This window comes from Anarhichas minor, unplaced genomic scaffold, assembly GCF_050575085.1.
Source record: "Anarhichas minor isolate MPS153535 unplaced genomic scaffold, ASM5057508v1 ptg000074l, whole genome shotgun sequence".
NCBI classification, from domain to species: domain Eukaryota; kingdom Metazoa; phylum Chordata; class Actinopteri; order Perciformes; family Anarhichadidae; genus Anarhichas; species Anarhichas minor.
In genome coordinates, this window is record NW_027466520.1 from 8,793,251 (window position 1) to 8,865,339 (window position 72,089).

The 72,089-nt window shown below is 42.3% G+C and overlaps 2 protein-coding genes across 11 annotated transcripts; one reads left to right on the forward strand and one right to left on the reverse strand.

Moving 5' to 3' along the window:
• Nucleotides 1-610: 610 nt before the first annotated feature.
• Nucleotides 611-30,249, reverse strand: rttn (rotatin). Of its 10 annotated transcripts, none has more exons than XM_076080456.1 (49): nucleotides 30,075-30,248; nucleotides 29,553-29,740; nucleotides 29,074-29,263; nucleotides 28,770-28,859; nucleotides 28,539-28,629; nucleotides 28,207-28,321; nucleotides 25,821-25,971; nucleotides 25,316-25,484; nucleotides 24,526-24,716; nucleotides 24,203-24,318; nucleotides 23,100-23,267; nucleotides 22,761-22,973; nucleotides 22,482-22,594; nucleotides 22,261-22,387; nucleotides 21,801-21,926; nucleotides 21,379-21,495; nucleotides 20,689-20,828; nucleotides 19,866-20,037; nucleotides 19,670-19,769; nucleotides 18,961-19,046; nucleotides 18,220-18,337; nucleotides 17,593-17,689; nucleotides 17,429-17,494; nucleotides 17,152-17,343; nucleotides 16,228-16,470; nucleotides 15,742-15,898; nucleotides 13,969-14,135; nucleotides 13,223-13,442; nucleotides 12,084-12,212; nucleotides 11,807-11,917; nucleotides 11,146-11,304; nucleotides 10,731-10,808; nucleotides 9,978-10,176; nucleotides 9,785-9,882; nucleotides 9,577-9,664; nucleotides 9,243-9,444; nucleotides 8,833-8,923; nucleotides 8,405-8,555; nucleotides 7,992-8,129; nucleotides 6,982-7,184; nucleotides 6,708-6,813; nucleotides 6,347-6,444; nucleotides 6,067-6,144; nucleotides 5,532-5,658; nucleotides 3,062-3,255; nucleotides 2,322-2,601; nucleotides 1,236-1,339; nucleotides 900-969; nucleotides 611-781 (listed from the first exon to the last, which is right to left on the reverse strand). In XM_076080456.1, exons 1-49 carry the CDS (start codon nucleotides 30,103-30,105, stop codon nucleotides 699-701), a joined length of 6,741 nt encoding a protein of 2,246 aa, XP_075936571.1. In that variant the 5' UTR covers nucleotides 30,106-30,248; the 3' UTR covers nucleotides 611-698. The 10 variants fall into 10 exon arrangements, 5 of the variants coding, with proteins under 5 accessions (XP_075936571.1, XP_075936570.1, XP_075936569.1 ...); XM_076080455.1 differs by having other exon boundaries at nucleotides 25,316-25,493; XM_076080454.1 differs by having other exon boundaries at nucleotides 28,770-28,868.
• Nucleotides 30,250-35,786: 5,537 nt separating this feature from the next.
• Nucleotides 35,787-40,729, forward strand: socs6a (suppressor of cytokine signaling 6a). Its single transcript, XM_076080272.1, has 3 exons — nucleotides 35,787-36,176; nucleotides 36,662-36,731; nucleotides 37,237-40,729. The coding sequence occupies exon 3, from the start codon at nucleotides 37,363-37,365 to the stop codon at nucleotides 38,971-38,973; it is 1,611 nt and encodes a 536-aa protein (XP_075936387.1). The 5' UTR covers nucleotides 35,787-36,176; nucleotides 36,662-36,731; nucleotides 37,237-37,362; the 3' UTR covers nucleotides 38,974-40,729.
• The last annotated feature ends 31,360 nt before the right edge of the window (nucleotides 40,730-72,089 follow it).

Below are 72,089 nucleotides of genomic sequence, written 5' to 3' on the forward strand. Positions count from 1 at the left end.
GACTTTCTCTACAGCCACCATGAGGTTTACATTATTTATTGAAATATCTCCACCAGATTGCCATGACATTTGGCAAAGACTTTCCTGGTCCCCAGATAATGATTGGCATGAACTTTCATGCAGCGCCTTTCGTCAGGTCAACATTTCAGTTTATCCATTATGGCCTGCAAAAATGATGACATTCACATCCGCCTCAGCTGTACTTCGTGCTAGGTGCGAATTTGCAAATGCTAGCATGCTAACTCGCTAAGTTGAGATGGTGAGCACGACAAACGTTACACCCGCTGAACATCAATACGCTCGCATTTTCATTAAGCATGTTAGAATTCTGATATTAGCAATTAGCTTAATGCACCCTATGTGCTTAAATAAAGTCTCACAGAGCTACCGTCCTGTCGTATCGTTTCCTGTAAACACACCGTTTCCAGTGTATGTGGAAGCTTCTCTTGTGGTCAGATGTGAAGTGCAGCTTAACACCACCACAACCACAGCTGTGTCTAAAGCCACAACAGCTGTACTTCCTGTAAAAGGTACATTGTATATAAAAACACCACGTATGATGCTAGTTCTTACTTTGTCCCAGTGAAATCAGACCACACAAGACAGCAGCTAAAATCTGCCACATGGCACTTTAATATCAAAATGAATTCATATCTGATAATTACAAAACATATTACAACAAAACAATATAAGTTATATTAGTTATTGAGCAGCTGGGAAAGGTTTTCAAGGCACTTCAGCAGGTAGGTCCTCATAGGATCCTGCTTCTTCTTCTCTGCATCTGCGGTTCATAGGAAAGACAAAGCATGGTAAAACAATAGGAAATGCAAAACCTAATGTTCACATTCAGCACAAGGGCAGGTACCCCATGTGTCTTCATCAAAGTGAATAACGCATACCCTTCTTAGAGATGGTACGCGCCTCCTCAATTCTCAACCGAACAGAGGGACACTTCAAAGTAGTCTTAGCCTTTGAGGGAAAATTACAAAGACAGATTAGGAAGCAGATGAGCGGTCTTTTTTTTTTTTTTCAGTTTATAATCAGGAGATAAAAAGCGTTGGTCATTTCCTCTGTATGCGAGGGGACAATGGAGAATTCAAGCTGATTTATTCATAGGAGCAGACGGAATGAAGACACGCCGCGATGTAATTTGAAATGCATCGCCAATAAACTCCAATACCAGCAGCCAGTGAAATGCACTAAAATAAAACTGTGTGTTTGTGCATGTGTGTTACCCTCTGATTGTTGTGGAGCAACGCCCAAAGTGCAGATGCTCCCAGAGAGCGGGTTTCCATCTCTTTACTGTTGAGACAGCAGAGTAACACCTTTATGGCTTTGTCTGAAAGAAAGATTCGCAGATAATCAGAGGCATCCATCAACTGTCAGATAAACATCAATGTGCTGAAAATACAATTTGTTTGATTCAAAATGACAAGAACAGACAAGAACAGTACCGTTTAACGAGGCTCCTAGTTATCAAAACACATAATATATGGAGCATGGAGAAAACCGACCAAGATAACAAACATATTGATATTTTTAGGTGCAAATAACTGATAAACTACACTATTATTATCTGGGTAATTACCTCAGTTAGTCATGTGCATATTATTTAATGGCAATGTGGTCATATTACGCATTTCCTGCAAAATGATTGATTTTGATCATCCTACACAACGTACACAGGAAATGTGATCTTTCCACAGGAAACATAAATCCACCCACCTGGGCCTACAACGCTCACCTACAGCTTGCATTGCAGAGGGGACACACACACACACACACACACACACACACACACACACACACACACACACACACACACACACACACACACACACACACACACACACACACACACACACACACACACACACACACACACACACACACACACACACACACACACACACACACACACACACACTTTAGTCTCCTCTGTTCATCTAAAGGTCTTAGAATCACTAATCTTCTTACACCGTCTAGAATTCCTCCTACATATTTAAATGAATTTCTTTTACCAAAATGTTGAGCTACGTATTTTAATATCAAATGCTTTGATTCTCTTTTTGTCTGCCTTCAATCTGAGCGACGGCAAAAGCAGATTGAACAATTAACATTTTGTATGCGATCAGATTGCCAAACCAGAAATATGACCCCACACACACTCAGTGCACGTTAACTCCCCACTGTAGTCTGTTGTCTTCACAGAAGCAAGATTCTGTTCCACAGAACTTTGGCCCCATGAACATTGATATATAAAAAAACAAAACAAATCTCCTTTTTTCCCCCACTTTCATAGCCCTGCCTCCCGTCCATACCATTGGCAATGACATGTGGCTTGTTGGCAGAGCAGAAGCAGAGGTTGTGAAGGGTGAGAAGTGCGTGGCGCCGCTGTGGCGCCAGGTCTGCCAGCAGTTCCAGGGCTCCGGTCACTCTAAAGATACTCTGCTGGCCGTCCTCTGCGAATGAGAGACTGACCAGCAGCCTCAGCCACAGGCCCAGCAGGCCCCCCCCACCACCACCACCACCTATGGATGTGGCCTTAACACCACCCGCCTTGGGCATTGGCACTGACAGGAAGGCTTGCAGGAAATTATTCTGAGAATGACAAAAAAAAAAAAGCAGGCAGGGAATTATCATCATGTGGACAGATCATTAAGAGCTGCTCCCTGGTTTAGAAAAATCTTTCACCAGCCAGCGTAGTGTGAGAGCGAGATTTTGGAGAAGCTAAGTGCGAGAAGCTAAGTGCACATGTTTATTAATAGCAAGCACCGTGCATCTTCTAAACTTTTGTAACGCGGCATATCACACTTATCTTGTGAATTAGTTTTTCACAGCCAGTTGATGAACTGGCTCATGTGAGCAGATACATTCTAAAAGAAGTTATGCCTCATTTAGGGGAAATAACTGATATTCTTCATGTCTCACATAGCCGACAAAACTAATCATCACTAAAGTCTAAGCTTCTGCCACTTAGCAATCAGACACTCGTCTTGTTCCGCTACATTTCTGTACAGTATATCTGGTCCACACAGTGTTGTGTGCACCGCGCTTGTACCTTTTGCAGGAGGCATCTGCAGTCGCGGGACATGGCGAGGTTAGCCAGGAGACAGAAGGATAGTTTCTGGACAGGGCTGTTATCTGGGGCGACCCCCGAGGCCAGCTTCATGACAGAGTGCATCACAGAGCTGCTAGGGGGGCCTTTAGATCCTGGTGCAGCACTGGGGCCAGCGCCACAAACACAACTGCATGCTGGGAGGAACAAAAGAACTTTGATTAATCCCATTTTTTTGTTTTTGATCAAAGTTCAAGGTAACAAAGATAACTAATTTAACAAGCTTCATCTCTCACACACAAACAGACGCAACTATTCTATCCTGAGGGCAATGGCCACGCCCAGTGCAGTGGATTGTGAGTGCAGAAAATTTGTATTTGTAAGTTTGTATTGGGCTGTTACTCCCTGAAAAGTGTGCAAAAACAAAATTACATTAATCCGAAACGTGTATAATAACCAAGAAACAGTGGCTTCAGTCTACAGTTCAGAAGTGTCACGGGTCAAAGCGGTACACGTTCCTAAAGTTCCTCTGCTCACTCTGCATTGTACTGTAGTTAGCTTTTGCTATGGTCGCCATTTTTATCACCAAGAAAGAGTCAGACACAAAGTTTAACACTCAGCAAAATGCTCTCTTCTTCTTCTTGTTGGAGCTAGTTGCTTCTTACTGTTTATCTTAAAGCTAGCTAGCTGTCCAGCCAGCCGGCAGCAGCAGCAGCACCGGCACCCACCAAAAAAATAAAGACCGACCCATCGGGCTGCACGGCTGTCTGCTCACGATACCAAAACACCCTCTGCATGACTGCATGCGCAGCTTGTTTTGCCGTCTAGCCAAATGACAAAAAAAATGATGAAGAGTGGACTTCTTGCACAAAGACAGAATTAACTTCACCTTAGTGGGCGCAATGAAGACGCAAGCTGCTGAGAGAGACCAGATAACAGACACTGAATAGAGTTTGGAAGCAATGGAGTCTCACATGAAGCATCAGCTTCGCCTCGGAAACTTTCATCTTCATTTATCATGAACGCACTTCTGACTGGTGATGAAAACACATTCCTCCGACTCTGGCAGGGAGGGAAATGACTTAGCCTCGGGGGCCGTGGCTACAATTTATTTTCAACTTGGCCATTCAGAAATGCTAACGAATAGGTAACATACAGCTGACATGACTAATTGCTGGAGCTGTAGAATACACACAAAATACAGAAAAATAACAAGCTTCAGATAAGCTTGACAAGACATAGTCTGAACCTGATTGATGTTGCTCATTGGAGAACATGACAGCTTGTTGGTTATGTTAATCCTGCAACGGTAAGATACAGCAACAGGCGTCTGCTGATGTTCGCCCGAGGTTATTTCAATACCTGTCAAGAAAGCTCGTCTATCACAGAATTGACGAGGGAGGTCTGCTTTATAATGGATCTACCTCGCTGCCTCACTGATGCGAGTCTAAGGCGTTCCCACTGCTGCTAGAAATCTCCATTTGTTTTATGATCATTCCATTTTTTTTCGTCTGTGGGAGCAAATTCTAGACTGCTCCGAAAATATCTGTAAAAAAAAAAAAAAAAATATGGGATGAAAACAACCATGCGAGTTGAACTAGCAGTGCAAACAAAGCCGTGGATGAAGGAGGCAGACTGGAGATGAAACATTCCGTAGAAATGTAGCCGTCTCAGGAGAAGAAATGGTAGCCTGAGGGTGGATGGTGTAATACTAAGCCGGGCTGCATGCAGCCTCAACACAACCTGCTGTTCAGTTAACCTTTAGGGAAATACTGTGCCCGACTTCACTGATTTCCGGTGCCTCACAGCTGGAGCTTATGAGGGGGGTCTAAAAGCGAGAGTGTGTAGATCAGAGCACATGCGCCCACCGAGGAACTGCTGCCAATCAAACAGCGATACAGAAACGTGCATAAGCGCTGCGCATGAAACTTCCTTTCCTTCACTGATGAAACCGATTTCCATTGCGCGACTACATCACACGCAGAACAGATCAAAGGGACCACGAGCCGTTTATCAAAGTCAAATTTCCCTCCTGTTTCCTCCCCACGAAGCTCGACTTTTCTCTACTCAAAAAAAGCTTCTTCTTTCTTCTGCTGTTCTGATTTCCACATATACAAGCTCTTACATTTGTATGATGGAATACCAACATCTCAGGCAACACAGAGAGGCTCTGTTGCTTCCCCTCATCATCTCCCACTGGTCCGAAACCCCGTTGCCGTACATGCAGTGAGGCGGCCATGCAGCCTGAACCCTGGATCCGGACACTGTGCCCATTGTGACTGGCGGGCAAGCAGGCGCTGGTCTTATACAGTGAGAAACAATGTTGTTCAGTGGTCATTGGAGAGCACAATGGGGCTCTTAGTGCAAAGTGTGTGTGACTCAGTCAGATTGCTAACTGCAGACAGAGGCGATGGGCAGGCACGGGCCAGGCACAGTGCCTGCACGAACACATGAGACAGACAGACAGACAGACCTGTGGTGCAGTTGGCCGTATAGACGCACAGAAGCTCCAGCACTGCCTCCATGGTGGGGTCATCCAATAGTAGCCAAGGCCAAAGAGCATAGAGTGCCAGTGTTAGGCGAGCATCTGTGGCCACCACCTACACGCACACACACGCATATATTTACAGGCATGTACATGATTACAGACGCACACAGCACAAACACAGATGGCAGTAATCACCATAAAGTGGTTTGCTATTTTCCTAAATGTACAGGAGAAACACACGGGGAGGAGAATAATGGCGGGGTAAATAATGCAGCAGAGCCTCCCTGGCTGTTTAATCGAAGGTAACCACCAGTGAAAGGCCACTTAGAAAAAGAAAATCGGCTAATATGCTCCGTGAGTAATGCCATTACAGGGTTTAAGAAGCTAAACTTGCTGCGATGTTAGCAGGGCCGTGCACATTTAGGTGAATCTCATTTACAGGCACAGCATTGGTGCTCTGAGGTCCCATTAAAAACCAATTAGCAGTGGAGAATATAAAAGGCAGATACAAGAGGCTCACTTTGCATTCGTCGTTGCGGTAGAGAGCATTCTGCAGGATCTCCACAGTCAGCTTGACTTCCTTTAAGTAGCCTTCTTCCTGATGATATAGAAAGACAAAACAAAGAGCAATATGTTGTAGAATACATTGAAAACAGCACTAACTGCTGGGAACTGACATAGATGATCATAATATTTGTCCAAAAAACTCATGCAAGTTGAATTCAGATTGTTATTCTGTGCAATGGGGAAAAACACAGGCAGCACAGAGACTGGAAAATTCCGGCCAGTTCACTGCTCACCTTTTTGCGGTGGGAAGCCTTGCCGGGTCGGACGGACTCCAGGAGGAGCTGGGAGTGAGTTTGCTTCATTTGCTCGACACAGCTGTCAATTAGACCAGCTAGGGAAAATAAATAAAGTTATGGTCAGGGTTCAGAGTAGGACATCGTAGTGTTAAATTCACATTAAATAAAGACTAATAAGTAATAGAACTCTCAATGATGCTGTCAGTTGAACACTTGATAGAAAGATGAACTAATGGTTGTTTTACAAGACAGATGCAGTGTTTTGGAAACTTTTCCAGTGTATGAGGAACCAGCAGACAACAAGCTAGTAACACACTATTTTAATTTTCAGAGTGAGTAACAGGTTTTGAGGAATTACCTTTGGCTGCGTGGTTTTGAGCTGTGGGACTGCAGGCCAACAGTGCCATCAGAGCTCTGGCTGTCAGCTTCTTCAAAGGGTCCTGAAGTGTCCTCTTATCAAAACTCTGGCACCAACAGTCAAAGAGGGACACAGTGTTCATTCATTTTTCATTCAAGATTTTTAGAACACTTGAAACTTTGCCATGGGCACACACACACATTGTTGTGTGTTAAAAGTAATCAGGTTTAGACAAGACTCCCCCCCCGAGCCCCCCACCACCACCTCCACGTACCTGCAGTAACAGTTCACACAGCTGGCTGGCTGAGGGACCGTTCACAATGTCAGACAAAGCCGGAGCAAGTTTAGAGTTCGACGTCGTGACCTCTGCTCCCAGACTCCTCGTCTCCACTGAGAAAACTGCACTCAGAAAGTGCAGAGCCACTGTGTGGAGAAGAGGCTCAGCGGACTTCTCATTCACACACAGCGATAATGTTCCTGCAGACACACGGGGAAAATAAAAAGAGTGAGTTGGTCTTTTTATGACACTGCAATATATATATATATATATATATATATATCTACTGAATCACAGCGAGACAAAATGGCAAATCCATTCTCGAAATCCCCCGACAGATATTTGTCCATGACTGAGGCAGTATGTACTGGTGGGGAACACACTGATCATTCCAATGTGTATGCAGACACCCGGCTGCCATAAACAAGAACACACAGACATAAATACAAGCACAAAGGCTCAGCATTCATCTTTTACTGGACTCATCACATTTCCCTGCTGCGCCATTAATCACAGAGGAAGATGAGAAGGAGGAGTAGAGGTAGTATCAGGACAGGATGCAATTATCTTATCCCAGCATCTGCTCAGGGAAGTTAATACACACAGTAATGAATTTTTGTTTTGTTTTTTTTAAACCAGAATTAAAGCTGCACAATACCTAAAATGCTAATCCTGGTTATTTAGTGATTTACTGCAATCAGCATAATTACCCTAATGATGACTATCACTCTTTGTGGTTGGAGGAGAAAAATAATTTTACAGACAGATTTCATGTCATTTATCAAGATCTTGATTCTTAAACCGTAATGGGCTGTTCAAATGAAGTGAAACACCGAAATGATGCCAAAAAGGCAATAATCTGTTCTTATAAATAGTGATAAATGACCTATAATAGATTATTAGAAACTAATTCTGCAGCCTAAACCAGAATAATTAATTTTGTCTCTTTCACTCACTCTCTTTAACACAAGCAAACACAAATACACACACATACAGAATCTGTGTACCTGCAAATGTCCGCCAGCGTCTCCCCAGCGCAGCAGAGACAGATGGGTACGCTGCCGAGCTGTCCCTCCTCACCAGAGTAGCCAGGAGCATAAACACGTCTGCCCAGCACACACAAACCACGTGCCGGGTACCTGCATCTAAAAAAAAATTATTAAAAAAAAGGGAAAGAGTGAGTCACACATTTTATGACACAAGACAGCCACAAAGCCACACACACATCACGCTGCAGAACATCCTGCAGGGAGAGTTGAAGCAATGTATGAAGAGGAGTTGCATTTGAAGCAGCGTTGATAGTTCTTCGGCTCAATAATGGCGACGTACACAACCGTATATATATGGAAATGTTTTGAAAAGCTACTATTGTTGAGCTAAAACGGATGACTTCCATTTGAATTCAACACATGGCGCTGACCTAATCCTTTGGTATCCAACACGAGTACTGCCACCAGAGTGGTCAACAGCTGTTTCAGGAAGTCCATCTGGCCAATCAGCTCCTTGCTCACCATAACACATGACCGCAGCAGTTTGGAGAAGCTGGACAGGAACTGAAGTAGGGTGGCAAACTGGAAACACACGCATGCAAACAGATTGCACACATTTATTGAGCAGCTAAGGTTAGAGTAAATATGAACATGGACGTATAAGTAAGAATAAGTTATTCTATGTTAATAGCTTATTTTCCGAGCCGCAATATAAATCTGAGTATTCCACCCACACCGAAATCAAGAGGTGCTCTCAGACAACCTGGCGCTGCACTGAAGCGCTGGGCTGTTCCAACCCACGCGTTTTTTGTGGTAAGTTGAAAAACTCTTCAGAACTGTCTATCACAGTGTTCCTCACCTGGATCTTGATGTCTTCTCTCTCCCCTGATAGGATATTGGGTGTCTTCAGCTCAGTCAGACATTTCTCAATGGGCCCAATATCCACCAGACTGAAGAGGAAAGGAAAGATTTTAGAAAATGTGTGTGTTTGTAAGAAACCAGCTGGAGGGGATTAGAGCCACTTTATCTTTAATAATTATAATAAATGACAAAATATGTTACCAGAGCTCAGTGTTGATTTGTTTGACTTTTATTTACACCATTCTGTCGCCACAAAACGTTTGACATTTTTACCGACAACTAAAACAGTTACTACTCCATTAATCAACTCTTCCTTTAATCAAATAAACAGAAAACGTCTCAGCAGCTTTATTCACACGATCAACACGTTGGAGAGGGAGAGAGTGTGTGTTCATGTCGGCCTCTTACCTGGCCAGCGCTCGGAGGAGCCGGTTGTGTCGGATGGCAGCGAGGGTGAAGTCTGGCAGGACGGCCAGCAGGTTACCCAGCAGGCCACAGTGGGCCGTCACGAGGTCGGGAGTTACCATGACAACGGGTTCCGGGGCCGAGGTCTCGCCCTGTCGGGAGTCTTGGGAGGTCACCGAGTCGCTGGCATCCGTGTCGCTCTGGCCTGTGAGACACATCGATGGACAGCTAATAGAGACGCGTCTGTATGCAACCACGTAGTCAAAAACATGAAATTGAGATAAAATACAGAGCAATGTTCTACTGTACACGGACACACTCCCCTCTGCACTCGTACCTTGAGTCATCAGTCTGCTGGCAGGGGTATCTTCCGCGATGCTCAACGTGGAGGGACCCTCAGGGGTGTGTGGCCCCGAACCTCTTATCTGTAATCGACAACGTGAAGATAGTTGTCCAGAAGATCCGCTCAACTTCTCAATGCAGCCGTTTATTTTCAACATTTAAATGTGTGTGTGCATGTCTGAGGGTACAAGGGCCTTGCTGACCACGGTGCTGGATGTGGAGAGGGAGCTGGAGGGTCTGCTGGAGTCGGTAGTTGGCTCAAGGGCGTCACATCTCCAAAACCAGAGAGAATTCTCAGAATCTAGACGAGCACACACACATAGTGACACATCTATTCAGACTGGGAAAGCAACTGATAAATAATGGAACGCAAAAAATAAATAAAATGAAACCTACTCAGAGAATTGCTCTCCTGAGGATGAGGTCCGGCGGTAGCGCCAGCACGAGGTTGCAGGTGGAACGTGTACCTGCCGAGGTAACATTTGGAGGCAGAGAGAGCCACATGTTGGAAGAACTGACAGTGGTACAGCAGAGCCTGGAGCGCTGGAAGACCCACCAGAGACACACCAGACACCTCATCATGGACACATGGGTGCTGGAAGAGGAGGAGATCCAGAGATGAGTCCACATCCACCGACATTGTAATGATAAGAACAGGGCGAATATAATAAAATCCAGCTGGGCTTAACTTTGACTGAACCTTCACTAGATCTATATTTTCAACCTTAAGTATTTTGACCTGGAATCTACTTTTCAAACTTAAGTATTGCAGTGATACAAGATTGCCATTTGTCTAAGTCAACTTTTAAAAAGAAAATACTCCAATACTCTAAAAGATTTTGAAAACAACAAGTCTCGCTATTAAATAAATAATATTTAGTGATGACCTCCCAAATTAAGACGCTCTTGGTGTTTTCACAGAGATTTAATCTTAGTTATTTTGGATTTGAGCACTGCGCCCCAGTAGAGCTTCAATTTTTAGAAACACCTCTGGTCTGTACCCTGCAGGGCTCAACAAGAGGGGACTGGGAGGGAGGAACAGAGGGGGGAGGGGGGGGAATATAAACAGAAAGAAAACTGAAAGAAGGAGAGGGAGAAAACATTTCATGGTCTATAAAAGCTTTTTAACTGGTTGGCAGAGCTGCTGACCTGCCAGTGGGAGTCCTTGGCCTCCTCAGCGTTGGCAGGCATGGGCATCACCATCAAGTTCTGCAGGATAAATGCAGCCTGGACACACAAGAAGAAAAAAAAGAGACATGCACACACTGGGCCAAGTAAGACTGCATCAGCAACAGTGCCATCTGCCTGTATTTGGCTGGTAATACATAAAAGTCCAGCCACATTTTCTGACCACAGAGGAAATAAAAGTGAAACTGGCTTTCCTCTTAATCATTTTGACAGGTGTGTGGAAATCCTGGGACACAACAACAACAGTAAGTGATGAGTTTTACCAATTTACAATACATGGGGTTAGCGTTTGTCAATCATCTCTGAAAATACAAAATAAGACTCCTCAAAGGAAAAACAATGACAGCAGAGCATGGTTGTAGTTCTAATATCGTACCTCTCTGCGAACCATGCTGCTCTCCTGCTGGTCCAGGAGGATGTTCAGCAACGTGCCCCACAGACCTCCGCTGATGTTCTGACAGCTAGCACACAGAGCCTGGCACCCGCTGGGCACCGAGGACAGAGCTGCACCCAAACCCAAACTGGCAAACCTCACCTGACATGAGAGGGGAGACACAAACTTGAGTGGACGTGTGAGGAAAAACAGTGAAATAAGAACATATATGCATATATATAACATATATGACGTAGGTGAATATATACATCCGAAGACCAAAAACAATATTGTGAATGTGCATTTGGCCATTCATAACATCAAACTCGTATTTAAAACTGATGATGGCAACGACAGAATCTACCTTGTCGAGGGAGCGTCTTCGACCGACTTGTACGAGAACTTATTTTGGGAGACAGACAAGAGACTTTGGTACGACTAGCTGTCATTTGCTTCTTTTTGTCTGCGAGCTCTTGCGCAACTCTTATGGGTTTCATTTTGTCCCAAAAGTCAAGCATCTGGAAACTTCTTTTTATGACAGAAGGAGTTTATGAAGTTCAGCTGAAGAATGAATAGTGAACAGCTACACAGTGAAGACTGGAGTGTCATATGAATATAGTTTATATTATTATGACTTTAAAAGGAAGCTAGAGCTTGTCCGTACCTCTTGATCGCGGTCGACCCATAGCGGGATGAGCCAGGCCAAACCGAGCTGAGACGCACTGGCCTCCTCAGCAGCGGCCTCATTCCCCAAAGACCACTGGGATATGAAGTCCTGATGCAGACAAAGCAGAGCAATAAACGTTGTTGCGGTTACATTCCAACATGTTTTCAATACTGTGTGGACTGGTGTTGGTGCAGACTTTCAGTACATGCATCTTACACGGATTTATTTCAGACCAGCAGCCTCACAGCAGTGCAAACACATTGTTGACACTTGCCTTGTCCTTGCTCTCGACCATCATCTCATGGGACAGGTGCAGCAAGCAGATGACGGCATTCTTGGTCACACCTTTCCCCATGAAAGACATGGAGTTGCCACCCCACTCTACATAAAATGATGAGATCACCTGTGTGAAGGGAACAGATCATGTTGGGAATATTGAATTAAATAGCAATGCAGGGCAATCACCTGCTTTTTTTTTTGTTTGCCATTAATTTTCATTTTGCAAAGACATATCTGACAGAACCGCCCGTTATTTGGATTTGGTACACGAAGTGGTGTTTTGACATGTTGCTCACACGTTTCTGGCAAAAGCCGTACCGGTTTCTGAGCTACTGTATGCTTGTCATGCAACTCACTGCATCCAAAGGAAAAATAAATACAACTGAGACTAATTATTTTTGCTTTGATGTGCCATCAGGATGTGGGACTGCACCGAAGAGCAAATGAAGAGAGAGGAGCCCAAGGCCTAGTGAGCTTTAGGGCCCTACAGTGCCAGGAGTATCGGATTGAGAGGTGGGTCAGAGGCTTGAGAAGACGGGGGTGCAAGTGTTACGTATCCGATTGTTATCACTGAGATGAAAGCAGCCACCAGAGATCAGGACTAAAAAAAAAAAAAAAAAAAAAAAGAGGAAAATAACCTTCAATATTCATGCAATCTTAATTCATGAGAGCTGCCCATTAGAACAAACCAAATGAAGAAGCATAGGTATTGCGTTATTCCACCGGGGTCTTCATTCCAAATTAAAAATAAAAGTTTAGACACCTCTGTGCTGAGGACTGCTGCGCAAGCTGGTCTACACCGTGTTGCGCTATTGTTTTATGGACCGTTGAACAATCAAACAGATGGAATAGGCAAGGTTGATTGATCTCACCAGCATCTTTCACAGTGCGGCATATCGAATCAATGAGATCTTTACCTATTGCAATGCATGTCCCGTAACCACATTTTTGCTTAACTATAATTAATTCCTCAGAAAGCACCGGGCTTTTTCCTTTTATTCATTTCTGCCGGCAGTCTCCTCTCTGATAAGAGGCTCGCATATGCACACATACTATGAACACACAGGCGCGCACACACACACACACACACACACACAGGTGCACACACACACACACACACACACACACACACACCTCTAATAGCCCACTGAGATACTTGGAGCAGAGGAAGACGGGATCCAGGTCAGAGCAGTGGGAGCTCCAGCCGGGCTGGGCCGTCAGACTGGCCATGCCCTGCAGTGTTCTCTCCAGGCTGGGAAGGCCATAGAAACGCGGGGCGTCAGAGACCCGCAGGCTCTGAAGCAAACGGACTGCCAGCTGGCTCTTGAAAGGGCCCGCTAATGCCAGACAGAGCCTGGACAGACAGGGTAGCACAGAGTGAGAAAGAGAGCAAGGCACAAGCAAACCAGAGAGGCAGGCGGGTAGACAAGAAGCAGAAAGAAAGACAAGATAACATTAACAATTAGCATTACAATTCTTTTTCATAAGCCTCTGGCTTTTTTTATGCATTTGGCATTCATTTTCATGTTCTAAGTGCCTAAGCTCGTCGGTTTTCCATCAGTGGAAGAACACTTCGCTATCTGAAATATACTGTATCCCTGTTTTTAAGGCAGAACATAGTACTTGACTGTTTGATAAGTAGGTAAAACCAAATTATAATTATTCTATTATTATTATAATAAATGAAATTATCTTTCAAACCTACAAACAACTTGTGAAACTTTATGACTTCATAATGATATTCAAATTGCAAAAAAACAACACAAAGACCTAAAAATAAAGACCGTTTCTGATAATGACACGAATAATAACAGTGTCCTGCCACCTGTCTTGTGACTTGCGAGTGGAGTGTCACACGTTTTTGCGTGAAATCCCCCTACCTGTCAGTGGTTTGCGAAAGTCGGAGGAGTAAGCTGTTGAAGAAGCCGGTGAGTTCTTTCTGCAGTCTCAGGCTCACATGGTTCTTCAGTTCCTCCGGCGCCCCGGGGCTCTGGGTTGAAGCCTGGGTCTCCACGCCAAGCAGCAAATTAAGAATGGATGCCGTCTCCTGGATGATTGATAGAAGAAAGAAAACCAACAATTTTTTATTGAATGTTTACAGTATATCATGTATATATACTTAAGGATTTATCCCATCTTAATGTGATAATGCCTCTTCTTCTTCTTTTGTTCCCTAAAATGTTTGTTTTAGCAACTAATTTCGTACACATCTCAAAAGTGCCTCCTCCTTGACACCACCCACCCTTTCCCTGCAAAGCTCTGATCTAGAAGAAGCAAACACGCAGAATTTCTCGTTGAGCAGTGCACATGGAGAGTTAACAATAAGTGTAGAGAGCGACAGATGTTCCTGAAACGGCTCAGTAATTACAGAAAAGTCAGAGCAGAGCTGCTCACCCCTACCAGGCATTCAATCTGAGTCTGCTTTAGCTGCCAGGGGAGGGCTTATTGTTTACACACACGTTAATGAGAAAACCAAGGTGAGACTGATTAAATCCTAAAAGTAGCTCTCCCCGCTAAAGCAGTGTGGTGATTCTTCTCCTCGGGCAAACGTATGAATCCAACTTTGTTTTAAGAGCTCAGGAAATAATCTCTTCCGCAGGTCTGAGGTGGTGCGCTGCGATACTATTTTTCTGTCGTTATGAGAGTAATATGTTCGGCGTGTGATTTATTCGAGCTTTGATTACAGATATACAACCCTCTGTGTTGGAGAGGAGAGAGTCTAACCAGATTACTAGTGATTACAGAGATGCACACACACATGTTTCACAAGCTTATACACACACACACACACGCACACGCACGCACACACACACCAAAGACAAGCTACAGTACAGTAGTACACATAATAGTAGGGCGGATATGTCCGTGACTACAAGCAAGCGGCCGTATACTGTAGAGCGGCGCTACGTGATCCCGAATCCTTCCTGCCGACACATGATGGATGTAGCGGTGTAGTGCCCAGGACTTTGTGTAATATAAATACCTTTTGAAGCAATTTGTCCGCCGAGTTATCAATATGCGATGTACGTATTAAGACTACCCAGGTGGTATACAGCAAGTTGTATTTTCAGCTCTATTTTTACATTTTCATAAAAGAAATTGCAATTGTATCGCAATATATCGCGATATATCGTAGGCATCGTGACACATGAGGTGCTTGCCAATACACAGCACTGAATAGTGGAAAATAGTACATCTTTTTTTAGTAAAGTATTACCGTATTTTCCGCACTATAAGGCGCACTTAAAAGCCTTTAATTTTCTCAAAAAACGACAGTGCGCCTTGTAATCCGGAGCGCCTTATATATGGATCAATTGGTTAATTGGTTGATCCATACTGGTTGTACACGGCGCTCTGTCAAAATGTTTCAGTACGACTGGTAAACTACAAAGCCGCACCGCGGTAAACACCGGTACTGTGCTTACTCCTAGTCCAACACCACTTGTGTGTATAAAGACCCCAAAATGGCACCTTTCAAGAGACACGCTTACGACGCTATTCTATTCTATGCGCCTTATAATCCGGTGCGCCCTATATATAAAAACAGTTCTAAAATAGGCCATTCATTGAAGGTGCGCCTTATAATCCGGTGCGCTTTATAGTGCGGAAAATACGGTACTATCCTGCTTGCAGACAGTGTAAAATATGTGCACCTGGTTGAGAAGCAGCTCCAGTATCCAGCGTAGGTCCTGGTCTTCTGGGTCAGATACAGACTCTGTGTGCACGTGTTTGAAGTAGGCATTCAAAAATGCAACAATGCCCACCAGCAACCTCTCATCCTCAACACTGGCTGGAAGCACCTGGAGAAACCTGCAGGGAGGAAGTGACAGAGAGAACAAGAAGAAGAGAGCATGTTTAATTAAAAGAAAAATCTCAGTAATAACTTAGACATTCTTTGTCTAGCATACGGAATACTCTTCTTTGTTTTTTTCTATTAAAGAAATAAGTAAAACATCATTGTACAGTGGAAATATTAATTGTATTAAGACATGCTGCAACAGTAACTAAGAAACACCTACATTTTGGGATCCCATCCCATCGTTTTCTCAATTCATAAACCTTAACAAGACATATTTGCTGGTTATTAGCATGTCAACCTAAAGTACAAGAATTTCGAACTGAATTTGCATCCTGTGTACCTCGTCACTGCTGCCTGCCAGCTGAGGGAGTGAAGGGTGTCTCTGCAGCCGTGGGTGGGGGTGTGAGGGAGGGCCAGTTGGTCAATCAGTAAATAGAGGCTCAGCCTGGAGAGGGCGGAGGTCACCGAGCCGTGCCCCGCTGCCGTCACGATGGCCTTGATGCAGCCCTGCAGCGCAGAGGGAAGATGCACCGCCTGCAGCGACAGGACCTGTGCTTCTGACAGCTTTAAGTCAGGATGGAATCTGTGGGGACAAAATGTAAATGAAAAAAAAACACATATATTCAAAAAGCAGACTACGTGACTGTCAAGTGCGCTGTATCAGAAGCATACTAATGGCTTCATTAACAAACATATTTGATCACCAATCTGGGGGGATGAGACATTTATGAGTCATCCAAAGAGAGATGTTACTCGAGAATTACGTGTTACCGAACCAAGCCGAGGCGGGCGTCATACCAGCTACGATTAACAAGCAATTCTCAAGAAAACTGTCAAAACAAGATGAAAAACTTTGTACGGTAATAAGATAAATAAGACAAAACAATATCAGAGACAAGGACCTGTGCACAGAGTTGTACTTTACACAAAAAAGGAAGATACCTCTCAATTTTCACTGACTAACTCATCTCAAACAAGCCCTCTTCTCCCAATCATAGCACTGTTAGTGGATTGATCCATCTATGGTGTGCTTTAAACATTTTTGCTGTAATCAGGCTGGTTAGAACTGTGTGGGAGACATTCTCATCTTTTTGAATTAGGTGACATTAGGAGTAAATGAAGACAGATGAAACACAAGATGCCAAGCCTTTTCAAACTAATTCTTTAGTACAATTCTCCACGACAGAGAACATTGTATTTGAGTGATGTGTGGCAGTATTTATATATATATATGCACATGCATAAGAGTAACTGAGTTACTTACTCAGTAACATTGGTAGAGATGCCATGTAGCTCTTCGAGGAGGTTGTCTATCCCAGAATGCCATGCAGTGTTCCAGGCCACCTGCAGGGCTAGGCGGGCGGGAGCCAGGGTCAGGAGGTCAGAGGACGAGGGCAGGACACAGCAGTACGGGCTGACGGCGTGATGAGTCGCTGCCTGGAATGGGATGTTGTACCTGGGAGAAGGGTAAACTTGTTCGTATTGTTTGTGCAGTTTGAATGTTAAATGTTGATCTTCACAACTTCACAGATGAGGTTTACCTGCGTATTACTGACAGTGGCAGGGAGAATGGTGTGAGGGTCACATCTGTGTTGGATAGGTCCGACCTGATAGGACACAAGAAGCAGGTAGCACAACAAAATATTGAATGGATGCACGTGTATTTTAGGAAATTGGAAAGTTCAAAAAGAGGAAACAAACTCACCATATTTTAATGCTGGCAATCTCGTCGAATAGCAGTAAACTCATCAGGACAGCGATCTCATTTCCACTGCCTTTGTTCTCCTTTAATATCAATGATGCTGTAACGAAGACAATTTATATAACAACCATCACTCTCGATCTCATGATTAAATGCATATGATAACATTTTAATTTAATTAGGAGGGACTAACAAAGGAAACCCCCTATGATACTTCCACCCCACATCAGGCCTTTGCAGACATTATAACTGAGGTTTTAAAGCAACAAGTGAGTGCTTTAAAGTTGTATAAACATTACAATTGTAAAGCATTAAAACCTGGCACATGTTTTTTGCATAAAACTTCTCAATAACAAGTATTTCTGTCTGAATCTGTAACAAATACAGGTAGTCACAATCAAGATGTTATTTAAATTAAATGACTGATAATTTAGGCAGAAATTATGCAGCGATGAGCACCATGGCAACTAGTTGCATCATACTAATATGCCAATTACTGCAGTGTGACAACACGGTTAAAAGCTATGCATCAATGGATGAGTTGTCATCTTTTTTTCTGGAGAATGTGCCCTTGAGCTACACAACACAACGTGTCTAGCTGTTACTTAATGAGTTGCCTTGTGAATGTACCCCTGAGCAGTGTGAGGAGCAGGAGGTTGCGATGTGCCAGACTGTGCCTCAGCGATGGATCAGCGTACGCCAGCTTCCTCAGGATACATACGCAAGGCTCCAGCAGGCAATCTAAGCTCTGGGGAGAACAGCAACATATGCAGCCGGTGTTTAATTGCAGGGAAAACACAAACAAATACACATATTCTCTTCCTGTCTCCTCCGTCTCTCACATACAAATGCACAGGGTGTCTTTTTACTGTCTCTTCACAGAAGCTAAACCCGAGACCGCTCAGGTTGTAGGCAGTGGCAGTGGAGGGTTGGGACAAATATAACCTGCAGGCATCCCTCTCATACACACTTGTTAGTTGAGACAAACCATTCTTTGTGGCCCTGTTGCTTCACCTCCATGTAGCCAGACATGCTGGACGTTTACCCCTGTTAGCGGCTTCTGATTCAAGGCTTGGGAATGATCAGCAGACTGTAGTTACTAGAGGGCAAAAAATCACTACTGACCAAAGCCCGTCTGACACTATTAATACGGGCCATTTCACCCTTCTATCGCGCGCGCCTCAGTGGGTTTCCTCCACATCCGCTGGCAACTCATGTACTCACACGAGCAGATATAAACGAGGACATGTACACGAACGGGAGTACATGGAACTGCATTCATGAGGCACAGGGGTTGTTTCCCAGCAATTCATGAGGCACACATCTATCATTTTTCACTTTGCCCCCCAAAAATAAAAGCCATGTTTTTACCTCGTTGCCGTTTACACTCCCCGTAATGAAAGAAACTACTTTGTCTGTTATTCCAAGGTTCTTCAGCACCGGGTGCATTGCTGTGTCTGCAGGGAAGTAAGAGAACAATTCAAAATACAGACAATAAACATTTGCATAATCATTCACTATTTGCTTTTTCTGCCTGTGTGAAACGTATGGTGGTGGGAGGGCACACACACTCTGCTGCAGTCGGAAGGAAAGAGCTCTCGCTTATCACACACACTTTTAAAGTTGTTTGTTCATTTTATCGAGTCCATCAAATTGTCTCTAGACCCCCGTTTAGGCCTTTGAAACCTATTTTTATGTGGTAGACAATTCAGGCACTATGCCTCATTATGGAATATCAAATTCAATATCATTCTCAAATCAACTATTAAGGGCATGTGAATTGTTAGCAACTACATTCTGTTGTACTTTGCAGTGATATTATCCCCGTTGCAAATACTTGTGGTGCACAGAGTGTATAACCAGTCAGTGTGTTTCCTATTAAAATATGCCTCCACATGAGCACTCTCATAAGACTCCACCATGAGAGAGCAATGCACAGAGAAAGTATTAGCCTGACAGAGCCTAGCATGGGATGGGAACGCATTAAAAACAATGGATGATAAATACATTTTTAGATAGATAAACACAATAGATGCGTTTATAACAAATACAGTAAATTAAAGTCAGGCAGAGAGCTGACCTTGTAGCACTACAGACAGCTGCTCTGCAGCTGATCTTCTCAGGGAGATGTCAACAGTGTCTGAGGACAGGATGCAAAACAGCTTCTCCACCGACTCCACCTAAGCCAACATTAAACACATTAAGCATCACTTTGTATCGGCCTGTGCAGATGTGTCTCCAAGTGTGTTGTTCTTGATGTGTATGTGGATTTGTACCTTCAGGACAGACTTGTTGCTGGTGTCCAGCGTGATGTCTGAAGGGTTTCTGAGGCAGAAGAGATTGGGCAGCGAGGAGATCACCGTTTGATCCAGGTCTGGTCTGGCTGTGCTAGCATCATCATCGCCGGTTAAGTGGGGCACGATTTGTTGCACTGCTGCTATTCTCACACTGGTAATAATGAGCAGAGTTTATGCAATACTTGGAGTTAAATATTTCATTGAAAATCCTACTGTTTAACTTAGCTTGGAAACCACACAAAACAGCTCCATTCAGGTGGCAGAGCAAGCCTTTCGTCTGCATTAGAATACTAATACGTGGCTGAAAATGTCACCTGCCTTTCAGTTTTTTGGTTGATTGGTTGTCAATAAACGGCAGACAGGGTAGATAAATCTATTAGCTGTTGCCAAAATGTACCAGGGCTTCTCTCCTGGCCAGTGTGTGTGAGGTTAATTTCCATCCCTATCAATATTCATGTGCTGGGACTGGATAGCTGTTTTACACTTACCTCACAGAGCACTTAGATGACTTGATATGAACATCAGCTGACAGCACCAGACAGAGGTAATATGTCCATCGCATTATGTGTTTTGAAGCAGAATATCTAGACTCTCAGGAGTTTTGTCTGAATCACAAAAAGGCCCTGAGACCCAACGTCAAACTAATCAAATAACTTTGCAGCGCGAAGGCACAGAATAAAACATACCATCGCAGACATATATACGCAAACTACACATCTCTGATACGTGCACTCATCTGGGCAGGCACATAACACCCAAACAAACACAGAGAGACACAGCGTTGACAAAAAGAAAGACTCACGTGGGTTGTTTGGTAAAAAGAAGTCGGAGCGCTGCTTTCAGCTTGGCGGCGCTTGGGAACACGTTGTCTCTTGCCCCGTCCGGCATGTCACTTATCAGCAGGACGCAGTTTCCCAGCGATTCTTCAGTGCCGGCATAACCCTGCCACGCACACACACACACACACAAAAACACACAATTCTCAGACTGCCTTGGCAGACAATAGAGCGAACAATGGGGAATTCCAGCTAAGCTGCACAACAGTAAATAAAATATGCATTGCTTTGATTATGGGTGGTTTCATTTCGTCTCTTGTTGACATGGTGGGCCCCGTCTCTCAATGGCCTCCTTGAATTAAATCACACTTGACAGCCTAGTCAAAATCTCATGCATATTCATGAAGACTTTTCCAGGCTTTCTGTTGCCTGAAACGGAACAATTAATAAATGCTCGGGTTTTTTTTCCACCCCAAAAGGAAACAATATAACACAGAATATGTAAATGAGAGAATAACTACATTCTTCTCGCTGGCAGCTCAATATACAGTCTTTGTGGTCCAAGAGCGCTAAAATTGAACTTTTGATCATATTTGTTTTGATTGTGTATAACATACATAACATCCCCCCCCCCCCCCCCGTGCCATAAATGTAATATGCCGCTTTATGAGCTCTGAAGTACAAATACAACACAGCCTCTACAGGGAGCACAACACCTGTAATATGGGCATGACCGGGTAAAGTGCCTCATTGAATCTGTCCCAGGTTGATGCTGTCATCATCAATCGTCCTTTGAGCAGGAATAGCAGGATATCCTTGGCAGCGACGTTCACCTATAGATCACACAGGTAAACTGCTGAATTCACAAAGGCGCTGCTGGCAAAACATTTACTAGCAAGTAGTGACAGACTTTTAAACGCCTAAATCACATGACACCAGTGAACCCTGACAGCTTAGCATGACCTTAAAGCATTGTACAATAACTTAACACACAGAAACCCCTGTACTTTCACTTTTAATGAGTACTTGTGTTTGATAACATGTATTCCCTTCAACCCTGAACTAGCATATTAAAAGATGTAAGGTCTAAAAGTCAAGTTGGTTCTATAAAAATACAAGAAGTCAACATTTTGCCTACCTTCTCTGCAGAATCCTGGAGTCCAAAAGCACTTATTTCATAGAGCACCCTGTGGTGCAGAAGGAAGCTGACTCCACCGCAGGCTGCCGATTCCTGTCGTGACACATTCTGGATGCCAAGGCAGTCCTAGGGGTGTATGTAATCACACCAGAGCACATCATAAATTATCATCGTCGTCTCACTTGTGCTCCCATACGAGTTCCATTTCACTTTAAAACGTAGCCATGTGTCCTAGACGGCAGTTAGTAAAATGAAAAGCAAGTCTGATTTCAAATGTCAAGTGCGTTTTTGTTCATAGCACGCTGTCAAAGACGTGCGATTCATCCATCTTCATCCTACTTGTTTACATACGGGTGGCCCCACCAAACAGACCCACATGATGGCTCTAGTAGCCGTAATTGCTTGGCCGTGAACCTGCACGCTCTCATTTAAACACCGATATTAGATGGCTTGCTCTGACCTTGACCAGGTTTAAAGCGTGTTGGTATGTTTCCGTCTTGACAGGCAGCGACGGATGGGACAGCAGCTTGAGGAGAAGTTTCTGGCTCTCTGTTTGGAGGAACGGACTGGGCTGATCAAACCTCCACCTAGTGACGGACCGCCAAAAATAATTCAAACGAGCATAAAAATATATAAATGACGCAGAACAAATGACTTTACATCGCAAGATTTTTAACTTACAGGTGAGAGCAGATGTGAACACATTCCTTGACGATGGGTAAGTGCTGGTGAAACGGGAGGCCGTCTATGGCTTGGTCTGCCAGCTCCAGTAACTCCAACCAGTTCTTCTCTCCCTGCAGAAATAAACCAATGAATGAAGAAAAAAAAAAGCCTTTATAGGTTTTCTACGACTTTTTTTAAATTGTTGTGTATCTATAATAGACGACTACCCTTTCTTTGTAGACTGCAGAGCTACTTTTGCTATTTGCTTACTGTAATTATGAGACATGCAGCTCTTACCTCGGCTTGTGCTTCCTTGAGAAAGTTACAAGTGGATTCCATCCAAAGGGCAGCGCGGTTCACCCTCCTGTAGAGGTCATGGCTGTCTGAGTTCACCTGCTCCAAGTAGGCCACCGCTGTGTCTCGCATGCTGGGTAATAAACTTCCCAATGAAGTGTCCAAGCACAGGTAGAAAATAGCTGTTGCTGTGTTTTCCGGGAGATTGTCACTCGCCTGTGTGGGGTTGGGAAATATTAATGCTCTACTACTTTTTAAGTTAAAGTAATCACAGAAAACCAGAGAAGAAAGTGTTGTAATTTGATCACGCAAGTGCACAGAAACACACCTGCACACACATACCTTCTCAAGAGGGAGGATGGTCTGAAGGAGTTTAATGGTGAATACAGCAATGCCTGTGTAGGCTATTCTGTGATGAACCTGAGAGCTGTGGGGAATATCTGGTGAATAGCTCTGATGGTAGCCGAGGATGTCCCCCAATAGTTCCATGCAGGCTTGCAGCTTCTCCTTCTAAATACAAAACACAGACAGAAATGTAGACAAAGGCATGCATGCCACACAAACACAGCAACACACAGTACATACATTCACATCGTGTGCATGTTCACATACACAGGCACACACCGACGCAAAGCTACTGGCAGGGGGCCAAGAGAAAGATTGCTCGTTCCAGGCGTTAGGAATTTAACATAATCAGATTTCAGGGTTATTTTGGGACTAGATACAGATCCACCCTATCTCCGTATGAATAAATTGGAACAATCTATTCTCAGCTACTTTGTTCTAGGGAGGAGAAATTGAACAATAGAGGAATTAAACCAGCAGGGGGCAGTAAATGTCTTGTGAATTGCTGTGGCTGGCATGAACAGTTGGGCCCATTCCCGCAGGGAAAAAACCTCGAGGTCTGGCACACTAAAGCTGCTCTCCACATAAAGATGACAAAACAGTTCTCAGGCTGCAAGACTCTGGGCATGTATTAAACAGCAGAGGGCCAGAGGGACCTGGGCTTGACAAGTGCATAAGTCCCCCTGCATAGGAACATACTCTTTAAACAGTCAGGGAGGATGACAAATGACTCCGCACGGTTGAAAAATAAAAAAAACACTAGTTTAACACAATCAATCGTGTGTGGAGTTTATACACAAAGTAAATGGAGACATTTACCAAACCAACGATTCTGTACTTAAAACCCAGGAGTACAGACAAGGTGTGCGCACACATATGTGTGAGAAGCTTTGTAAACAGCAGAAAGCCTTTGTAACCTTATATAATTCATTCAGCTCAATCACATGCCTGCAGCTCTCCTTGACAGTTGAGTACCATATGCCTGTTTGTGTGTTGCAAACTGTCTGGTGGCCAACCCAGTGTGCCCCCCCCCCCCCCTTTCAGTGAAGTGTAGCCATTCATCTACAGAAGAGGCTGTCATGAGTTGTGTTTTGACTTGCCAGCTCCATCCCCACCAGGCTGCGATCGTCCCAGACCAGCTCACGAACACTGTCCCCGAGCAGGAGGACGGCGTCGCACAGCAGCTCCAGAACACGATGGAGCGCATGCGAACCCTCTGAGAAAGAACAGAGGAGGAGAGAAACTGAGGAGGAGCAAGGGAGATTTTTTTTTTTTTGACAAGATCCAGAACTGACAGAATGCTGTCAATATGGTGAAACAGGTGAGGGGATATGGGCAATATCTGATCGTTACTAAAACAAACAAAAAGACATTGTTGACAAAATCTTTTCCTGTTTACATAAAAGACCACAATGACTCCTACCTGTTTTAAGCAGTGGGATGGCATGTGTCATGGTGGCAACAGTGAACTGAGCCAAAGTGAGCTGCTGCAACTGCAACTCCAGGACATCTTCGGCATCCAGGTCCGGAAGATCCAAGTGGGCCACGTCTACGGGTGACTGGGGCGTCTGCCGGGGGGCCTGGACCGATGCTCCGCCTCTGTGCGAGCTGCCACTGGATGGATCACAGACAAGAGTGGAGGACAACTGTAAATTCATGATCTGTACTTGGTACACCGAAATAAAAGGAGTGACGTATGAGCTGTATCGGGATGGATCATAAAAACTGCCATCATAGGAATTAGAATCTGATTTTTAAACACTGCAGACCGGCCGCTAGAGGGCTCCTGGTCTTATTTATATCTAAAAGAATAATAACATCCTCCACAGTCTCTCTCACGTCGTTTCATCTAAGTGTGCGGGTTGCTGGTGTCACCAGCAATGTTGTCATTATCAAAGCCACAAAAAATATCCTGCACACGTTTCTAAAAAGTATAAGACTCCCCTTTTTAAGTGTAAGGTCTGGTGAACGGAGTTGACAACGATGCTGAATCATATCAAAAAGCAATTTCTTCAAGCAAGAGAGATAGACTAACATAATACCATTTGTGCCTCAGAAGTGCAACTGAGTGAATCTCTGCTCTCACTGCCGAGATGATTGCTAAAGACATGCAAAGAAACAACACCGAGCGAGAGCCGACGCACCGAAAGTGATGCGGTTCAACTTCTTCCATAGTCTCCTTCAGCGTGTTATTAAAATGCGAAGTTGCACACCTGGTGGAAGCTGCGTCTCCGTCTTGGCCATCTCCCCTGGCTCTCTGGCCTGTGCGTCCCACCACAGAGGGCCGAGGAGAGCACTCTGCCGCCGGAGACGAGGCCTGGGAACGCTGGGTCCCACGCACTTCCTGGGAGTAGGAAAAGGACGAGTTCTGGGACACAGGATCTACACAGACTACAAATTAGTGATACAAACGACTCATTGTGAGAAATGAATCAGTTGGATCAAAAAGTGGTTACATTTATTTTAAATAAATTGATGTTTTGAAGAGAAAACAACAATAATGCAAACAGAATGTTTGAAGTTTACACTTGAAACATGTATAACGATGTGGTGTGATTTGGGAATTTATCATGTAAAGGATATGATTGAAAAATTGCAACCAAATAAGAAATATATTTGTTTAAAAACAAACTTTATAATAAAGGGAGATATGTAAACTGACAGCACAAGCATCCAAAAATCGACAAATCAGCAGCTGCAAGTCATATGGCACGCTACCTTGCTTTGTGGAGTAAAAGCTTGGATCTTGATGAAAGCGTAGTCTCCTCCGCAGCCCCACACAAAGCTGCCGAAGGCAGGAAAGCGCCTGCAAGTGGAGGTAGCCTGCCTCACCGTTACCCGAACCCAGCCTCAACAGGGACAGGAGGTTCTGAAAACAGAAGGGGAAATCAGAGCAGTATTACAGCTGTAAATCTGGCTTACGGAAAGGTTTTCTGAGGACCTAATTACCAACCAGTAACATCCAATTAGGACATTATCGTAATTGGGCAAATATATTTCTTTTTCGGCTCTGTATAAAAACAGAAACAACAGAGCCTGAGCTGAAACAATGTACACAGACGGGACCTAAACTCAGACAGTGATAGAAAAGTTGTAATAAAATTCGCTAAATAAAAAGGGCAAGTAGAATTGAATTATTGAATTTGTTGTAAGTTCAGATTCCATGCCCTCTTCAGCTAATAGTGTCATGTCTCTAAATCCAGAGATGGCAAACTAAAGCCACAATTGGAGAAGTACTTCCCCATAATGATTTTTGATGATGAGACTGCAGGGTGACAGTATGCTAATACTGCCTGGAGACCGATCGAACGTAATGCATCGCTTTATTACGAAACAGTAATGTTCGCAGTTGTGGCTCATCGGGGCCACGTCTCCTCCCAACACTCTGTCTATGCCAATTAAAAGAAGAGCTCGGTGAAGAGATGAACTATGTTGCCGACATGATACTGGTGGATACCGTAAAAAGTACAGAGGTAGGGGGAGAGAATATCTCTTGAATGTAAAAAAAAAAAAAAAGATGGGTGTCGCTGTAGATTTGCATCAGTCGGTGTGAACTTGACAGAAGCACATTGATCTTTATATTTGCAACAAAGGACATTTTAGATTCCTCCATAAGCCAACAAGGCCAGGACGAGGTCACCTGCAGACAATTTGGACCAATTTGACAGAATCCCTGATATTCAACATTCAAGGCGGCCTTAAGAGGAAAGAAGCAAAACGTTCCACGAAGGTCTTTCGAACCCTGCAAGAAGGACATCGTGACCAAACTATATCCTCACGGCAATCTAGTGCCTGCTCAAGCAAAGTAAGGCCCCAGAGGCCCCCACAACCTCCTACAAGATCAGGGACACAGAATTATAAATTGGTGTTTTGGTCAAGGACACCATTTGACAGGTTATTATTTTGACAGTGGCTTGAGTAACCATCCCATAAATCCCATTGTGGGGCGGTCATGTTAGCCACTCAGAGCAATATATGTCATCTAACTGATGTGAATAAACAAGAATGCTGAACATTATGAACAGTTGGCCGAGAACCATCAGAAAAGCCCCGGTGGAGTTCTTCAGTCACATCTTTAATTTTGTCTCTTGGGACAGCCATGTTGAATCAAGCACTGAGAGATGTTAGGGGAAGCAACAAGCCACCATTTTTAAGTCAAATACAGGCGTTTGTCTTGAAGCATAAGCATTGGGACTGTCAAAAACCAAACACCCTGTAAAGTAAAAATGATGTGCTGAAAATAATACAAATTCTACTTGTATTTGATTTTAATGACTTGATCTCAGTATGCCGAACGTTGCACCGACACCAAAACATTCAGAAGAAACTCGTTGCACCTGAAGATGCTTAGATTCTAACATGACCTGTTGTTATAATGTGGGATCAAACCTGTGATGGCAAATAACGGGACCTGAAACCACTACGGCACACCTTCTGTATACAACAACTTCCTGTATGCAACAACCTCACAGAGAACAACCTACTGCTTAACGTCAGTAAAACCAAGGAGCTGATTGTTGATTTAAAAAAACGGCTGGATTTCTTAAAGAAACTTAGGAAGATAAAACTCCAAACTTTTATAGAGGAGCTATAGAAAGCATCCTGACTACAAACTGGCATGGGATGTGCACGGCCCAGGACAGGAGGGCTCTACAGCGGCTAATTAAAACCGCCCAAAACATCCTTGGCACACATCTACTGAGCATCAGTGATATTGGTGACAGGAAGTGCCTGCGAAGAGCTATGGGGATATTAAAAGACAAAACCCACCCCAGCCACAACCTGTTCACCCTACTGCCGTCTGGAAAGAGATTTTAAAAAAAAAGTATCAGCTGCTGAACCAACAGACTTCAAAACAGCTTCTTTCCTCTGGCTGTGAGATTCCTTCATTCATCCTCCACATATAATATCTTTCCTATGTAGCAAATAGGGACGACAATCTAAATGTCATTATGCAATCCTGTTGTACAATGAAAAATAAAAACCTTGTATAATTTTAGTGATGATCTTTCCGCTCATTTCTTTAAAAAGTAGCATAATCATATAATCATATGCACATAAGCAATACTATTGTCAGTGCAAGAACATGGTTGTGTAATGATACCTGTACAATACTTGGTCTTTGCAGGAAGATCTCAGCAGGAAAGTCTTGCATAATGACATCACACAGAAGTTCACATGTGGTCCGCACCAGGTTGGGGTTGCTGCTCCTTAGAGAACTGTTTCAAAAGAATTAAATCCGATACATTTAACATCACATGCGTCTTATTTGGAATTTAAACTGTTAAGTACCAAAAGTTGGCACAGAATGTTTCTTAGTCTTGTTCTTCAATGATTTGTTTCCTAAATTAAATCATAATTTTGTAAATGCATCGCATTAATTGCATTTTAACCATGCATATATATTATTTGTTTGATTCATGTATTCCCTCTCACCTCTCGTTGGATGCAAGTATGTGTCTGTCTGTGTTTGTCAAAGTCAGCCACGGAAACACAGAAAACTTGAGACATCTCACAGACTCATGCACTGTAGAGGGATAAAACGTGTAAAACAAGTCATTCATAGAATACACATACAGGGCTGTCTGTAGATAAAACTGCAAGCAAAATTCAAGATGAGACCCAGCACACTAAGGAGAGACAAATGAGTATTCGAAGTACTGATACCTGCTATCTTCTGAGCTGGTACATCTGTGTGGCTCGGCATGGTCTTGTGGAAATAACCCATTTTAGGAAAATGGTCTTCAGGTGGAACAACTGTAGGTGCTGCCGCAGAGACAACAGATCTGTTAAAATGTCCTTTTACATACTGCAATTATTTGATAAAAGCGTTAGAAGATCTGCGTAAAGCCAAACTGACAACCCACACCACGCACTTCGGCCTCTCTACTTCATAAGATGACGAACATTTAGAGGTTTCTAGAAGACAGAATCATAAACAAACAACCATTTTGGCTTAAACTTGCAACACCTGTTGGAGTCGTAGAACGCTGTCCATGCCAGTAGACCATTGTACGACTAGGGAGTAGCTCAGGTAGCTGGAACAGCTGGTCCAGAGTTCCATCGATGACAGCTCGCAGTCTGGGTTCGACATTAGGAGACAGTTGCGTGAGGAAGTCCACAGCCCCAACGTCTCTTAGCATCTGGGCTGCACTAGGATGCTGCAGACAAAATGACAAACGGGAATGGAATGGAAGAAAATGATAGTTCAATGTAATACAGCACCGTAAAATCACTTTGCATGGGTGTCGCTATTAAAATGTCACTGGGCTAATCTCTGAGAAATAAAACTGAAGCCTGACATGAAACTTTATTACATCATATATTGATCTAACTCCCATTAACTGGTAAAAGTCTGGTTAGCCTTGTTAAAGAAAGGCTGAAGCCAGAGCCAAAATGACATAACCTGGTGATGAAGCTTATCTATGATGTAGCTAGAAGTGTGTCTACCTTTGACAACGTTGAGAGCAACTCAAGGACCTCCTGCTGCTTCGGCACCTCGGGGAAATTGAACCATTCAAGGAGATGCACAAAAAGCATCTTCTCTTGGACGATGTCGGAGACGGAAATCAGGGAGTGCTCCAGCTTACAAATGATGTTCTTTAATGCTCGAACTCTTATCTCCACCAGAGAATGGCCTAAGGTTGAGCAGAAACATTATAGCAGAGTTAGCGACGCTGTGTTTCAGCTAATCAACAGCTAGCTAGCTGTTAGCTAACTTTGGTTTGAAGTTCAGAAAAAGTTTGACTGACTTGGGTTAATTAACGCTACTAAGATAACGCTAGTGTTGACATTGATTACACCTGTGCTTACTAAAGTTGGTGTAACGTGTTCCACCTAGATGGAGATAGTTTCTATAGTTAGCTGACGTTAGCATCGGCTAATAATAGGCAAGTGACAGCGTTTTGTTCAAACAGTTCAGGTGAAGTCAGCGTCATATGCTACATTTGCTTAGCTAAAGAGTTAGCCCACCTATTTTCTTTATAAGGGGAGATAACTCCATGTTCAATGTATGGCGTCTCCCTGTGTAAAAACAGCTTAAAGGGCTTCATCAACGACCGAGGCTTGTCACTTCAGTGAGTGGTTGTCTGGCGGTGACATGTCAACACGACGTCTGCCCGGGTTTGTTTTCAACAAACGCGCCAGCGTGAGTCCACTTCCTGTAGAGGACCAGGGTGCGTTCAAGAGGTGTAGGAGAAACTTTTTGGCTTGTCTTTTTGTGACACTGTAGAGTTATAGATGCACTTCCACGAAACATTTACATAGTGAATGTAGACACAATAGAGTAAGAACCTAAAGGAAAGTATGCTATACTCAATCATGTATACAAACAGTGCAGCATTTTCAGAGATATTTGCTAATCAGCACTTTGAAACCAGCATGCAGCAATGTAAGTGCAGAGAGAACACAAATTATTTGTGCTCAAATTGCAGCTGCATGTAAGCAAAAGAAAAACTGCCAAATTCAGAAAAAGCTCAACAGCAGTTACAAAACCAACCAAAAGGGCTGTGATAGTTGTAAATGACTGGAGGTATGTTGCATTGTACTAGTTTGTTATTTATTCTAACACCTTTCCCACCAGCAATGACACAAGCAGCCCTCAAACCTTTTTAGGGCATGTACTTAATATATCTTTGTCAAGGACCCTCTAACATGTGCAGTAGATCTGATCAAATAATGTTCGTAGGCATCCTGTCTGTAGGTGGGCCTTTCTTTAAACGGTGTTTGTGACATATCTGATGTGCCAATTTGTGGCGTATCTCTCTCATCGGATCTTTTGAAATGTTAAACATGCTGAAGCAATTTTCCTTGCGAGGATCCTCAGTGTTTTAAGGCATATTTCAAAATCAATAAAGGCTTTTCCATTTCTTGAAAATATAAAAAAAAAGTTTTTACAGCAGCCACATTATCCTGCCATTAAATTAATCTTCTCAAACATTGATGTTCTCAAAAATCAAAGTTGATGAGCATCACCTCTTAACACAAGTGCAGACATAACTTATTTTTAAAACTCTGTGTGTAAGTCAATCCAATTGCACAAGATCTCACACTTGAGATGTGATGTGGATATGATCAGCCGATAAGGGTGATAATTAACAAACTTAGCAAATGGTAATTTGATATGATAGTGATATAATGACAGCTTTTGAGAATTCCAGAGGGATTCAAGCCCATAATTCATTTGGCTGTGTGCTGTATTCTACTGTCACCTAGATCCATTACTTTTTTTTTACTTCATACTTCACATGTTTTATCAATATCATGACATTTTCCTTAAGCAGCTTCAATTTGAGATACATCACGTCCTTGTTCTAGAGCTTCTATCACAATGAGACAAATATTCAAACACAAGATGCTTGGATGAATAGAAAATTATTGTTTACACATATCCCTGTAATTTTGTGTGACACATTTGTTACGTTTGGAAACCTTTGCACCTTGATCAAAATGTAAAACAAAGTTGTGTGGGTTGGAACAGAGTTTGTCTGCACAGTATGCGTCATATTGGTGAACCTGCCAAGGGGTCTGACATGAGAAGGTTAAGAAATGTACTCCAGTTTGCCCAAGCTCTGAGACAGTATATAGGACTGAGTTTGTATGAATGTTGTTGACATTCTGCAGTTGTACAATGAAAATACAGAGTGAGAGTTCTGACATCCAAAAAGCTGAGGAGGTCTTCTTTGCCTGGTGGAGAAACACATCGCCCTAGGTCAGACTAGGAGGTCTCAATAGCTGCTTCAAACAGTACATCATATCATTTCTGTCTGACAACCACTGAATGTCTTGGATCATTTGTTAGTAGGCTGCAGACAGGAAGCAAAACTTCACTTTAAATAAATAAAAAACATGGGGTATGGTGTATGTCTTTCAGCCCTGCATTTTTGACCATCAGACATAAGGTATGCAATTCTCCCAGATGTCTTTACAGATGTTTCCCGTGTGTCCTAAAAACTGCAGTTATCCCTTTATCCATATATAGCCTTGTAAACATTTTTGTAACTGTAAGCTATATAACTACATATTAAGTTTGAAGAGATATTTGTGTTTTGAACTTTCAACCTTTCAGCCTTTGTTTTGAAATGGAATTTAAGGATTTTTAACATTTTAAATCCTATGCATAATCTGTCATTTATTTTAAACCAGGCTCAATACCTCATCTGCCAGAAATCACCTCGGGCTGTTAATGAAAGTAAGCCTGATCTCTGAGTGGAAATCATGCCAATTTAAATACTTTGAAGCCAGATTTACTCTTGAAGCATCTCAGTTTCTGGACTCTCACAATGGTTAAAGCCGATTATGAGTCATTATGCGCCTGACCACATTGGGCAACAGACAGAAGTCATCGAGCACTATGCTGTTGATGTACGTTTCATTTTGGAGATAATTGGTAGAGATAACACACTGTAGCTGGAAAAGTAGGATAACTGTGCAGTTTTTTTCCACTGACAAGGTCAAAGAAAAATACCCTTCTCTGACCCTTTCTAATAATTTTCATACAGTCCATGCATGTTTGCATATTTAAGGACTACGTGCCTGTAAATGTAAATGTGACGAAGCGGCAGTAAATAAGCCATGTACAGTAAATCTATCACCAAATGCATCACAAGGGCTGCTGGGCAAAAGGATTGGTTTCATGCATAAATCAAGGAAAAATTAGCTTATTAATATAATCATTATTGTAGTTGTCCAGCAAAAAAATACAAGCAGTTACTTCCAGAATGAATAATACAAAATCAAGGGTGATGTTTCACTATATCAGACCCCCTAAACATAGGCCAGCATGGAAAATTGACTCATTGTTCAAAAAAGTGATATGATGGACTGATTCAAGCATGGGACAAGCATTGATTTTTAAATATCGCAATGACAAAAAGAGGAAAATTAATAAATGAATCTACTGAAATCAAGTGAACGCAACCAAACCGAGGCAGAGGTGTAGACAACATCCTTACAATACAGTAAATGCTCAGACTGCATTGTTAAGGCAATCCCTTTCTATGTTATTCTACCGTCATCCCTGAAACAAAACCCAAGTGGTCCCACTGGCACTGTCACTGTTTGACATGCCTGCTGTACCCGTCTTCCGCTCCGCTGCAAGTGTTGAGGATATGAGCATGGGCACAGAGGGGCCCCCGACAATCCCCCATCGGTAAAGGAGTCAAGTCAAAGGACTGAGTTAAACTGAAGCCGGCACAGACATATTTTGCAAATAATGTATGGCTGATACAGCGCTCATTTGAATTTAACATGAGGTGCGAGGAGCTTCCCCGTGTAGAGGTATATCTCATTAAACAGTTTGGCCTCACTCCGTGTGCACAAAGTTCCACCTCCACTCGAGAATTTAAAAATAAATTAAAATCCTTTTGGAAATATTGGTCTTGAGAGAGAGAGAGAGAGAGAGAGAGGGGCTCCAGAGGCCCTCATGTTGTGCTCTGAGGTGTTGGCCATCATGCAGATACGCAACCCCGATTTAACTCTTAGATTCCATTCATGTAAAATCTAAACAGCATGCTTTGGTAACTTTGTTTATCCTGTCGTGACACAGTCTGGGTTATGCCCCCAGCTGAATACTTACTTGTTTTCCCTGTCTGGCAACTAATATCAACCAGACTAAAGTTTGTTTGTCAGGTCTAATTTAGCTCATAGAAACATTGCATCCTTGCTTCCCAGTGTCCTTGGTGCTATATCTAAGCGCTGCCACCCCTCCTTCCTCCCCCTACACCACCCCTCCCCTCCTGTGCCAACACATCAAGTGAAGGCAGCCTGATCAACCCTAATAGGGCCTGGTAATTAGAGTCTTTGCATAGAGCCTGTCTGCACACAGCTGCCCTAAGCAGGTTGGGGAAGGACTGCCATACACTTGACAGTGTGGAAAAACAATGTAATGTTCAGTATATGGATCAAATTAGCCTGGCTGTGGTAAACACAATTTACTTCAGAACAATACTGACACTAATTAGGCAACCAATGTATCATTTCAGAGTTCAAGTTTTAGTTGCTGTATCAAATACTTAAATACTTGGAGAGCCAACTTCATGTTTCTGGAATACAAATTAGAAAGCCCTTATTGCATGAAGGCTAAACACAGCAAGCTTCAGGGAAATAAACGTAGCGGTTGATATTTCTACAGTCTTCGGATATAGCGGGAAATGGAATCCTGATTATTGCACTGGAGGAAAGTCATGTACTGTATACGAACTGTAAGGTGTGACTAGCAAGCAAACAAGTAAACCGTACATTACATGCTCTGAAATAAACTAACACATACAATATGTTTCATCCATTAGCTTTAATTTTGAATTAGCCTACTTTTAAGTATCTTCATAAGAAGCTGCGGTACACAGTCGAAACAGAAGTTGGTTAAACAAAAACTGAATATTGGATAAATGAATGAATACATATTGAAAATATCTCAGTGTCATATTTTTCTACAAAAAACATTCAAGACAAGATCAAATGAAAGACTGGAATACATATTAGTGACCTCGGACAATTAAGAAAAAGGAAATGGGTATTTTATTAGACATCCCACTCATGGCACATTAACTCTTCCCGTGCTGCAGTATCCTTATGAAAAGTCCAAATAACTTGGATCATACATTTTAAAACCACAGTCTGGGGGAGTGTAGCAGCACCTTGCTAAAAATAACATTCAGTAATTTTTACAAAAGAAAAGTATTTCAGGGACTGTGAATAGGCAACTTCCTGCAGCAACTACTCTGTTTCTAGTTTTGCAATGCCTCGTGTTCAGTTTTTTTTAGTTATTTATTTCTTACCAATCTCTGACCTATTTGAATTTCTTGTATTGATATTTAATGAGACATTTTAACATCCTCTGCTTCAACACTCAAGAAAGACTATCGATACTGCACTAGTGTCAGCCATTGACTTAAGCCATATGTCTTTATATCTTAACTCAGCAGATGTTCACAGAACATGGTTTTAGCAACACATTGCTTCAGCTGCCCTGCACAACCACTTCCTTCTACTTTTAGCAACTGAGCAGCCCCATTAGTTATAGTGAAATGCTTTGCTCAATAGCATGCAGTGGTGGGTTATTTGGGGAAGGGTGTGTGTCACTTCACCACCCAAAAACGTTTAGCTTTATGGGATCTAATTACTGATCCTGTTTATAACCAAGTGGCAATCCTTAAGATTTAAACTCTGGTTGATTTAGAAGTTTAGAAGTCTGGAGTCTTGGGCTGCATCTGAATTTCCATTCTTACATGGTATTTTTCTGAATTGTTTGCATAGTTCTATTTTTTTTTTGTGTGGAGAAAACTGGAGAAAACGGTAATACAGAATTATTTTACACCTAGTTTGTAATACTGCAAATATATAAATATTGCAATAGGTTCAAACGCCTTCAGCGATACATAGTGATTTAACATACATGTATTTCAGTGAAAATCTTCTAGTTTGCCATTTTAAGTATAAAACAACATTCCAACCACAGGTCTCCAAATGACAACATTATGTGAGATAAAAAAGCTTGATCTGTTATTTGGTTGTAAATCAAATAATTTGCAGATTAGGTGAAACTATTTTTTTATGCTTGGTTTGTTTAAATTTAGTATTTTTTCCCCTTATTTATTTAGTTAAAACATATACAGGATTTGTCAGTGTTTGGGTTGCTCTGCCTCTGGGACGTAAACACTTGCTGTAGCTGCTGATTCGCTACATCTCATTCTGCTCCCACAATTCAACAGGCAACAAAGGAAGAGGCCGTCAGCTACAAAGTGTTAGCCAACCTAGCCAGAGAGGTGCCACCTTATTGTGTCATCCTAGTCGGAAATGTAAACCGGCACGTTTAGAGAAGAACCTAATTCAGCCATAATAACGCTTTATACTTTAGTTTTGGGTGTAATAGTTGATTAAAGGGAGGCGAACGGTAATGTTTTCGACAGCAAACGCTAACAAAGCTAGCCGATTGACTTAGTAGTACGCTAACATTAGCCAAGCTAACAGTAGCCAACAATCGTGAAGAAGCGAACCTTTCATGAACGTGTTGTGTAGGAGAGATTCCATCCCCTCTGGGTTATTTTGCCCAGTGAGACAAGCAGAAGTGACCGGGTAGGAGATAATATAATTTCCATCTCTATATGTACATATATATTTACATGTTTACGGATTTACTTGGAAAGTAGACATGCTAACAAACTAGTTCACTGGTCGTTAGCTATTTGATGTTAGCATACGAGCATGCCAACATCTGTCAAAATGGCAACTTTTATCGATTAACCATATTGTTTCTTGTGGTCTTAGTATTTAAAGTGTAACGTTACCTATTATATCGTCGTTGTGCAGACAGTGTCAGAATAATGTCATTAAAGTCACAAACTGACCAGCGTAGCTAAGCTAAAGGCATGCTGTAGTGACGGTAGGCCTTGCCAGGTCAGGACATACCTAGCTAACGTTGACTTTATGTATACATGCTGTCTGTGTTAAGTCATTATATATATATATATATATTGCATATTATGTGTCATCACCGTATACAATCAAGTGTACACCAGACGTGTGTAACTTGTTAAATTAACTGGCTTTGTTTTTCATAGCATCAAATGAAAGGTGGTGGAAGTGGAACTTGACCCATCCAACTGAGTCACCATTTTCCTGCACATAATGGTGAGTAATCAGATTGCAGCTGTCTTGATATCAAGCAGCTTTATTTAGCTCAAGTCTAAGTGGCACATGTCTCTAGATACAGTTTTCATCTTGTTTTCTTTGATAAATGTGTTTTGTTCATTTAATATAGTCATGAATTACATTACAGTATGGGCGTTGAATATGGGAACTGTGATATATTTTCTATTGTTTGGCTGTACAGCCTAGCAAATTAGGTAGGAAGTGCTGGCTTTTAGTTATAAGGCTGTTGAGGAACTTTGTATGTTCCACAGTAAACAATGCCGCAGGGCAGTGATCTTAACACACACAGCCAAAACAACCAAGGAAACTAACCCTATGGCAAACAGTGCCGTAGCACAAGCCGAGCAGAATATGACATGTCTGATCATAGACTTCAAACAGTCAATGAAACATTTTTCATTGACTGTTTGAAGTATTTCTTTGGAACAAATATGACTATAATTTAATATCTTTAATATTATGTCTTTATTTTGTCTTTCTACAGGGTTTGATGGCTCCACTGTATGCATGACTTGTTTGGTGCGGCCTGATGGGAGGACACTGTGGATAGTACTTTCATCAGGATACCAGGAGAGCCAACCCATGCCCCCACTTTGGAGGGCCTGTCAGAATGAAGAAGATAAGCCTTAAGACCATCCGCAAGTCCCTCAGCATAAAGGGCAAAGAGGAGGGGGACTTTGTCATGCTCCAGCAGCCCTCGGTGACTCCAGATTATTCGAAGGAAGAGTCACTTTTTGGGGGCTGCTACACCAAAGAGCTATCTGGTTGTGACCTTGGTAGTGAAGAGGACAAAGGAGGCCAGAATAAGAGCCGCTCAAAGAGCGAGAGCCTGATGGGATCACTAAAGAGGAGACTGTCTGCTAAGCAGAAGGCTAAAGTAAAAGGGAGCTCCTCTGCCATAGGCTCAGTGGATGATGACGACACCTTCTCCTCCTCTTCTGTGCCCATCAGCTTCAACGAGGTGAAAGCCCAGAGACCCCTTAGATCTGCGTCCCTACGTAGTCACCATTATAGCCCTTCGCCGTGGCCTCTGCGCTCCGTAAACTCCGATGAAGCGTGCATCAAGATGGAGGTAAAAGTTAAAGCCATGGTTCACTCTCCCAGCCCCAGTCCCAACTTAAATGGTGTCCGGAAAGAATTTCTTGATTTTCAAATGGAAGGGGTCTTTCAGGACCAAGCAGAATCCTTAAAGCATCTCCAACAGCCACAAAACGGGGAGCTGCATTTAAATCTCGATGAAAATGACGTGCCTGTGGCGCTGGGGTTGACTCCCCAGGACTACATCCAGTACACGATGCCTTTAGATGAGGGAATGTACCCAGAAGGGTCCCACTCTTTCTGCCTGGAAAGCTCCTCTCCTATGGAGGTGGTGACTGAAGCAGACAGCGCGTCCCTCCACACAGACCAGGGACAGGAGGAACATGAACTGGTTTGTGGGCTGCCTCCGGATCTCTTCATGGAAGCCTCGGTTAATAGTCTTCTCATTGGTTCCGCTGGTGTGATGCTCCAAAGTTCTCGAGTCGAGGTCCCACCTCCCCTCTCTCCGCTCCTGCTGCCCATGATGCTTAATGGACGTATTCCAAGGACTTTTTCAGGGTTCAGCTCTTCGGACAGACAGGTAGCCGAGAGGGTAAGACACCACCTCAACTTTGACCCGAATTCGGCTCCCGGGGTCAGTCGGGTGTACGACTCGGTGCAGAGCAACGGGCCTATGGTCGTCACCAGTCTGACAGAGGAGCTGAAGAAGCTGGCGAGGCAGGGCTGGTACTGGGGCCCCATCACACGCTGGGAGGCCGAGGAGAAGCTGGTCAACTTGGCCGACGGCTCATTCCTGGTCAGAGACAGCTCAGATGACAGGTACCTGCTCAGCCTGAGTTTCAGGTCACAGAACAAAACCCTCCACACCCGCATTGAACACTCCAATGGCCGCTTCAGCTTCTACGAGCAGCCTGACGTGGAGGGACACACGTCCATCGTTGACTTAATCGAACACTCTATCAGAGACTCTGAGAATGGAGCTTTTTGCTATTCCAGGTCTCGCTTACCAGGGTCTGCAACCTACCCCGTCAGACTAACCAACCCAGTATCTCGGTTTATGCAAGTGCGCTCCCTGCAGTATCTCTGTCGCTTTGTCATTAGACAATACACGAGGATAGATCTGATCCAGAAACTGCCCTTACCGAACAAGATGAAAGATTATCTGCAAGAGAAGCACTACTGAGGACACAGAGATAGGACAGTGGTAGCAATTTTGCACTTTTGTGTTCAGTTAAGAGATTTCAAGAAGGTTTACAGACGACCACAGTTTGGAGATGATTGGTTCTGGTGGCTCTTGATTTGTCTCCAGGTGACTCTGTCGATGTTAAGTCCTCCATTCCATTGTAATGGGTTTTCCCTGCTGGTTTTAGGAGGCTGTACTTCCATAAACATAGGCCAGCACATAATCTATTGCAGAAGTATAGAATAGGGATACAGCCAAGTTGTCTAAGCTGCATAGATTAAGTGCAGACATTAGTGTTGTGTAACATCCAGCTGTGCAAGTAGAGCAGGTTTTCAAAGAATTGCCATCTGCTTTAAAGTTGAGCCTGTAGGACGGAAAATTAAAAAAACGTGCTGAATTTCAAAATTAATTTCATTTTTATCCTCCAAATTGTACATTTAAAAGATGAAAAAGTATTGCTACAGTGAAGTTTTTCAAATCAAATGTCAAATTGCAGACTGACCTATTTTGATCATCTTTTGCTTTTTAATCACTCGTCAAATTGTTTTCATCATGACCGAACGACAAATTAGAACATCATTTTGCATTCATACTTTACCAAGTGATGACGGCCAACCTGTGATTGTTATGTTCACCATATTGTTTTCTAACTTACAAACTTATCTACTTGTCCAGTGGATGCAGTTTCTTCCTCAGGTATTCTCTGACTCAACAGCTGACTTTTTACAAATCCAGTTGTGCTTCAGTACGCTTAGCCTGGTGCAGCCTTTACATTCGAGTCACGTTTCCTGCTTTCATTTGTATAAACACGGACATTAATAGACATGGAAACACTAACCACAGCACCATATCAATACAAAAAAACCAGGCCCACAATATGAACATGTTGCAAAAGATGTTCAAAATGTGCCGGTCTGTGAGAGGGCTTTAACAGTTTGGTAAGAGAAGTAACTTTAAATAGTATGGCTGCATGTAGCCATTATATAATGTGCAAGCCTAAAGGTACTGACCATGCTGGATTTTAACGTGCCGTTTGTAGAAACGGCATCAAAATGATGTATAAACCTTTTTGAAATATTACCAATAATCGTTGAATCTTTCTGCATTAGGAATGTTACAAAAAAAACTGCACCGCAGCTCAGGCCTAACAACTTTGTCACTATCTGTAATGCTTGTATCTGCATGTGGGAACGGCGGTCAGCTAAGGGCACAGTAGGGTCACTCTAAATGAGAGAGGATGTCACAGTAAAAGTGCTGAAGCTCAACTCTGAGCAAAAAGCTGTTTAGCGCACAATTCCCATTTACCTTAGGCCGCTTATAAGTAAAGGAAATGGCCCTCAGTTAACCTGCGACCTGTAGTCGATTGTAATGAGCTGGACCCACATCCAACGAAGCCCCGACAATGTGTGAGCTTAGGTAAAAGGACTTTGGGGAAAGCCAGGGTTAAGTCCTCCTCGCCGTCTTGGGAGTGATGCCAGCGTCTCGGGCACACGACAAAAAGTTACATCACAGCTGCGCGGCATCATTAGTGTCATATAAGTTTCAAGGGCAAGTTTTTGCCATTGCTTCTTCACATTGTCCCCACAGAGCTGCACTCCCCCACAGACCGTCTCTACTTGGCTGTTTGTGCCAGAGTAAAGGGAAGAGCACACAGTAAGCTACGCAAGTGCTTTATACGGATACTTTGACAGGGAATTGTGTTTTTTCACATCATGAGCGAGCATCTTTTTTTGACATCTGTGTCCATTTTTAAAAACGTATTTGGGAAATGGTCTCTCAGACAGCTTTGGTAGGTCGTTAGCGCATAGTTCTAGTTTCAGTTCGCTGGAAGTGTCGGCGTCTGAGGAAGTTAACCGTGAATCTAGCACAGCAGAAATTAGATAGGAACTTTGAATGGTGTTGCATGTTTAAAGACTTAAAGCTTCAACCCTTTGAGTTGTATAGGAATGAAGGATCTAGGTTGTGTGTTCGGCTGTGTAGAGGGACGCTGTTCTGTCACATACATCGGCTGGACATTCTGTGTACAAGAAATGTTTTTTCCTTTTTTAGAAATCCTCACGTGAGTTTGTTTTGTGACATTTGCCGTCTGGGGGGGGGGGGGGGCTGTACAAAAGGAATGTACGCTTGTTTGAGGTATCCATTCTATCCTTCGCCTGCAGACCAGTTTTCAGAAAGCATGAGAATCACAAGAACAACGTTGTCACATTTCTTTTTTTTTTTTTTGCACTTGAATATTCTCCCGTTGACATGCTTGGATCCTCTCCTGCCTCGAGTTCTCCTTCAGATGGCAGTTTTAAAAAAAGAATTAAAGTCACACATTTGTCCTTATGTGTTCATATAACTGTTTAGCTTGAAACGAGATTGTTTTGTTTTTGTCATATCTGTGGGATATAAAGGGTAAGGCACCAGCATCATATCAAAGCCTTCTGCTAATGCTCATGGGCTGTCAAGGAATTGGATCATGGCAAGAACGCGGATGTAAATTTGAAACTTCTTTTTTTTTTTTTGGTGTGTGTGTATTTGTTTCAGTTGAAATGTGAAATTAATGTTAGTCTCTTTTAATACAATGTTCTTTTAATTGCATTTTTCCGTTTTAATTTGCAATTTGTCACCAGATGATTTTGCCAAGCAGGAAGCAGTTTCATAAGGCGTTGCTGTGACTTTTCAATACCTGTGTAGTTAATTATTAAGGGTCATTGCCTCCAATGTTTGATTCCAGAAGTTGACGCTTGTTCAGACCGCTGAAGCATTTTGATTTAGTAACAGCTGTTTAGCACTTAACAAGCTCTGGTTTTTTTTTTTTTGTGTGTGCATCTCCGTGAGTGAAGGCGATTGTTTACAACACTATGTTTCAAAAAATGCCCCCCTCCCTTCCCTTTCTTTTTTTTTTTTTGTTGGTTTACCTACTCTCACATGAACATCTTGGTACAATTTGAAAACTCGTATTTCATTTTAATGTGTTTTACACATTTGTGCTGCTTACGGATATGATTGCCTTTTCGTGTATTTAACAAACGGGGAAATAGAATGTCACCAATGTATGTACACATATTGACTTTGGTTTTCATCTTGGGAGAGCAAAGCAGATCTAACAACTGTAGTCGGTTAAAAGAGCATTAGTAGCGATTAGCAAACCCTTTGTAGGATTACCAGTGCACTCCAGTTTACATTGGTTGTCAACTGTCAACTTTCCAAAGTAGATGGTCTTTTTGTATTTTTCTTTTGGAAAAAAAAATCAACAGTGATTTATTGCACACTTTGGATACAGTTCAAGAGTTTTTTGTATCTGCCAATTATAAATTATAAATAAAATAAAAAAAACTATATTCTAAAAAAAAAAAAAAAAATGTTTGTACACTTTGTATGTTCTCATATGAAATGACTTATTGAAAGCATAACTGTCATAACTCACATTAGACTAGATTGAGCACCTTGCATGCAGATTTTAAATCATGCGAAAGCCTGGAGACACTGATGCACTTGACACAAGCCTGATCATGCTTGCAGTTGTGTGTTAATAGATGGAATCATTGAGGTCTCAGTGATTTTCTCTCCACAGTGGGTACAAATATGCAGCTAGTCCCAGAGCGCTGGTTGCCTAATTTACAGAGACAACCCAGGCAGTCTTTAAATACAACCGAGTGAAGGGGAGACTCTGGGGGAAGATCAGCAGCAGTGCTACCGTCCTCGCTTTAACTTTAAGTCATCTCTGGAGGAACACGGGTGAGTTCCTGCGTTGGGAGGAGGGGGGGCAGGATAATGGTGTCAGGTTTGGACTTGGATCTGCTGAAGTACGGTCTGCATGATGATGAGGAGGTAGGCTTTGTTAACTACTGTGTCTGACAGGCCTCTCCAGGCATCTTGAGGTGAAGATGCACAACTGTTTACTCTGCCCGGTTCAGGATGATTTATTCATGGCACAGACTGGTGGTCGCATGTCATATGGAGATGCCTCCGTCATAAAAGGACTCCTCTCTGCCTTCCACTGTTGCTACTTTTTCTTTTTAAATTTGCAGCTCTTCAAACTGTTTCTACTCAGAATTTAGTGCGAGAGATTTTATTTTTGCTTGGAGAGTGCAACTCTCAAGACGTCAAGACGTGGCACGGCATCTCAGCAGGTTTGAATTTGCAAACATTGTGATATTCAGCCGGCTCACTTTGCCGCCTCGTACCCAGGATGTTGCCTGCTTACCCAGAGTGTTTCTCTTGCCTTTGAAGGTAAGTTGTCAGGTGACAAAATGTCAAATCCGCTGCTGTTTCAGCACACATTAAAATGATAAAAGTAAACAAACAAATCTTGATAAAATCAACAGAAATTCCAGCGTATTTTTCCCTCTCAGTTTGAGTCTCATTAGCGATTCATGTGCTTCCTTGTGACATGCGCTGTTTGGCCTTGCAAACTGTAATCTAGGATTTGGGAATGTTTTTCTATAAAGAGTGCCTTCCTAATTGTCATGTACATATCTTTACAGTTCTGTTTTTTTTTTTTTTTGCAATTGCCAAGACACAACTAGAAGTTGTGGCACAACCACTAACTCATGTGCCCTGTCTGTTGACCAGGGTATGCTCAGCACCTTGTCTGCTTTACACTAAGATTGAAATGATGAAAGAGCTATTTGTTGGTTGTGTGTGTGTGAAGTTGTGATACAAAAATATCATTTATTGTTAGTGTATTTTATATAGTTTTGAATGATTTGCTTATGAAAGATATTTTGTGTTTTTTGTTTTCATTTGTTTGGACAAAGAGCAAATAGCAAACCAAAAAGTATTAACTACAGACTGACATTTTCTTTGTTTTGGAAACAAAGCAATTTGAATATGAAAAGTTCACCAAGGTAGTGGAGGGTTTTAGGAGATTGCCCTTTAATTTAGAAATAGAAATAGTTCAATATTTTGGGAAATGGAGAGCTAGTTTAGTATTAATACCACTAACATGTCTGTCCCTTAAATATGAAGTTGCCGCCAGTTAGCATAATTTATCATAAAGACTGGAAACGGCTATGGCTCTGCCCAAAGGCAACTTAGAATGATTTATTCTATAGAATTAACAAAGTGGAAAAACAACAAGTTGCGGTTTTTGCAGGGAGATTTCAGGAAGTTACTGAACCTGGCTATACGAAGACACATAACATCACACATACAATAGTCCTGTTTCAACCCTGTAAAGCACTTTGTGACTTTGATTTGAAAAGTGTATAAATGAAGTTTATTAATATCAAATGCTCCACGTATGTTCACCAACTCTCATGGGCAGGTTTGGTGCTGTGCACAAAGTGTGCAGTGGATTTTAAAAGCTTTTTAACCGCTGGCTTCTGCAGCAGACAAAGACTTAAGGAGAGCAGTGACGGTAAACTTAAACAGTGACGTTGTGGGTCAGATAGCTTAACAATGAGCTGAAACTCGTCATAAAGCTCCATGTAGCCGAAAGGAGCTGCAGATTTGGGTATTAACTCTCTGTAGATTCATCACTACGAGCTACCCCTGTTTGTGAAAATATCGATTATATCATTAAGTCCTGGAGACATCTGACCTTCTTGAATAGTGTTCGTCCTTATATTAAAAACAATCAATTTAGGAGTGATAGCAGATTCCAATCCTTTGTTTTTTTTAATTTCTGGCGGTGGGACTGCTGCTTATTTCCATTTGGATTACCGTATGTATTGTGCCCGTAAATCCTCAGTCAAAAACATGAATAGTCAAAGACGGCGCTTGCAAGTCTTTCAGTGCATAATGTCGACACAAAAGTGCTCATTTGTGAGCAAATTTCTTCTCAGTGTGGTTCTTAGTCTGAAACTGTTTACTCTGGAGAATCCATCCATCAAGTGTCTGCTGTCCCAGATTGATGATCCATTCCCGCCATCTGGTGCGCTGCATGGTGCACCCATTTTTCACGTGCAAACAGGGATGATGTTGACAGCATGAATTAGCCAGCAAACATATACATCGCTTTAAATTGTCACGCCAGGAAAACATCGGTGGGTCTAGCTGGTAATGATAAAGCCGAGGTCACCTGCTGGCAACAGATGTCTTTCAACCCAGAGTGAAAGGTTGAGCTCTATTAACGCTTGTGATCTCGTGCCAGCGGTGCCATACACCACTGAGACCCTCTTCTTCTCCATCTATCATGCATTAGATGCCTCTGAACCCCAATTAGACCTGTTAGAGAAGGGACTGCCTTCATCATTATCAGGTCTCCACTGAAACAACAGCTCATCGCGCTATTCATTGTGATCATTCGTCACAGTTTCCCATGTATTCGTGGAGTGCATGTTTGTTGAATTTCAGCTTGGTATAGCTACCACTTTGTGTGTCTCACACTGTTGGGCTGTATGCCTCCAGATCAAAACGCCTTTCATCACGGTCCTCATCCAAAAGCAGCGTCTCTCCCACACCGAGCAAAGATAGAATTTAGCAAAACAAGTGGTTCAAACTGTGAACACAGAGTTACCAGTCTCTCTGTCTCTCTCTTTCAGAAAAAAAAGCGAGTACTTCAGGATTGTTAAGAAGTGAGCATGCTTAATGACCAGAAAATGGCCGATTCCAGATGGCCTCAGCTCCAGGGTGTCAGCAAAGAAGAAGCTGGCCAGTTTGATATTTGATTGATAAGCTGTCATGAAGATAAATCCCTTTGTGAGGCTCTTTAGTGCTTCACTTTTTATACCATTGACATATGATTGTCTTTCAGCTAACGTGCTGTTCTTTGTGATATTTCTTGACAGCAGGAGGAAATATAAATTAGCTTCCTGAGCTATTGACTATGTTTCAGAAAGACAGCATTATGAATATGAATGACATAGGCACACTGACTTTGAATGATAACATGCAGGCACTCTGCGTGTTTAAGTGTGTGTGTGCCTGTGCATTGTGCATAGTTTCCAGTACAGATTGAAGGCCAAGGGGAGTCGTAAGACGGTCATAATTATGTCATTAAAAGAGTGACATCTGGAACTTGGGGGCCATACGGCAACACAGAGTACCCACCTTCTTTCCTCCTTTGCCCCCTGTGACAGGGACAATCCACTCGCATCCCCCATCAATCTGCCCATCCCTCACGCGGGAGCTAGGTGTGTGTGGATGTGGTGTGGTGGTGGTGGGAAGAGGGGGATGGGGGAGTGAACAGGTGGCGGCCATCAGGAAATGGATGGGGAATGTTTTGAATAGGAAACTTGCCTCCATTCCTCAAGGAGTACCTGGGTGTCTGCCCTTCACCAGCGGTCCAAGAGGCACAGCGAGGACGGGAGAGATGAAATGAGAACAGGTGGTGGTTTGTCGTTTAACGAGGAATGGAGTTCCCCTGTAGATCTGAGAAAGCACAGCCAACAGAGCAGTATGGACTACGCTGCCATGCTGCTCGCACCTCTCAATGGGCTTCGCGCTGCATCCAAAACAAAAGAGCTTTATACACATAAAGCTCACACAGTAGTACAATGCTGGTTTGAATTCACTTGGCATCTGGAAATGGGAAATAAGCTTCCCTATTACCTAAGAATAAAAAGATGCACAGCCAGAAGACAATGAGCAATGTGTCATTAATGACAAACCTGGCTCCAATCTGTTTTGGGTCAAGGGCCAAACTGCTGTCATTTTGTACTTGATTGAGTTGCAGTCATACTCCCAACTCTTTGAACTGCCACTGACCCACAAGTGCTCCCTCAACTGAGATGTTGCAAAGCAATTACCCACCTTTGAGTGCGCGTTACTCAGCAGGGGCCCCGCCCTCCTCTGCAGCCATATCCTGCTAATATTCTATTTCCTGCATCACCAGATGTGTTGGTTACAGAAGCTCAGGGCCTTCTGAACCTCTGGTGCAATCATGAGCTCAATCTCTCAGTCCACACCTCTGGCTCTGCCTGCCACACTGCAAGCGGTGGTGGCGCACTTTTGGTCTATAAAATTGAGCCTCAGTCCATCGTAGCTCTCTACATATGCCATCATCCATTCTCTATTTCATTCCATTTACCCCGCAATAAAGCCAGAGTTGTAATTTCTCATCCTGGATGTGATATTTTCTTAAGTAAAATGGAGCAGTGAGGCTCATAGATTTCACCTCCTCAGTCACAGCTTCAGGACAGCTGCATTTAGTCTGATCACTGAGATGCATGCTAATTGTGCTGCTTTATATCAGTGGCTTATATTAATCACAATATCAGATTAGAGTAGAAACTTCTAGGGAAGAGCTAAAACCATTAGTGTTTTTTTTTTTTTGGTGCTCTAAAAAGTCCCGGTGGGTTTTAATGCTAAACCACGACATGGCTCTACGCTGGGCTGTTGGTCAGTCAAAAGAGCTACCACTTTGGTCCAGACTGAAATATCTCAACTATTGGATGGCTTGTAATGAAATTTGCTCCAGATATTCAAAGTCCTTAGATGGTTCTCAGACTATTCCTAGTCTAGAGCCACCAGCAAGTCAACATTTTCACTTATTCAGTGAAATATCTCAACATCTGCAGGATTGATTGTCATACACATTCATAGTTCCCAGAAGCTGTACCCCAAAGACTCTGGTGATCCCCTGGCTTTTCTTTCAGTGTCACCATGAGGTTAACATTCTTGTTTTCTATCGAAATAACTTGACCAGCTACTGGATGGATTACTATGCAATTTGATACAGACATTCAATGCCCCCAGACGATGAATTGTATTTACTTTCAAAAGTGATCACCCTCAAAATTGAAATACTTTGGTTTATGAGCACATATCTGCAAAATTCCCATCAGCTTAGGCTGTGTTTAGCGCTAATTAGCAAATATTAGCATGCTAACACTCTAAACTGAGACGCATGTAAACATTATACCTGCTGAACATCAGCATTTTAGCGTTGCCATTTTGCAGGTTACAGCCTTACAGATTTGCTGGCATGGCTGTAGACTCTCAGTCTTGTTCTCTCAACTATTTAGATGTACCAATGTCCACAGTGAGGTCTATTGATCATCTACAGTAACTTGGAAGATGCATTGATCATAACAAACAAAAATTCCGCTGTCTTCCATTGTATAACAGTGGTGTCTGAAAACAGCAGTGGATATCTCTTGGAACCACAAGAGGTGAGAGGGATAAACATGTTTTTTTTATTTATTTGGTTGTGCCTGCCCTATAGTGTTTATCCTCTGTGTACACACTTTTCTCCCCTCTGATGGAGGAGATCAGAGGAGCGGGCTCTATCTCTAACATTGATGTAAATCTGAACAAGCACACACGGGTAGCTGGCTTGAAAGTGGGCCTGCAGGGAAGCATTTTAAAATCAGATCCAAACTGAAGGAATTGTGAGGAGTATTGGCTCGAGCCTACCACTTGTAGATGTACAGCACGAGAGCCTCTCCTCGCCTGCTGATTTCTTGTTTTTCCACCTCATGTTTGGTTGTTAATCAGCACTTTAATGTCAGATACCAGCATGACGCAGAAAAACAAAAGCTGTCAGAGGTATGATGTGATCAGTATCACTTTGTGGAGGAAGACCCATTTGTTATCTGAACCATGTGCTCGGGGTCATTTGAGTTACGGTAACGTGATCTCCTCACTGGTTCTATCAGCTAATCTTACTGACGTTGTCTCTAGCCAGCCATTTATTGAGTCTGTCTGTCTGTCTGTCAGCCCGTCCCTGCTTCTCTGGGCTCCCTGCAGCTACGTAGACCCCGCTGGAAATTCTTTCAATCCCATTAGGCTTTGCAAGTATGTCTTTGCCCGATGCCAGAACAAGTCAAAAAGACTCTTGTCCTGAATCTGTCCTCTTCTCGTCTTCCAAAAAACAAACAGCAGCCTGAGAGAAGGACAAGTCCCTTAAATATAACCTCACCATATAAAGGTGCTTAATGTAACATGGCATGGTAAATGAAATACCCATTCATAATTCAGGATTAGGATTTTAATGGCTGACTCCCAGTCCTGTAGTACAGTGCTCTTTGAATTGTTTCCAGTTTGTAAATAATGTAATGCAGTGTTGATGAGTAAAAATGGCCATAGGGCATGCAATAGTAATGAAGATTGGAGCGGGTTCTGTTTGAGGAAGACAGTTAAATATCCACAGCTGTCATTAGACAGATCTACGGGGATGTGCTCAGAAAAAAAGAACAAGTTCCTTTATTTATTCATCTCACAAACTGTCTGGTGCTCTAAAGACGTGCACATTTGTTTAACGCCATAGTGCAAATGAAGAGAAAATGCTTTGAGTGAGGTTTGATAGGAAACATCATTTGCTGACGGCAAGCTCACAGTTCATTTAAGTGTGTGTACATAAAGGGAAAACTGAGGTGTATTTTGTTTTGTTTTTGGCATTTATGACTCAGCACTTACAAACCTCTTTTATTAAGATATACATGAAGCTACATTCATAAATCATTTCCTTGGGCCAACAGCCAATAGTTTTCTTTATGCAACATTGTTATTGTTAGAAGCCCTTCATCTTTCTTTGCCCAGGGTCTCAAAGGTCAAAGCCGCCTCTTGAATCAGAATCAAAAACCACTAAACGTTGCACTGATTGAGCATGATGAGGAAAATGAGTGCTCCTGAAAAGGGTGCCTCAGTGTTTCCGGTTTGAGCGAGAGCCTTAAGAGACGAGAAGTGGCCTTTGTGCTGTGTGATGTAATTCCTGAGTAGGAAAGGAAAAGAAGAAAATATAAAGAAAAGCACATTCATAACCGTTTGGCTTTTTGTACTTTAACAACATCAAAAAAACATTTTGCAGTGTAGTGCGTCAGTTTGACTAAGTAGCTTTAGCCCATGCACGTCTGCTCCTCCTACTTGAAGAGCGCCTTTCAATAATGAGGAATAAAATCCTTCCAAATCCCCTCGAGAAAAACAGCAGCTTAAGTAAGGTTAATGTTCACTATCCCCGCTTCCTCCACTCTGTGTAAGATTAAATTGGAGGATGTGAATCATTTCTATCATACAAGCTGTGAGCCGTAAGGACAAGAGTAGAAGGGACAGCAGGACGTGACCTATATTTATTTTTCATGGCTCTTAAATTCAGACATATTTTTGTTGCCTACAATTTGTTCGACATATCATGAGCATGCATTTGCAGATATGACAAGTAAACAATTAAAAGGTTTTGCAAATGTGAAATGTTGTGTTAGTTATTGAAAACAAAATATTATTATTATAATGTAATTTTGGTGAAATTGCATCCCGATATTTTTGTAATTTATAAAGCACAAAAGGTACAATCAACTTTAGCATTACACTCTATCACCCATAGATGTCCTTGTTCAGCAAGTCATTCTGCTGTGATTCTGTTCTAAAAATAAGTTCCCTCTGTTTCAGATAATAAAATACAATTAATGCATACATTTTCTTTAATACGACATAACATCACATGTGTTTCTGACGTAATTACTTCAAGGTAGATATTTGTTTCTCCCTTTCTTTCTTTTCATGCCTCTCTTTTTTCCGTCTCCAAAAGATTCTTCATAAACATAGATGAATATGATTTGTGAGCCTTTGATCGGAATCATAGTTAGGTCCGATTTTTGAATTTTAACACCATCTCTCCTGTGTTATGTGTATTCTATTGCAGTTCCAGATTAGAATGTGTTGCAGAGGGGAAGCCTTTTTGGAAGCTGCAGTTCAGACTCATCTCCTGGCCTCTACAGAGGTTTCTGTGGTTCAGCACTGAGACCCAAGTCGATCCAAACGACAAAAAAAAAAGTGTAATCATAATCCCCCAGTTTCCGTGTTTTAGATGAATCAACCCAGACTGCCTGAAAGAGATTTTACTTGCAGGTATGATTAGCTATCACGATTATTCATTGTTTTGACTGCGGCTCAGCAGCGTGCTATCAAAGTCTTTTTATTAGAACTTTCTCAACTGTTTCAAACTTTGTAAGTATTATTGCCTGTGAATTCTGTCACACAATCTTAAATGTCTCAAATGTTAAAGCCTTTGACATTTTTTTTTTAAATCCCCCAAAGTCATTATGTCAAGACTAAGAACTGCTTCATAATGTGATTCATAAAATCCCCATTTGGAACTGATCACAATATCCCAACCTGTGGCAATCGATTGCAGGTGTTTTTGTTTGTTTCAGGGAGATTGAGAAATAATTTCCCACCCTCAGATATACACATTGTACATACAAAAGCCTCTGCCAGGCCTACAACGTCTATGTACCCATGTTTACAGGCGTAAATATGCAGTATGTAAGTCTTTTGGATCTATGAATCACAAAGGTAAAAAGACTGTCAGCTGCGATGCTGCAGTGCCTAGATCTTAACGAGTGAGGAGACAAGAGAAATGTGGAGCAGACGTGGGTGGTATTTAAAACTACATATAAATAAATAAAAGGTGAAAATAAATAAATAAATCCTACCTACATTGCTGAGCTGATATGTATCTCTTGCTAGATGAATCCAAATAGAGCAAATGAAGGACGAGCTGCTTAATCCTCTTGTTTTAGCCTTGAATTGGTTCTACTCAACGCTGATGTTTTTATTCCACACGTGTTTACATGTTTTTAACCTGGTGAAATGATCACTATGCTGCACTGAATGTGATTGCACCTGTGACTCATATAGGAGCATGTTTACATATTCAGCGTGTCTTATTCAAGCAAGGAGGAATGGTTTTAAGCGGCATCAGACATTAAAGTTTCCTTTCCTTCATCACTTTACAAACTGGATACAATGAACGGCAGCCATAAAATGAACACTTTCCAGCTTATTATTCAAATTGAGCTTTCAAAAAATGTAAAAGCACCCCAAAAAGTGTGGATTTGCAAGGCTGCTATGTCCTGCCACTCTTACAAGAACAGGAAAAGAGACTTTTCATTGTTCATTCTGCAGCATTTACAGGAGACGTTATCCCTCAGAAGTGGCTGATATAACCTGTTATTCACCTGTACAGTTCAAGTGAATGTGCAGTCCTGAAAGGCGGTAGTTAGCGGGCGCTGACGAAAGAATAACATCCTCCTTATGACAGAGCGGAGAAAGTGGGTTCATATGAACAAGTTTGTCGCAAGACGTCAACGATTAGGATCATTTAATAACCGAGTGAGAAAAATCAGGGTTTGTATCACAGTCGTTGCTGTGCTCCTGCTTATTTAGTGTTTCTTGTGTTCCCCTCTCCCCGTGTGTTTCCAACACTTTCCCGTGTCTCTCCTTGTCTGTGTGTGGGCGTGGTCCTCCTGACTCTCCTTGCTTCTGGGTCTGCTCAGCGTCCACACCTGTATGCATTCGCACCTGATTCTGATAATTTCTTCAGTTTGCAGTACATTATCTTTCCCGGCTTGTTGAGTCGAGTTGTCCTTGTATTCTTGGACCCTGCACTCATTCTTGTCGGTTTCCTGTGCTCCAGGATTCCTGTCTGCCTGCCTGCTTGCTCCCCTGTCTGCTCCCCTCGAGCAATCTCAGCTGCCCACATCACTCACCTCATCCAGCCCGGTGTAGCGGACATCTACCGAGATATTCTAAAACTGAAATGTCTGACACCTGAACTAATACATTTCTTTCAGGAACTGGTCTCACGACCCATAGAGCACTAAGTGGTGAGACTCTATATCATGATATCAATGTGTAATTGTTTGATTCATTCAATCTTTAATTGATCAGGTTTTATACAGTGATTTATATCAAACTATTTGTTATCATTTTGCAGCTGAGATAGCACCAATTTCAAATATGGGAGAATTAAAACGATTCTGTAACTAACTAGTATTAATTCGGTGAAATAAGGTGAAATTAAATAATCAAGATAGATAAGATGGGAAGTTCACCTGGTTTCTAAAATACCACTAATATGATCGATAACTTTGAATCCTGCACGCCAGATCTCTCCCTCGTGGCTCTGCCGGTGCCGCCTCTTCTCTGGTATCGTGTTCCTGACCTGTCCTGAAACTCATGGTGTAAGCTGAGTGCCATCATTCTTTTATACTAATTTATGGGTTTATAAGTCATAATTGAATTATTTATAATCATCACATATCTTGATATTAATTAATTATTATTTATATAATCTGCTACCAACCTCTGTGCCACTGCTGTGCATTTGGGTCCATCCTCGTGATAGGTCCATAACAACAGTGCTCCAATGTGACTGCTTTATGACTGTGACTGCACTGGTGAACTCCAGGTTTGATCATAGGTAAAGTGAATAAGGAAGGGCTGATAGAGAAGTAAAAAAAAAAACGAAGCCATGATGGACAGGGAGGAGCAGCGAAGACCTGCTCCACAGACATCACATCCATCTGAAGTCCTGTCCAGCCCTGGGTTCTCCTTTCATCCTCCATCACCCTCCACCCCTCCCTCCTGTTTCAAACAATCCACTCAGTGCCTCTCAATTTCCTATAAATCCATTTCCGAGTCACTAATAAATCATTTACCCTATTGGACCAGGTTTGCTCTTATAGAGGAGAAAAACAGAGAAGGTTGTAGCAAGTCTGGTTTCCATGATTTGACAATGGTTCTGTGCAGATTCCCGTTTGTCTTTTAAAGCAGCTGTAATCAATATATCTTTATTAAGATTATGACTACATGTCTATGAAAGGTGTCGCTCATGGTGATGAGCATACAGGGAATTATCACAATACTCACCAGTTTGTATTTGGTCTACTGATTGTTTTATCATCCATTGTGGCCAGGAACACAACTTCAAATTAATGATAATGTTGCTCAACACCGGCTTGATATTTAAATAGGCAACTATTTGCTAACAAGTTCACCTAATCAGCTATAAAGGTAATAATAATGTTGTGTTTTCAGCTTGTTTCGACTTCTGTTTGTCGTGGCCAGTCAGTTATTGCAGATTTAAAGATCTAAAACATAATTCTGTGAATTAAAGTTCACACTTCATGAAATTACTGCAACAGCATATATACTGTCAGAGAGAACCACAGAGCCAAAGTATGGCCAATTCAACCAGCACAGTTATTGATTGATATAAGATGAATAATTGAACTCAAATATTATTTTCTTACCTCAAAATGTGTACTTGTTTATCTTTTTGCCTCTGTATTTCTTTGAGACATTGAACTTTGTTTGCGGGCTTCAGAGGAAAGCAGCCGTGTAAAATATTGATCACACCACCATCGGTCATTCCTGACTGGTTAAACAGACAGTGCTACAACCGTCCTCTGTTTCCTCCATGTCTCCCTTAGGGAACTTCTCTTTTTGGTTGCACACTTCCTCACAGCGGGGTCAGCAACAGAGCCGTGCCCATGGAGCTGGAAGAGATTCAAAGTCTTGCTCAGGGACACTTCAGCCTTCAGCAGCACTGTGGCTATAGGCGGCAGGATGAACCTTATAGTCGTCCACCCCGAGGACATTTCTCTAGTCACCGCGTCCGTCTGAAGCGCAGGCACAAAAGGTGATCGGGATGGTTTTACTTATTGCAAAAGAGAGCTTACTCAAGCTGAAGAATGGTGCTCAATTAAATGTTTTCAAACTATATCAGAGACATTATCAGTGACCGTCTTGCCAATGACACCTAAATGAGTGTAGTTTTTGAAATGTTGATTTTTACCATTAGCTGACATACTACACAGCTATACTTGCTAATGTTAATTAAACAGCTCATGCTCAGGTTGTCAGTAAGAGTTATCACTATTATTAGTGACTCAAGCTGCGACTACTGTGGAAATGAAGACTACATTTTAATATGTACAAATTTGAGATAAACCCAGTGTCTATTGCAGACATGAGGACTGTAACTAAGAGCTCAGACCATGACTCAGTCACTTACAATGATGACCAACTTGTCCAGGTAGAACATATAGAAGCTAATTTGGGAGCAAACCACTTAAAAATGTGTCTGACTGTAAATTCAGATAGGGACCTAGGAGTAGAGGTGAAATTCTGTCCCCCATTAGTTACACATTGCACCAGTAACTGCTTGTCAGTTTAGCTGCTTACTTTTGTAACCAGGATGTGAAAACTTTGAACTGCAATATCTCAAAACCACCCAGATCGCAGATGGAACCAATTCCAAGGTTATGGTGTAAAAAAATACATATAGTGACAAACCTCTAAATGAAAGCAGGCATTTTGTTGACCCCTGAATTCCAGATTGGACCAGCCACAATATGAATTCAGAATCGAAATAGATTTAAGTCGATACCATTTTAAACTGGGGCTTAAGGAGAATCCATGCCAACTGACTGGGTCTACTGGTGCCAGTATGAGTTTCCCGGCAGGAGTGATATGCACAGAGCTGTGCTCTTATTTGTTCAGGTGTGATGATAGACATCCAGTGAGAGGAGAGCAGAGGAGGAAATAATAAGCCATATTCAACCAACTGACACTGGGCTCCTTGGGGACAGGAAATAGTAACCCAATTATAGGAGAAGATGTAGCATGTCATGCTGTTGTTATTATATGTAAGCTTATGGAATCATGATGCACCCATGGGGAAGCTCATTTATTTTTGGCACTAGAAAAGCATATTCAGGACAGAGCTCATCCAAGCATGTACACAAATATGTTTTGACATTTATTTGATGTTTTTTTTTTACTGCTGATTTACTCTTGATTTTGGAAGAAAAATAACTTAAATAAATAAAGTTCATTTCTTTAAGCCCGATCAGAGATTTCAGTAGTTTCCAAAAAGCAGTGACGTACAGTGGGAAAGCAGCACAAAGGACCTCAAACAAAAGCAACCGCTTTCTACCTTCCTCTTCCTTCCCGTTACTCATCTTTGTCACTAACAAACCTGCTAATCCTTTGACCTGTGCATTGCTACGTCAGTCGCTGTGCTGCAGGAATCCAAGGTATTCTCCACGGTACCAGCTGGTGCACCACTTGTGCCTGTTTGATCCTTTGGCAGACTCCCCATCCTGTTTAAAGTGTATTTTTAGGATATTAGAAGAAAAAAAAGTGATGTTGCCCACAGTAATGTTGGGTAGATGTGTCATCTTGCTTCTGCTAGTTGTCATGTCACTTCTCATTAGTTTCTCCCAAAATGTTTGCAGAGTTACACTTGCTTTGGGATCGAGGAAAGGAGTGGCCTGGTCAAGCTGTGTTGTTTATTTGTGTGTGCCATGTTCCTGGTTACACCTTTGTGGGTGGCCAATATTAAGAAGCTACAAGCTGAGGTAGTTTGTCCCCTAAATATGCAGGAATTTCCTCTAACTTGAGTTGACATTTGGTTTAATAATACACATTTTGAGCCATACTAGCATCATGGCTCTACGGATGGTAATCTTGTTCATGTCTGTAGATACTTAGTTTCATAAAGACTACACATGACAAATGATTTAGTTGCATAAAGCATGAACTCATTTCAGGACTGACAGCTTCCTTATCGAACTAGATGGCATGCACTTTCATTTTTCCATGTGTGATATGTGTTCCTTGATATATCCAGTATCATGTGAATGCAAAGTACATCTTTACAGATGGAACATGACAGTCATGATTGAATTGCATATTCCTGACTGGCTTACAACAGCTTGCCTATTTCAAAGGAAGGGGTCAGGTTGAAATGCTGCAAACCTGCCTGAGGGGAACTATTGTCTAGTGAGGTGAGTCAGTCCAGACCAAATGTAACTGTAATGCACAATGTGGAGATGAGTTGACTACAGCTGGGGCTATAAGAAAGGCTATATATGATTTGACTTTTGAAATCAATTATTGTTAAGTCATTTTTGAGCAAGCTACCAGAACTGACCTTTGTTTGTTATTCAGCAAGAGCAACTACGATTTATACAAATGGTCTGATCGTGATTAAAACATGCCTGCAAAACACTTGGCAAGGTAGCCTTTTATCGTCTGCTAATTTTGTAAAGTATTGAGGAGCATATGACATCCAAAGCACTCTGTTTGGAAGGATTTGGCAGTGAACATTGATGTCACTGTCTCTCTGTCGTTTTCTGCTCTTCCTTTCTCTCCCTCCTCCTCTGCAACTCTTTCTCTTTGTCTTTCTCTCCTCCTCTGTGTCTCGCATCTTTCTCTCTCAAACTTGCTTCTTTGGGATCCTTCCTGTGTTCCCGCTGTGGTGTTGTGGCACCTCATTCACGTTACCTGGTGTCACAGTCTTGACTTCCCTTCTCTTTGTTAATCAGCAGTAAACAACATGGCTGTCTGGGGACTCTGCATGGCGTAGGGACATATTTTTACCCCAGTAAAAGAGAAAGAAAAACAACACATGATTAGAGATGATGCCTCTCACACTCCACACTGTGCACAATGATAAAAGGTGCTCAGATATCCTAGTGACAGGTCAAAGGAATGCACACAACTAATTGATGCTGCCTCAGAATCTCACCGCAGTACCAGAAACATTTGGAAGTTTCCCACCGTTAGCGTGCATTCTTATCCCCCTGAGTGTAACATAGAATTCATTTCTGCTATAACACTTTTAGTCATGCAATCACCTCCATTTAGTAGCTTCCTCAAAGCAATGACAAGCAGGCCAGGCATTATGTGTTCATGTGAGTTGATATTGCCGTGTCTATTTTGCTTAAGGCAATACAGCATGTGCTGTCTAAATCAGCCCCTATTTTTCAGGCATGACAACCTCATTTGCAAAACTTGCTTAATGTTTGTTCTCTTGATTCTGATATAATTGAAGAGCAACATCATTTTCAAAACTCACAGAGAAACGTTGCAGACACAGATGAACAACTTGAGGGGAAAGGGGACTCTAATGGTCTCTCTAGTGGTTCATGAATACGGCAGGTGCGTTTAATACTAACTGAGTGCTATGCACCCCCCCCCCCTTCTTGTGCTCTTCCCCCTCTCATCTCCCTGCTCTCATGTGTTCCTGATCTATGATTTGTGGGTGGCCCTGCCCCCATATGTAAGGGAGGCTGGAGGAGAAGGATCTCTTTCTTCCAAACAACTCAGACTGTTGTGTTTTTTTTTCTTTCGCTCCTTGTATTTGTGTTCATTTATTTTGAGGATGGAGGTCTGGTATAGTTCAGTTTTCGTGGTTTTGTTTGCAGTTTATTCACTGTTTTGCTAGTTTAGGGGGTGGGGGCTCTGGGTCCAACTGGGTCCGACGGCCTGTGTGTGACTGGTCAAGACTTCCTCCATCCTTTTGCTCTTTTCGACCAGGCCTTCAGACTCTCATGCTTCAGGTCAGTTGATAGCATTATTTATACATTTTGAACTAACTCTCTGGTACTTGACGTCCTTTGTAAATTTTTCTGGTCAAAAGGTTGAGCCAAATGTTTTCCTGTTGTGGCCTTAGCACTGAGGTAACACTGCTAATTGAGAATAGAGATGCAGTTGCCTTGCAGATGTAACAAAGAACCTGTTTCAGAATAAAACAGAAATATGAACATTCACAATCCTGCCAAATATACGTGTAGTGTGGTGTATACAACTACGTTTACATATATAGCGGTAATGAAAAGCTGCTCGGGCCAAGATCAACATATCTCTAATTAACAGCATCTCGTAAATTGCATCATAAACCATAATCCCACTTCAAATATTTTTCTTGCAAGCAAACTGACTTATGAGTCCAATGTATGTGTGTGTGCATGTGTGTTTTGAGAGCCCTTACAGCTGATTAAATATGTGAATATTTAAAAAATGACAATTCTCAGCACAGCTGCAGATAGTCGGCAGGTCTGTTCCTGGGGGAACCGCCAAGCTGTTCCTCCTGCATTCAGCACCACGCGCCGTACTGCACGAGGAGGCTCCAGCGCCATTGGAGGGGACTCCATGTCATTTGTAGAATCTGATTTCCCCCCATAAATACAGAGCACTCTGCACGTTCCATGCACAAAAAAAAAAGAGGTGATCCCAGCGGGCTGTGGAGTGTTTGGCTATCAATTAGCTTTTTCCCTCCTTCCGCTGGCTCTCTGTTTGATTTTGCCAAGCGTGGTGAAGCAACCTTGGCTAGCTCTGCCGCAATCATCTGTGGAGGAAGGCAAACTGGAGACACACACAGTTAGTCTACATGCAAATATGTAGTTCTTATCAGATCTGATTGAGTGGGAAGCAAGAGATAGTGGTTATAGAGCAAAGGAGGAGGGTGCACTATATCAACAAGAGGTCAGGGATATCCTCTTTGTTCTCACAGTACAGTTGCAACATTTAGTTGTCAATGTGAAGATGAGTGTGCACCTTTGACGTTACATGACTTAGTCATTTCCCATTCGAGTTCTCCTCTGTTGCCCTTTTTGCCATTTATTTGCTTGAGTCTTTTCAGATATGAGGCATCGTGCCAGGCCTACCTTTGCTGTCTCTTATTATTACTAGTAGAAAAGATGGTGACCCAGCCCAGAGCACTTCATTTGTATCTCCAATGGAAGGAAACAGACAGATGTCATTTACATTACAGCAAATACGGTCTAGATTTTTTTCCTGAGAATGGCATGAAGAAAAGCAAAGCATGTCAAGGCATACATCTTCCACTTCTGCACACTGATGTTACTCTTCATGGGCTGCAAACAAGGTGATACAAAGACACATCGATGCACACAAACAAACAAGGATGTGCAAAGTAACAGCAACAGATTAGTTAACGACATTGTATAATGAATTCTAAACCAATACACTTTTTTGTCAAATTCAGCAAATATCACCTCACAGTCCGCCAGCTGTCTGTTCTGTGTTTGTGCTGAAGAAAAAAAATGTGGTGTTCATACACGGCCCTGGCTCTGTAAATGGGGGAAAAAAACAACGTGGCTCAAAGTGAGCCACACAACACTATTCCAGCCAATCAGCTTATGCACAGGACAGGGGGGAAGGCCATGGATGTATAAAGAGAACGGTACTGGGAGCGAGAGGGACGGCAAATCTGTTGGTTTTGTTTTGTTTGCGTGTCGAGTTCAAATATCAACAATCTCTCTCCAGAATGGCTGACTCCACCTTTTTAAGTAAATGAAGATTAAGCGGAAGTTCAGTCAGGAAGACTCTCTTTACACTCCTTTTTATTCATAATCTCTCTCTCATTGTGATTACTCCATCAGCTGATTGCGGGCGTTCACTTTAAATGAACCGACCAGATTCGGCACAGTTGCTGTCAAACTTTAAAAAAATGTTCTCCTCTCTACTGCTGTCAGTTGTCATTTCAGCACATTCGGATCATCGGATTGCAGCAACTCCCTTCATCACCACCACCACCACCAGTGTCTTGACTCCAGGGGGATTCTGCCTTATCTGACCTCAGCATCACTACCCCTCTTATCCTACCTCACGGTGCAGACTTTGCACTATTCAATGTTATGCATGTGCAATAAATTATTGTTAAATTCTAATGAAGTCTCTCCTGATTGAACTATTGCATTTTTACCAGAGAGCGCTTGTTTGCTTTTTTGTATATTTATTTATTTTTATTTTCTTCTTCATTGCATTGACTTGCCCCATTACTAGGCATTACTCATGTGTAACTATTTGTACATACCTCCTCGAGGGGTCATTGTGGAATAAAGAAAAGTCTGAGCACAAACGTGTAAACTTGCGCTCTTATCTTTCCTCAGAAAAAAACTGCTAATATGCCATTTTGTCGAGCGTTAGATAAGGAGATCAATAACACTCTCATGTCTGCCTGTGCAATATGAAGCTGATGCAAGGTGACAGTTACCCTATCTTAGCACAAATACTGAAACAGCTGGCACGACTGTGTCCGAAGGAAACTAAATCTGCCTACACCTGCACCTCTAAAGAACACATTACAGTAGGTCTTGTTCTTGTAATCCATACAAAGACAAGAATTTGTTGTCTTAAGGGCGGTTACATGCTGGACCCATTTAATGCAGTGACTTAGTAACTTCTCGAAAGCGTTGACAAAAACATTCACCCACACTTTAGCATGACGGTGGCCTGATGCCCCATATCTCCCGCTCACAAAAGATAATTTGCACTTCGAGAACTGATATTTCATTGAGTAAGCCCGCTATACCTTCTGAGGTGCACTGTAGCTGTGCTTCAGAGTGCTCAGCTCTCCCGCCGCTCACACACGCTGCCCTGCTGAGCCCATCTGCAAGCTGACCCCCACAACCACTCACACACACACTCATCAGCCCCTCCACTTGCATCAGGCGTGCCCCTGAATCGCCCCACTCACTCTCTCCTTGAGTGTATCTCAGAGCTCTGCCAACCCCCTGCTTCACACTTCAAACGCACACATCCAGGCTGCTGTAGCACCCCCAACCCACACACACATCCAGGCTGCTGTAGCACACACACACACACACACACATCCAGGCTGCTGTAGCACCCCCAACCCACACACACATCCAGGCTGCTGTAGCACACACACACACACACACACACACACACACACACACACACACACACACACACACACACACACACACACACACACACACACACACACACACACACACACACACACACACACAGAGGAGACAAGGGAGACGAGAGAGGTCAGTGGGTCTCTTTAAACACAAAGAACCTCTTGAGCAGCACTGACTGGTTTACACTGCACTCAATTACCTGTATGTGATTATTGGCTTCTCTGACAAGACATTAGGCTTGTTGAAGTGCTGTTGGTGAAGAGCAGAGTACTGTACCCTCAGACTCCTGCCATTCAGCTTCCTCTTTGCCACCATCCATATTATTCCCTCTCAGTTTGGGTTTGTCTCACCTTTTCCTCTTTTTCATATTTGTACCGTGTCATTACCTAGCAACAGCCAACCCTCCCCCTCCCAGCTTTACTTCTTTTCATCTGCTTCTGCCTATTTTTCTCCCTCCCTTGCCACCTCTAATATCTGGCACATAATCTGGCACACACTCAGGGAGCTAGTGTCGAAAATATGAAGAGAAAATACATCACATAAGACGTATGTGAGCAGTCTCTCTCTCCTCGCACTTAACGCATATATCTCTTTGTCTGTGCATAGTGAAATGATGAACTGTAGTTATTAATACAACACATTATTGCATACAATAAGTAAGCCGTTCTTAAACCACACATCCAAATGGTTGAATGCACTGAATAACCTTTCATAATGAGCAGGCTGAGCAGTGTTAAGTCCGCAGCTATATTGCTATTCTCAAGTGTTTACCCACCCAGGATGTCCATGGCTGACTGATTTGTACTCGTCAGCCCAAGAATAAGCAGTGAAAATGAGATAAAACACCATAGGTTGAAAATGTGCAGTGTGGAGAACACTACAGTGCTATATCTTTATGAAAGCCCTTAATGAGCTACTAGCTGCCAGTGCCTAATAATTACTGGCCCTATTTTGTGACTTAAATAAACTTCAAACCCGCACAGACATGATTGCACTGGATGACTGCTTTTTCACTATTACTGTAATTCAAAGGACACATCTCGATTGAACATTAGTCCAAAGATACTTTTTTTTCCCCCCAGGAAACTTTACACATTTTTACAGCGTTTTAATTTTAAATTATTAAGACAATGCATCGGAAACAACAGTACGTTTTTCATGTTGCAGACATAATAAATGATTGGCAACCCTAGCCAAGCATAAATATAATTTAAAATAGAACCAGATGCTCATTCACAAGAATCCTGTAAATTTCATTAATCTTAATATGCTATTCTATGATAAGTAAAGGGTAGGCAACGTGTTGCACATCTTGTTGCTCATGAATTATAATCTATTTGACAGCTACACACTAACACAGAAGATGCTGTGAATCTGCCAGAAAATGTTCACACCAAATTAAACTCTATTGCCGAAGCATTAGATGGCAGTTAGTGGCCCATGCTTTATTCAAATCCTGCAAAATGGTGGTTAAAAAAAAAAAAGATGCTTTGCAAGGGTATAGCAATATTTCAACACACAGCAAATGTGTCTTTCTCTGTTTTCCATCAATAGCTAAGGTACATTCACTTTAATTCTTTCCACTATTTTGTTTTTCCCATCCATCCATACCTCTGTCTGTGCATCCATCCTAAAATCCGTCAATACCTGTGCACACCACTATGCACACAAAGTTTCTTTAGTGAGGAGCAAAGTTCACCTAATCAGCTTCAAACCCAGCTGAGCTCCCCTCTGACAGGGGTGTGGCACCACCACAGACACAATATCATCCTCACTATGTTCTAAATCACACTTCACATGCCTGACAGACCAGGCACCCAAAGGCTTCCACCCCTACCCCGTTTTTTTTTCTTGTCTCCTCCACCCCCCTCTGTATGTCTGTCACTCTGTCGCTTCCCTTTCTCCCCTCCAAGCCCCCTGCTTCCTTCCCTTCCCTCCCTCCCTTCTTGTCACCTGCCTTCACTGCCTACGCAGCAGTCGGCTGTACATAGCAGCACCGAGATAACACAGAGGCTCGGACAGTCAGACACCTCATTTATCAGCTCACACTCTAGTTATTCGCCGTGAAGCCACAGCGATCCTGCAACAGGCTTCTGACAACGGGCTAGATTATCAGTTTACACAAAAAGAAAAATCATCATAACTCCAAAAAAGCTTTTAAATAAATAAACGGACACAATTGTATTTTCAGCCCCATTTGAAGTCCCCTATGCACGTATATCAGTATTCAAAGTGATTGCCATTCATACTACCACAGTAAATACATGTTAATGCAGCACGTCACTTTTGATAGTCTAATTTGAAAGCTAGAAGAAAAACATGAGTGGGAAACAAAGGATGTTAGAAAATCAAATAATGTAATTTCTGTTCTCCTCCCAATATTCTCTTGATATTCAAATAAAGCTATTCATTAGGGGAGCCAGTTATTAGGGAGATTATACCATCCACTCCTCAGTCGAGGTGTCTGGGCTGTGTTCTATCAGTATGCAAATCTTTCCAGTTCAGAGGACCCATGGTGTCATTACTGTAACCTTTTATGTAAAGAGTGTTACCTGTTTGAAGAACAGCCAGTTGTTTCTGATATATTCCTCTTTCTATGGAATAATGAAGTCGGTTGGCTGTGCAATTATATTATAATGTGTGTGTGATGATAACGTATGCTGAGCGGCTCAACCTCTGTAATTTGTTGCTAAATTGGAACAGATAATTCGCACAACATTGGTCGACTGAATTCTTCCTCAAAATGCTTTATTTTTCACGGGGAATGGATGCCAGCCAATAATCTTTAACTCTTGTGATAAGTAAAACATTGTTTGACTATTAATTATAGTCATACATCAGTTACACGTCTGCCACAATATTATCTTACATGACCTGTTTTAGTCCTTTCACTTCTAGAATGTTCCTGGTAAACATTAAAATGAGTTTCCCATATAGCGAACAGTAAAAGGCCAGTTCATGCAAATGACAAAGTATCATGATTCCACATACTTATAGTGGTATCTGGCTATGCTGATGACTTTGGTTTTATGTGCTGAGTTTTTTAGGTATCCACATCCCGAACGGTTGCATTTCAATACAAAACTGGGTTGAATGGACTTTATATTTGGTAGAGAGTAGTTCCATTCACAGCAACGGTAGCCGTGTTTCAGATGAAAATGTAAGAGTATTTCCAATCCTTCAGGCATAAAACTAGATCCGGGTTCATGAATCGCCTGCTGATCTAATTTAAATCATATCAGCTTATCGCATGTATACAAAACCAAATTTAATTTATCAGAAATGTTTACCTATCTTATACTTTTACATTCATTGTTGGATTTTTTTAAATTTCCAAATATCTGTATCCTTACTCGCCTCAAAATTCCACCACTGGTTGAACAAATCTGCATGGATTGATACTATTAGGGCTAAGATGCATTTTTGTCAGGTGCCCCATGGAGTTTCCGTGTGAGCATAAACAAAAGTTATGTTTGCATTCAGTGTTGTTTACCAAAACACATTCTATGTATCTTTGAGGTGAAACATGTGCATATACATGCAGACGTATCTTGGTGCGGTGCCGCACCGCGACCTGTAGTCCTGGCAATAGTTCTGAATAGTTTGGATCCAAAACATCTACTTTTCATGTGATGAGAAGGTTTTAAGATTATTGATCATTTTTTGATTAGTCAGAGCAATAATGCCAGAGAGAACAGCTATCGAGGTAATTGATGGCTGGGGTGTGATTACATGAAATTTCGGGAACTATAAAAAAGGATCATAACATTTTATGTATGGCGGAATCTTTTCAACCCATAACAGGGCATTTAATTGTGACGAATTAAAAATGACCAATTATGGACACATGGTTTTTCATAGGACAGCTGCCTCCTGCAGTGGGCCCAATATAATGAGTGTCTTTCATTTTCAGTTTGGTTTATGTGGATTTCTGACTTGATTGCATTCAAACATCTCTAATGTCTTCCAGACTTGATTTAAGTGAAGGTTGCCCAAAATAAGTCAGGACACGTTAAGTCCTCTATGTTCGGCGACAGATCTTTTTAAACAGTAGGAAGCACAGATTCAGGGTGATCCTGCAGCACAGCCTCAACACCCTCAGTCATCTGAGTCAACTTTCCCCTCATTCTCAGTCCGACCCTCTGCCACGCCGTCTTGTCCATCTATCCATCTGATTGACAGGTTATGAGCCAATCCCTGCATAAATGACTTCGACACACTAGCAATCTAGACCAACGGGGTTCAATCAATCTCACTTAAACTATTCTCCATCGCAACCACACTGTCTAATACCGAGACAGCAGAGAGGGCAGTTCCACAGTAATGTTATCAAATCTTTTCTGGAGCGATGGGGTGATCACTCTCCTGTAGAATAAAGGGGAGGTGGAGGGGAGAGAGGAAAAATGAAAGGTAATTGCGCTTTTTATTTTTGTGTTCGGACCGTGAAAGCAATCATGGTCAAGTCATGAACACAGGGTTGGGCGATACAGTATGGCACAGTGTCAGACATCAGTTAGGTATGAGAAAAAACTCATAACAGCAGCTGTGATTCTGTTAATAGGGGGGATAAAACTGAACAGACATAGCAATTTGTGTTTGGGCCGAGCATAGCACTGTGTAACCCCTAAGGCTGGTGTTACAGCAAACATCGCGTGGACAAACACTTGTGTGGAATCACTCAGATTGTATTGACATTGCTCCCTCAGCTGAGGGCTCGCTCCCTTTGTTCCAGGTCTGGTGTTGTGCGGAAAGTAAATTTACCCACAAACCCTCAGTGGTGAACAAGTGAACTTTCATTATTGCCGATTCTGTCAACCCATAAAAAACTTCACACAAGAGACAGGATGATTGATACTCTTCATCATCTCTGCCTCCCTCCCCAACCTCCCTAATTCAATTCCAAATAACTGTGAAGCTGTGTCACCCATACCAAGGAACTCACCAGTGGAGCAACACTATTGATCCACAAACACCACAGAACCTCATGCATTCTTTTCGGACCGATTGAATGAAAAAAAAGAAAAAAGAAAAAATAACATCAGACCTCCATCCTTGCAATCTTTTCACAAATTTAAAAAAACAGAGGGATTGGAAGTACAGTGTTACATCTGTGCTGGGAGTGGGCACACGTGTACTGTTGTATTTCACGGAGGAAACATCATCCCAGATAAATGTTCTTAATTTCAGACTCTAATTATAATGTATCAGACCCCCCCCCCCCCCCCCCCCCCACAGCACACCGCTTCCCAGACTTCATTTCACTGTCCTTTTCCTGAGGTTGCTACCAGTCAGCATCCTTCTCTACTCCTGAATAGTCATCATTTTTGTAGCCACAGCGGTATAATCGGCCCCGATCAGGAAGCCCCCGGACTCTGAACGAAGCACTTTTATGCAGAAAAAGCCCAACAGCTACAGTCTCATCTTTCTGTTTTCAGGAGAGAAGGAGGGCTGCACTCTTATACTGTAGCACAACGTCATTGATGGTTGCTCACAGACCCCTCTAGTCTGTGTACATTTCAGTAGGGCTTCAAATTTATCACATCAAAGCCACAGCAAATTGCTACATAATTCAGTTTAGAAAAATTCTGCCAAGGTTGCAAAAACAGGTGCGTGTCTGGGGGGGGGGGGGGGCTTACTGTCTTAATTTCACCAAAAGATGAAGCATTTATTGCACAAGATTATTCAAGGCGTTTTTGTTCATGAGAACAAAGGATTTTAAGGCAGATTCTGGTTCCGCGTTTCCCTTTACGCGTGATGACCACCTGATTTCATCTGCCGCTCAGCGCACATGACAGTTCCCACGATGCTTTGCTCAAACAGCTTAGCTCAGCAACCAGGACAAACCGAGCCGAGACTCCAAAGGCACACCCAGGAATACAACATCTGGCTTAGTCTCAGTTTCCTTATCTGTGCCACCGTATTCATCCACACAGATATTCACCCAGCAATTTAGACTTTGTCTTTCAATTCTATCTCCCCTGACATTAGGGTACAAACTTAGTTTATGATGGAGCCGTATGCGATTTAATAGTACCGGATGACATAATGCATTTAACAATGCACCTGGGTAAATATTATCAGTGAGGAATGGCTCGTAAAGTGTCATCAGTCTGCGGTAGGGACGCACAAGTGTGAGATTAGCTGACGTCAGAGATGAGTAACTGACCTGATTAGACCACTTTGATAAACACTGAGAGGATTGTCTCTCATACTCACCTCTCTCCGCCTTGCATTGCCTCGCTCGTTAGCTGCTTGAATGGCAGCGCATGAGAACATTTGCTCATATTTGAAATCATCCTTATCTTCACACAGATTGAATTAGTGCCATGAAGAAGAAAATCGCCCGGTACAAACAACAGATGCATTTCCACACAGTCCTCTGGAGTCATTTCATTTCTAACCTCTGTGTTCGTACATCCCACCATCTCTTAATGCCACCTAACATACTGTGGGATGAGGGCGAATGTAAATGAAAAATACGTTATTCATATTCCCACAAAGCCATCTAAGAGTGTGGTTGCTGTGCCAGAACCTCACCCGCGCAGAGAAAAGCAAAGAAAGAAAAAGCATGCCCACGCAATTCATTGTCTGTTTTATTGATTTACAATTTTTTTGGGTTGGGTGGGGATGTCTGCAACTATATTGTACCCATAATACATTTTTTTCCGCTTCCAAAATAAGTTATGTGTGGTAAGTCAAAAGCCTGACTTAGGCAGCCAACGTTTTTCCACCAAAAATGACGACAGCGAAGAGTCAAATTTAAAAATGTGGTGCAGTGAAACAAAAGCAAAAAAACATCACCTCTTTCCTCTTCCTACGTAATGTGATTTATGACTCAGCTGGAGAATTACATGTAATGATTCAGCATGTTGATTAAGGGTTTGAACAACAGCACTTGATCCAGAAATATTGCAGTGAAACCGAGAATAGACAGCAGCGCAGATCAATTACTCCACGGCTTCACATTGTGCATTCTGGCATTCTACCTGCGGTTACGGCCTCTACCCTCGCTACATCACAGCAAAATCACCCCCTACCACTCTCTACAACATGCAACCAAAATATGCATTCCAGTCAGACACGCTTTGCTCCCTCTTATTGTCTTAAAAAATGAAAAATGAAAATCAATTCTCTGCATTTTCAAAGACCTCTCCGAGGGGAGCTTTTTCAACCTCTGTCATATTTCAATATCGCTGTGTGATTCATGGGAGAGGCCCAACAGGCAGGCATGTAAATAATTAAGTAGAAACTTGGTCACAAGGTGTTGTATCTACAAAATGAGCAATTACTTTCTTACTCCTGGGACGGGAGGCCATTTATGGCGTTGGGTCAAAGGGGAAGACGAGCTCCACAGGGCAGACTAGCATCAAATCCCTCCATTACTGATTTATCATATACAGCCTGGGTTGATATGAGATGGCGCTGATATTATATGGACAGTGTGATGCTATTACACATAGCCATGGGCAGCCATAAGACTATAAAGACAAGTCCATATAGAGCTAATGTTTCTAGTGATATATCCAAGAATCTTTTCTTTGGTTATGACGCTGAAACATCATTGGCCCTTGATGTCACGTAATCTTTGAAGATGCTTAGTATGACATTCAGAGCACATCTATTGCCTCCACACTCACTAACATGCACTAAAAGGCAGGAGCGGCCGGCCGAGCTACGTAAACAAAGCAAGGAGAAGCTGAGATTACAACACAATGAGGGAGCGTGACTCACTTCTCTGCACAGCTAGACATTATTACATAGCAATAGTTGTTTACTGCTATTATAATGCTGAATATCGTATAATGAACCTATCATTTTCTTCTATTTTTGAAACCATTCTAAAAGGAGACTGGCCAACAATCGTCCTCCTCTCTTGTTTTCTTTTACCCCTCCTCTTTGATTTGAACACGTCCCACAGGTGATTACAGATAGGAGCTGGAAAAGGTCACTTGTTTATCTCTAGTTAGCAGAGTTGATGGAGAGGGATGACATTAGCATTTGGACTGGTCAAATGAATGAAGGTGAGGCTGATTTTAGAACACCCGAAACCCCCATCCAATCACTAACACGTGTTTTAAATCGTGATCTTTGCCTTGAACATAGAAGGAGTATGGTGTGAGGGTGTTTTGTGTGCCAGAGTAAAAGGGAAGTGTCAGCCATTCTCGCTCAGTTCCCACAGTCTCCCAGAAAGCAAAGATAACCTCTTTGTGAGTGGGTTAAAACTGGAGGTGCGAACACAGCCATGACGTTACATAGATATTCGCACAAAATCAGCGCCTAGAATGAGAGAAAAGTAATCTAGACATATGGTGCTATTTAATCCATCTTGTTAAAGCAAACCTTGTAAAATCTGGCATCTGTTTCTTTAATAGGCTTTAAGGAGGAAAGACCTTGCCCCAGCCATATCCACCCACCTCCCTCCACCAACCTCAGGTGTTTTGTGCATGTCAATGTGTCTGCAGCAACAACGATCTGCTCCTTTTAATCAGAAGCAAATCTTGTTTTCAATAATTAGCTGACAGACAAAAAGGAGAGAAACCTCATTTTCCTACGAGACTCGTCGCCGCTGCACGATCAATATAATGAATGTGTAATGGCAACACTGCTTTGCTACACCAGAGAGAGAATTAAAAACATGTCAGACCTATCACATGTTCTGGCTCTCCTCCCTTTGAATCCATAACGGCTGTCGGGGCTCTTGCCAATAAACAAATTCTCTGCAGAGGTGTTAAGTGATGTGCTGTAAACTATTCAAAAGGGAAGTTATCTTTCTTGGAAACATTTTGTTAATACATACACAATACAATACAGAAATCGTACAAAAACTGATGAAAGACGAAAACACACAGCAAACAAATAAACGTTTTCAGTGCTGGTTATCTCACTTTTATGTCTGTTTTCCTATTCCATTCAACTCCACAGTATCTTCTGCTCGTTTGCCTGTGATGACAATGCTGTGTGCAGATAGCCATCAGAAACCCCTGGAATCCAGCATGTGAGACAGATTGTAAATGCTTATGCATCTTCAGGGTATATCGGCCTCTGATTAATGCAGTCATCTCTCAGCGTGCTGACAGGAGTAAATTAGGCACGGAGTCGACATCCAGAAAAAGCAGTAGTGATAAAGAACTAATTAAAGGTGGTGAAAGGTGAATATGAATTTGGGGATCTGTCAGTAAGGGCACATGAAAGATGCTGGCAGGGGGCAGAAGTTGCTCACCCTTATTAGGCTCCAATGTAAAAGTTAATGTTTTTCAAGCTGGTGCCCGGACGCCTGGAGGAGGGCTGTGTGGCATGGCATCCTGTGCCCCTCACAGGGTGGGAGCCCAACCTTTGTAAGCGGTAGGAACACCGCTTCCTCTCCTCAGTTTGAATTCGGGGCAACGGCTCGGAGTGACACGGTTCACTGGAGGTCGGTCGGAGTAAGTGTTGTGCAACAAAGAGCTGGAAAGACTACGGATGCTATGGAAAAATCACATATTCACTTTCTTGTCGAGAGGTAGATGAAGACAGTTAGTTAGCGTACGTTGGCACAAAAGACTGGAAGCAGAGGAAACCGGTATCTCTGTCTGTGGCTCTGTCCAAAGGTAAAATAATCTCTATAGCTCGCTAATTAACTCTATATATTTTTTTAACATCCGAACAAAAAAACTAAACTGTTGTCTTTACAATTTGTTTTTTGTGTACCTCACGCAAACAAGATACAGCTAATTAGTGAGTTTTGGTGGATTATGTTAGTTTTGGACAGAGCCAGGCTTTCCTCTGTTGCCAGTCTTCATGCTAACTACTAGCCTCATATTATCCGGATCAATATGACATTGGCATCATTTTTCTTATAGAACTCTTGGCGAGAAAGCACATTTTCCCAAAAATCGGAACTATTCGATTACACGAACGGGCTGACCTAAATAGAAAATTGGGCAGAATTCTGAAAATCAGGCCTCTTCATAGTTCAGCAAATTAGTATTTTTTGACCTGAGAAGGTAATTGTGGAAATATATATTAAAACAACAGAGCGTTATTGCTCTGGCTTCTAAAACACGTGATCAGTGACTCAGGTCAAAGATCTTAGCTATGACCGACTTTCTAAAAAAACGTTTATTTAGGCATTTTATGCCTTTATTAGACAGCACTAGCAGAGAAAAGACTGGTGAAGGTGGGAGGTAGAGATACAGCAAAGGTCACCAGCCAAACTGGATCCGGGGGTGTTGTGGTTTATATGGTTGATGTCTTAACCCGTTAGAAACAGGGACACCCCAAGACTGACTGACTGACTGCTGTCTTCATCCCATTATGTTCCCATTGGGAAACTCTGTCGGTGGAGGTGCCATGAGGTCTGGGTTCAGTAAACATTGCATCTACTCTAGCCTTACAGTGTGCCAATTGTATTAAAACAGCTGCATTGTAGCTTATTAAAATTCTCCAGTGATAGCAGAATATTTGTGCATCATGCTGCAGCAGCATGAAAGTCTAATATAAAAATCTATTGCCTAATTAACTGTCGTGCTTGAATTAATGAAGTGAGCTGAAAAAGATCTTTTGAAGAGGCATTGCAGCATTCAGACTCCAAAGGGATGTAACATGTATGATAGCTTGTTCTCAGACATACTTTGCTCTTATTTATCAAGTGATAGTGGTCCTGTCAATCAGAGAGAGGGCTGTCATGCTCATTGAATCCTTGTTTTAATATTATGTACTACAGTGACTATCTCTACTTTACTTAAACAGCAGGATTGTACCCCACGTTGATGCTGAATAAAACCTTATTTTCCAAACAGGACTGCTTTTTGACTTAATTGAAACTCAAGACTATTAAGGCTAATGGCAGCTGTTATGGGTTCTTGAAATGCCCCCAAGTCATATTAGGCCTTCAGTCTTCTTTTATTCCTTCCTGTGGTTTATTTTTTTTACTCTTCACCTACCAAGACACAGATATTTAGTTTACAAAGTTTGTCAGAAGATTCATTTATTGTTTAA

Excerpts from the sequence above, each read along its gene's own strand:
- rttn (XM_076080453.1), bottom strand. The coding sequence starts at position 30,105 with ATGGAGTTATCTCCCCTTATAAAGAAAATAG. Across the intron at positions 29,741-30,074 it reads TCCCCTTATAAAGAAAATAG|GCCATTCTCTGGTGGAGATA; the intron begins GTGGGCTAACTC and ends GCTCAACCTTAG. Across the intron at positions 15,899-16,227 it reads TGGCAGGCAGCAGTGACGAG|GTTTCTCCAGGTGCTTCCAG; the intron begins GTACACAGGATG and ends TCCTCCCTGCAG.
- socs6a (XM_076080272.1), top strand. The coding sequence starts at position 37,363 with ATGAAGAAGATAAGCCTTAAGACCATCCGCAAGTCCCTCAGCATAAAG.